Genomic DNA, 70,381 nt, shown 5'->3' on the forward strand with positions numbered 1-70,381 from the left:
CAGAGAGGCATGAGAAACCTTCAGGCAGAATAGAGGTTTCCAAAAAGAGAATCCAGAAAAGACACAAGAGATTGACACTTTAACATGAGTCAAAGGTGTGGTGCGTGTGTGGTGCTCACTTTGTAAACACCAGGGAAGAAAAAGGGCAGGAAAAGCCTCAAAAGTACTCTGGTCCTCATCTCAATTTTGGGGGCTTTTATTGTTGACAAGGCCCCCAATTTACTTTAAAGCATTTTTAGGTTTTTTTTTTTTTTTTTTTTTTTTTTTTAAGAGCCAACTAAATTTGCTTTTTTCTTTAATGATATGCAAAAAGCCAAAGTCTCTCCACAGTCAGCCTGTATGCTCGTGGATAGACAAGTGGGATTAAGGTAAAATCTGTGAGAGTCCAGAGAGACAGGAGCACAGATGAGGTGGAAGAAGAGTTGGTTTTGAGTGTTTGAAACAAGGGTTGAAGGTGAGAAAAAAAAGAGGGACCATAAGAAGCCCCTGCAAGGACATGGCCTCAGGAAAGAGCCTGAAAACTCACCGGAAATTCGGAGAGACTGTTTCAGGCCATTCTCCACCAAAAAAGGCCTCAAACTCATCCCCGTCCGGGAGGGCATCAAAGTCTATTTCTTGTAGGATATGGTGAAAACCTATGTCGTTCAAGGCTGTTGTGAATAAAGACAACTAAACTCTTAATGTCACTTACAAAAAGCAGCATTCAAGTACATTGATTGTCTTTTAAACTATTATTTCCTCACATTCATGTCTCTTCACTAAATGTTTAAAAGACAGGGCTGTTGAAGCATATCAATCATGTCAAACAATTCTGTTCCCTCCCGATAATTAGCCTAAAATGAGTAAATCAATGAATACATAAGTAGAGGCTAATTTTCTTAAATCAGCAACAGAAAATAAAAACAAATTGGTCCACAAAGTAGATATGTGCGTTCTCAAGTGCTCTAAGTACAAAATAAAAAACAATATTATTATCAAAATATTCATTTTAATGGCTTACTTCATACATAAATACATGTTTAAGAACACAAAAGCGATCCACTGATTGGTCAGATTTCAAAATGACTTCATCTGGGGCTGCACACACTTTTTTTTTTTGTTTTGTTTTGTTTTTCAGGAGAGGAGGAGGAGGATGCTACAAATATGCCAGCCGCCGTCCTTTGTTTCTAATTCTCTGTCTATAACCTTTTCCCAAGGACGCTGCCAGGTATTTCTTGACTGCCATTTGCTTTCTGTAGCGGCTGTAGCTGTCTTGGAAGATCCCATCTGAGTGTCCGCTTGGAGAGGGGCTCTGAGCTGTCATCCAACGTTTCCCCCCACTGTGAGAGAGACAAGAGGCGGGTCTCACTACAGAACACTGATACGCGATGCATTCACATGACCCCACCCACGCAACCCACCCATATGGACAGCCTGTGGTGCTAAATCTCTTTATGTTCCTGGTACACTTCTAAAAGAAAAATCATTTGATAATCAATCCCTCCTTTTTTTTTCCCAGAGAAATGCATCCTGGAGGGCTGTGCATAGACTCAATCTGTAATCCTCAGTTTAAAACATTTTAAGGAGATTTATTGATAAACAGGCAGCAATGGTAGTGACTATAAGAATGATCTTACAAAGCTTTTTTGCACACTCATTCATGTTCTCTCTGCTTAACTTTTAACCCACCCTCGACTATTTTTCATGCCTGCACTGAGATGTGATGGGCCTGCTCATAAGGCAAGAGGAACTGCAACCCCCCCTCCTTCATCGGAACCACTGGGACCAGTCCCATAAATAATTCATTTGGAGATAAATTTAAACTTGTGCGGCTTAATTCTTCCCTTTGCGCCTTTAGACTGCAGCCAGCTCCGAAAATGACACTTCCCGAATCAATCAAGTGCCCGTTTGTGTTCCCCCTGACGATTTTTATAGCATTAATAAAGGCTGATTCAGAGGGCGAGGGCGATTTATTTAGCAGCATGCTGGGAGATAATGGGACCACAGACGTATACAGTACGTATAACAGCGTGAATTATGACTTCTTAAAGAAAACCAAAACGCACATAGGACAGAACACATTTAATAGAAGAAAAGAAGAGGTGACAACCAAGAAGATGCTCTACCCTACACGTTTTGCCATCAGAGAATGAAGGTATTTCCTTGCTGATAACTGACCCAGCGCTTTCCTGTAGGCTTTATTAAACATTCCGTCTGCATGTCTTTCCGTTCTGGGATGATAGATAGCCACACAGTAAAATCACCACACAATGTCAAGTCGCTACACTGCAAAAGAATATCCATCTTAAATCGATTATTTGGGCCTTAAACTCGCTTTCTTTCCCCTTAAGTAAAGTAAAATCTCTATGAATGACTATAAGATTATTTCCTTTGTGTTTTACAATGAATCCGTGGAAAGTATTATTTCCCCCAGGATATGCCACTTGATTCAAAATAACGTCTGCTTTTTACCCCCTGCTTATTTACAGAAAAGCAGGATCTTGCCTCAAATTCAGCGCGTCCTGACGCAGCTACACGTTGCTATTTTTTTCACCCTTTTCTCTGAGAGTGAAGATGTTCATCATCTCTCTCCTTTAATTAAACTTTAATGACTTATTAATCCATGAATTTCCTCGGAAAATCATTTCAAAGCAGACTAATCTTTGTAAAAGCTTCAAAACAAAATGATTCAAACAAAAAAGAAAATCTTTGTGTTTGAAGTTACAAAATATCGACATTGATTAACACGTAACATACACATACATGGACATAAATAGGGACTATACAGCAATGAGATGTTCAACATGGATGTCTGTAACGTTGAGGAAGGGGGAAGTTTTTTGGAGCCGACTGTAATATTCACCTTTTTCCGCAGGGTAGTACAAAGTGTAGACGTCGTCAGCGACAGACGGAGCGCTCTCTCGCGTCCATTTGATCTCGGTCATAATCCAGGGACGGTAGGAATTGCCATCCTCATCATAAACATCGCTGTCAAGTCTGAATAAAAAGAGGTGTGGACAGGTTTTCCAACTTATTATCCCATGTGTACTTCATGAAGTGTATCATTCACATATTCAAATGAAATTCTGACACAGAAGATCACGCGGGCATGTTTCAAGAACTCTTTTCAAGACTTTTAATGTTAGTTTATTTACTTTAAAATATTTTAAAATTGTTCAGCTTTAAATCTGTCATTAAAATCGTTTCTATTAATTATCCAATCGCATAAATCGGTGGATTAATGGCTGCAGGTCAGGGTTGAGACGCTGTACTTCACTGCCTCAGTAGCCTAAATTTCATTACCCGCGGCTCCCTGGTGAATGTTTCTCAGCCCTATGGATTGGCTGTCAGATGATGTTATCCTGTAATCCAATCGGCTATTATGCTCACAGACATAACTAATTCTAAAGCAGATAAGGTCGTTAGTCTGTGCCCTGAGGATGCTCGATGCGCAGCTGCTGCACATGAAAGAGAAATCAGGGACTAAAAAAAGTGCAACTTAAAGACGGATAAGAGTGTACATACCTAATACTGGGAAAGCTAAGCCCCACAGGTGAGCTGCTGACGCTGTAGTGCATTATGATTCCATAGATGAATAATGCTAAAGTCGCTTTACTAGACATTGTCCTGCTGCAAAAGAAGAAAAAACAGAACAGAAAGGAAACGGCATCAAGTAAGTGAACAGGTGTACCAATCTACTCAAGGCACAATTCTACGATGAGGTGGATTCAGTTTAGTTTCTTTCACACCACACCTGAGTTTCAAAGCAAACAGACATTTCCCCTAAACTATCCCCACTTTTACGCCGCGTAAAAAAAACAAAAACAAACAAACAAAAAACATCGAAAAGTGCCTTCTCTTACCAGTTGCGAGACGCTGGAAGCGATCCGCTGAAAACCTCAACTGGGAGAGTGAGATAGGATCTCTATCTCAGTCTCTCTCTCACTCCCTCTCCTCTTCCTCAGTTACTCGGTGAAGCGCCTCTTCGGTGCCCTTGTTCTCGGTCGGAGTGTGCAGCCCGCCGTGCGCCCGCGGCTCAGTTTAGGGGAGTTTCTAAGCGGACTCGGTCATGGAGAAGAAGAAAAGCGGCAAACATTTGTCTGCGGAAAACTTTCCTGCGTCCTAAGAACTGTACTCCCTTTGGTTTTTTTATGCATAATTCCGAAAAGCATGCCTTTTTCACTTGTCACGTAGGGAAGGGGGGCGGGGGGCCGGGTGGGGAGAGGTGGGCGGCTGCGTCATCACCCCCCCCAACACACACATACACACACACACACACACACACACACACACACACACACACACACACCACACACACACACACACACACACCACGTCCCATTGGAGTGCATCCCTCTTCCGCGTCAATGAAAGACACCCAAGTCATGTCATAAAAAGAAGGAATGGATGTTGAATTCAAATATTATAATTCATTAAGAAGTGAATTAATGTCAATATTTGACGTCATGCCATAAACAGGATCACATGACGGGGCCTGGTGTAGTGGGTGGGGGGCTGTCCAGCACTGAAGTTTGCGTTGGGGTGCCGAAATATGACGGTCATGCTTTCTTCTAGAAAAAAACAAATCGTTTTTTCTAAAGGCAACAAAGAGTTGTTTCAAAGGCAGCTGACTTTAAAAAGCTGCTATGTGCTAATCGTTTTCCTTCCTGTTTTTTCAAATGTCCGCCTCTGCAAAGGAAATGAAGCTCAGTTACACAACCAGATATCTAAGTATTGTTCAGATCCTGAACCTTGACCAGTTGAAGGATCCAGATTGGATGACCTTTTAGAGTCTGACGTTTTGCTTTGTGTTCACAATTTTAGCTTTTTGCTTATTCATTTGGCGTATCCAGTCGAAACTTTACAGAATATATTTACTGTACTGTGGAGCTGCTGAGAAACCAAAGAGATATCTCAGGTAATTTTTCAGCACGTTTATTTCTCTTCTTTTATATTCTGTTTTTCCCGTGGCTACATTCCTTAATTGTAGTCTCAAAAAAAGACCTACAACTTTCTAAACTGGGTTATTTAATGCATATTTCAGATAGTCCATCAAAAATTTTCCCAGCATGAATAAACCACTGATCCAAAGACACTAGTTATCCCTAAACTTCCAAATCAACAATCTTTATTGAAAACTTTGGGTTTCAGTGAATAGCAAAACTGTGTAGTAGTAGCATTTTATATATGTATATTTAATAAACATCAACTATTGTCTTTTGGAGCTGTCCGGTGCTGAAACATAGCTTACAGACTCTACTGAGAAAGATATCAAACTGCAACAGATAATGATATGTTTAACACTTATTTTATTTTACACTCACAATATCACACACTTTAATGAGAGCTTGAGCCAGAGTTAAATTTTTTGCAGTAGACTCTTGGCTGTGCTTGATGCAGTTACTTGAAACATTTTAAGTCATCAATGAAAAACCTGAATGTAGGGATACCAAACTGCTTACTTTCACCACTTAAAAACAATCATTACAAAGCAATAATACTGATACAACATCACACTGTTGGAGCTTATCAGTGTGGAGCTACTTGATGTAAAGGAATTCATTCTGGTGGTTCTCAGCCTGGGGAAAAGATACTCCAGAAGGTCACAAGATAATGAGGCAGCAAAGAATAAAATACACAGTTCTACTTTAATTCTAATTGTTGCTTTTTTTTTGTCACATATATGATACTTTTATCTCTTTAGGTCTTTATAGTTATTTTAATGAAACCATCTGACAAACATACAATCTACAAGAAATGCCTTTCTGCTATAACCGTATCCAATGAATGAGGAATGTGTGACAAAGAAAGTGAATCTAGAAAAGAAGTTTAAAAACAAAAACACATTTTTTTTGTGTGTGTGTATGTTTTTGGTAAAAAATTTTAACTACAAGCTGTCAGATAAATCCACATTTACAGTAGTTTTCAAAGAAATGTAGAGGAGCTGATCAGTTAAAATTCCTATAAGAGACTTTTGGGTTTGCTTGTTTTTTGTTTTTTTTTCTCAGTGTGACTGCTTTACTTTACAGCTTGGGCACTATATATTCAGAGCCTGCTGTAGCCGCTTTCCGAACATGTGTTGAATCTATATTGAGTGATTCAGGCCAGTCGATACTCTTGACGTCATATGACGGTGGGCTTAGCGCAAATAATACACAATGAATACTTAAAATTTATAGCAAAAAAAAACTTTATCTGAAAATACCTCCTGGACCTGAGTCCTTTCTTGCTCTTGGTGAGCACTGCGCCCCAGTGGCTATGAGAAGAAAGTGCACTGTAACATATCAGGGGTCCCAGTGATTATATTGTCATGAACTGCAGGCAGACTGGCACAAAGAGTCTAATGCCCAAGAAATCAAAGCAGAAATGTTATTTAAGCCACTAAGATTGCCTCTTAATAAGGTTAAGTAAGTATTCATACTGATGTTACCAAAATATATCTGCTTTCATAATTACTGTGAACATAACGTAGAACAGAACATTTCTCCATTCATTATCAATGCATGACTCACAACACCTTCAAAGTCTCTTCCTGTCATCAACAGGATGGAATATTAATAAGCCTGCTGCCCAGAACAATCGTTTAATACTGTACTGTCTATGTTTCATGTCCTATTGGAAACTTATTAAAAATGATTGTTTCCTTTTGGTCCAGATTTTATTGTAGCAAGCAATCATTAACTTCAGTTTCCAGTGTTGAGATAGGACATAATAGTTTTTTACATATATACTGTAAGTGACAAACTAAAACACGGTAAAAGAAAATATGCTCTTGTTTGTTCAGATGGGTAAGCAAACAGGAGCTTCCTTGGCTTCACAATGTTTAATGTCTCCTGCTTGGAAAGCGAGATCTGAGCAATCACTGCGGACCAGTGTGCTTTATCACCCCAAACAAGACAAGAGAGGAACATATGACTCATTCTAATTTTAGCACCGTTTGCTTTTTATAGCACCTTCCGGTGCTGACATGTTGTGTTGAAAGAGTTTTATTGGTGTTACAGTCTCACAGTTCAAGCAGGCAACACTCAGCTTTTACAATGACAAGTGTTGACAGAACGTGACAGATGTGGCTTTTGGAAATCTAATTTGGAAAGTGTGTATGCTTCACATTGTGGACACGCCTTCCTTATGTTAACAAAAACAGATCCTAATATCATAAATCATAAAAAAAAAAAAATCATAAAATTTAAGGTTCATTACTTAAAAGGAATGAAACTTAAATTAACACCACCACCATTCCTCCCCCAACCCTGAATTGGAAAAGTGGAAGAAAATAGATGGATGGATGGATGGATGGATGGATGGATCACCCCACCAGACCTGTTGCCACTTATTTTCAGTCCAGTTCTTGTGTGATTTGTCATACGCCAGCCTTTTCTCCCTGTTTCCCTTCCTTAAGAATGGCTTCTTGACAGCCACCCTTCCACTGAGACCATTTCTGATGAAACTTTAGTGAACAGTAGATGGATCATCTGAATGCATCTCTCAGGTCCTGTGTCAGGTCATTCCTGGATTTTTTCCTCTTTCTTAAGAACATGAGTTTCAGATACTCTTCATTGTAGACCCCCCCCCCCCCCCCCCCCCCCCCCCCCCCCCCCCCCCCCCCCACACACAACACACACACACTTTTTTTTTTTTTTTTTTAAGGACATTATATACCATGCTGAGATCTGCCAGGTTTTTGGCTAAGTTTGTTGTCCCTTTGGTGCAAAAAAAAAATAATTCTTTGTAGTTCTTTGCTAACTTGTTTCTTATCTGTGGACACAACACTGGTTCATCCCTTAAGTTAGGTGGTTTATTTTGAGGGAAAAAAAAACACTGATTTTTTAACCCGTTCTGAGCTGCAACGTTAAAAAAAGTAAAGTAACTGAAATTAAGCATAATAAATGATACACTTATTTTAGTCATAGCAGTACCAGGTGACTGTGCAAAGTGAAAAATGATTTGGCTGAATAATTACAGTATCAGTCAAATGAAATTGAGTGTCACTCAATTTTTAATCCATAGGGTTTCATATAATGTTGGCTCACTCGTTGAGCTATAACTTCAACTCTTCTAGGAAGGTTTTCCACAAGGTTTAGGAGTGTTTATGGGAATTTTTGACCACTCTTCCATAAGTGTATTTGTGAGGTCAGATACTGATGTTGGACAAGGCCTGGCTCACAGTCTCCACTCTAATTCATCCCAGAGATGTTCCATCAGGTTGAGGTCAAGACTGTGCAGGCCAGTTAAGTTGCTGCTATGATGTATAGTTTAGAGACAGTGGCAGTGACAAAAAGACAGGAGGCTAAGCTCGAGGTGTCAGAGTTTTCAGATTTTCACTAGGAGTGACCAGAATGGATGGGATTAGAATGAGTATATCAGAGGGACAGCTCAGGTTGAGAAATGCGAGGCTGAGATGGTTTGGACATGTACAGAGATACTGGTTGCTAAAGATGGAGCTGGCAGGCAGGAGGCAAAAGAGGACCACAGAGAAGGTTCATGGATGTAGTGAAGGAAGACATGCAGATGGTTAGCGTAACACAAGAGGATGCTAGGGACAGGGTGAGATAGAGATAGCTGATCCATGTGATGTCCTCTAAAGGGAGCAGCTTTAGAAGGATGAACTTAACCAACTTATAAGGTGGTTATAATGATTGGTCAGTTGCAATAATAATCTTGGAGCAACACTGTGATGTTACTAGAATGTTAACATGTGATATCAGATAAACCATGTGGCTAGCTCAGTTAACTTATCTAGCTTCACTATATTGCCTAACGTATTGGCTCGTCTGCCTTCACACACATATGAAAATGAGTGTCATCCCATTCTTAATTCCTAGGGTTTGATATGATGTCAGCCATCCCATTACAGCTATAAGAGTTTCAACTCTTCTGGGAAGGCATTCTACAAGGTTTAGGAAAATTATTGTGAATTTTTGACCATTCTTCCAGAAGTGAGGTCAGACACTGATGTTGAACAAGAAGGCCTGGGTCACAGTCTCTGCTCTAATTCATCCCAAAGCTGTTCTCAGGCCATTCAAGTTCTTCCACACCAAACTCACTCATTCATGTCTTTATGGACCTGCTTTGTACACTGGTGCACATTCATTATGGAACAGGAAGAGGCCATCCCCAACTGTTCGCTCAAAGTTGGGAGCATGAAATTGTTCAAAATGTCTTGGTATGCTGAAGCAATAAGGTTCTTTTCAACCCCACACCATCACCACCCCCCCCCCCCCCCCCCCCCCCCCCCCACACACACACACACACACACACACACACACACACACCAAACTTTACACTTGGCACAATCCAGACAGACAAGTACTGTTCTCCTGGCACCTGACATACCCAGACTCATCCATAAGCTTGCCAGATGGAGAAGCATCTCCACTGCTCTAGAGTCCAGTGGTGGTGTGTTTCACACCACTGCATCTAATGCTTTGCATTGCACTTGATGTAAGGCTTGGATGCAGCTGCTCGGCCATGGAAACCCATTCCATAAAGTGCTCTACACACTGCTCTTGAGCTGATCTGAAGGCCACATGAAGTTTGGTGGTCTGTAGACATTGACTCTGCAGAAAGTTGGAGACCTCTGCACACTATGCACCTCAGCATCTGTAATTTTATGAGTCCTACCACTTTGTGGCTGAGTTGCTGTCATTCCCAGTCACCCCCACTTTGTTATAATACCACTAACAGTTGAATGTGGACTATTTAGTAGTGAGGAAATTTCATGACTGGAATTGTTGCACAGGTGGCGTCCTATCAGGGTACCACGCTGGAATTCACTGAGCTCCTGAGAGCGACCCATTCTTTCACTGTTTGTAGAAGCAGTCTGCATGCCTAAGTGCTTGGTTTATACACTTGTAGCCATGGAAGACACTGGAACACCCAAAATCAATGATTTAGATGGGTGAGTGAATACCTCTGGCAATGTAGTTCATTGTGTAAGCATCTATCCTATTGGTCAGGGTTGGTTTAGAGCTATGTGAACACTATTAACACTTGTAATGGGCTTACATTAAAATACATTGCAGGCTATCAAGATAAAATGACTATTCTTGTGCTGCTTACACCTTATAAGGCCAGACTGAGCAAACCAGGATAGTTTGTAATTCATGTACTACATAGAAGGGTCTACATGCAGCATAAAGTAAAGCGGTCGTGCAGACTGAGGCATCAACAAATTTCATTAATAAGCAATAGTTAATGATGAGTATATGCATCCAATATAAGTACATTTATTAAATAAAAAAAAAAACTTTAATCACCTCTTCTGCAGGCTGAACTGCAAGGTGCTGCTGCTTTTCTTGACAAACCTATTTAATGTAGGATTTATACTACATTATAAAGGGGTTAGAATGTGAATGTGTCATATGTAGGAAAGGAAGATAAGAGAGACTAAACAGAACAGAAAGGACCTCTTGTGGTTAATTTAATGGAGTAGCTGTCAGTAAAAGAAAAAAGAAAGAAAGGAAAGGGGTGGGGGGGTGGAGTGTTTTATTGTAATTACATTACAGTCCATTAAGGAGGATACAATATAAGAACCACTTAGAGTCAACACTGGGGGCTTCACATTTTACAGACACACCATGTGCAAATCATAAAGGTATGCAGAAATGTTTCACTTGGCATTTGTTTTGTTAAACGGATGGTTCAAAAGATTTACACAAATAGAAACATTTTAGGTTCAAGCCCATCAATACTGATGATAACCGATAATACTGTTCTGTTTATTAATTAATAAAAATACAGTAGAAATGGAACAACTAAAATCCTGCTTCCTCAGACTTAATTTTAGTATATAAATCAGAAGTAATTCAGCAACATCCTCATTTGACATTTTAAACTGAGATTCTTTTTTTTTTTTTTTAAGTTTTAGTAAACTTATGTCTTTCCACAGATACAATTACAATTTGTGCTTGTTATGACTCATTAATGCTAGCAGGAAATGACAGACTGACCAGTTTGTGATTAACATTTAAAGGCACAGTCAGCATTGATAAGTCAGAGTCAGAATCGTAATATTCACCTAGCCATGGTTAAAAATGTGTATCCTTAAACACTTTGCTAAAACTACAATAACCAGAAACGTTGATAGAAAGTGTAGTTTTTAAAAATGCACACATTGCCCTGCCCACAATTTTTTTTTAACATATTCAAACAATTTTTGTTGTGTAATACTGATGCCCAGCAGACAAAAATTACTTTTTGCATGACGATTAGTAATAAAAATATGGAGCGCTTCTTTTTGCTGAGTTTGCGACGCTGCACAAAAACACCTAGAATATTTCTATTAGATATAATGGTGCATCTGTCCCTAAGCCGCTGTAGTTTAGCACAAAGCTGCAGTGAAGGCTGTCTTTCTGCGTCATTAAGAAAGGATCGGAAAGGACCAAATACAAGAAACAATAAACGGAACAATTACAATAGTGCCTTAGCACATTTCGAGCCTGGGCCCTGATAAATCAATTCAGCAAAACTTTATGCGAACGATTTAAACGATTAAAGATAAACAATAAACACTTTTTACCACAAAGGATTAAAGTGTGGACATTATGTGGAATTAGTAATACCTGTTTTACCTATAATGCATATTTTTTACCGTAATAGCACATATATATATATGATGTGAAACGCATTCCTGTGAAAATAAAGCGTCATTTAACGGATGCGAGCAAAGCTCTCGGTGTAGTAAGAGATGTGCAACCAGCAGGGGGCGTCCCAGACCCGTATTTGTGATCGCAAATTTAGTCCTTTTGTAAATAAATCCCTCCTTCACTGACCGGTCTGTTCTTATCCTCCTAATTTTCTCTCTCCTTTTTTCCCCCCCCTCGTCTCTCCCTTAGTCATTGTCTCCTGCCTCAGCTGATCTCAGACCAGCTGCAGCAGACGGATCTGTGTCTGTAACTCCAGCTGTGCGGCTCCAGTCCCGCAGGCTGGGTCGGCCATGTTGTTGTGTGGGGGTTGATGGAAGTTTAGTAGTAGGAAGTAGAAGCTACAGAGCGCTGGGATACTTCAGGGTCTCACTTTTTTCCTTTTTTTTTTTTTTTTTTCCCTTTTTTTTTTTTTTTCCTCCTAAATCACTGACATGTCGTTGCAGGACTCATCTTCTCTGACCCGTCCGCTCTGATAACAATGACCGTCTCTTCCATCGCCCCCGCCATCCTCCAAGACTGCAACACTTAAGCTGCTTTGATTTAACTTCACTAAAAATCTGACCACAGTTAGCTCTGCTGGATGCGTAAAATGAGGATGAAGGCGACTCGGTTCCGTTTGAAATAACTCGGATATTTTCTTTTGCTGATCTGATTCGAGGGGAAAGGAGGGGGAAGGAAAATACACCCAAAGAGGACTCGGATTTGAGAAGGTAAATGAAAAAAAGAAAAGAAAAGTGGTCTTTGTCAGAGCAGCGGGATCAGATAAAGATGGGCCGAAGCGCAGCTGTTCGCCTGTCTGACCTGTCAACAAAGGAAATGAGATGTCCTATAATAACAGGCATGCTTGTAGGTTTTTGTATGTAGTGCGTTTTTTCCTGCAAACCAGGCGCTTTGTATTATTTTAGAGGACATCGGCGAACAGTCAGCATGCTTTCAGTCCCAGAGGAATGTCAGTATAACTATATCGGGTTGTAGATGAATAATCAAAGTAAGACAAGCTCAGTACGCTGCAGTTTAATGAGAATGCAGGGTTTAATTATAATTACGTGGTTTAATTATCTTAAATATGAGTCTTAACTTGGTATAGAGGGATTGTAGTGGGGCATTAAAGATTAATAGCCAAAAACTCGTGTGAAAAAAAAATAGGTTCAGTACTTATTTTTTGTCTTTTTTTTTTTTTTGAATGTGTTTCTATTCATTATGAGTGCAGTTATCGGTCTAATAATTAGATTAAATAACTGATTAAGAGTTGAATTAACAGGGCTAGATGAGGGTTATAGTGAAATAAAGATGGGTTTAAAGAGGAAGAGGAGGAGGAAGAGGTTCAGGTCCTTTTCGTGATGCTGTCTGCAAAGTCACTCATTTAACAGCTGAGCCACACTTTGCTCATTCTTCTCTTACTCCGACCTTTCCATCTCCACTTTCAGGGCAGGGGCTTTTCTCGCACACATTTTCTTTGAAGTCTGCAAGCAGTTAAGACTTCAATGACTTGGTGTGGTGTCATATCCTGAACAGCTCTGCAGTTTTGCACAACTGTAAGTGAATCATAGCCGCTCTGAATCCTTATAAGGTCTGCTGAAGTTGGAGAGAAGGGAGTTCAAGGGGGGAAACCACTATTTCTAATGTTATTAAGACTTTGCAGTGTGATCTTTCACCCTTGGAAGCTTCCTTTGAACATGTCCTGACAGAAAAAAAGTTACAGGTTTTAATGTTATTAGCAAAGCTGCAAGAACTGCTCAATGAACTGATTTGTTAACTGAAGTTTGCAGCTGTTTTTTTCGCTGTTTGTAAAGCAGAATTTCCACAGTTTGATGGTTTCAGGTGTTTTAACCCTCGGTGGTCTAAGTCATCCTTGGTGATGACCTCAGCCTTAACCCTAATCCTAACTGTAAGCATGGGAAGTCTGAATATCTCATTTTTGTTTTCAGTAAATCGTTCTCCCAAGTCTTGGAAAACGGAGAAAAGAAAATAACCATTTTAACTCGTACACATTCAAAACTATACACATTTCTTCCAAAAAATTAAAATTTTTGCTTCCCCTAAAATATCAGGTTATGGTTAACACCTATGATATCTTGATGCATGCTCAATTATCCAGTCTCCAAACTGAAGAAGCCATTTGGATGAGTGTTGAAATGTTTTTCCCACTGAAAATGCTGCGTTCAGATGAACAAAATCAGCCTTCTGGGAATACCTTTGATGGCTTGGACCTCAGAGGGTTAAGGAGAAAATCTGCTGCTTGTTTCTGGCCTTTAGAGCAAATAGAATATTTTGAGTGATTTTGTTGTCATTGTGGTATTTATCACTGTTTCTAGATTTTTTTTTGTGAAGAGACTGATCTATTGACAGAGAAAATGCTTGGTGATAGTTCAAGATACCTAAAATGATACAATTTCATCTTTAAAATGACAGTAAAATCATGAAACCTCCCCTATTTAAGGTCTTCACAGTGTTCCTCTGGATAAATCATTTTATGCAGTACATCGTGATACTGTACCAGGGACTGAATGAAGATACTGATAGTAGAGAGGGGGAATTTTGGAATTTCATCACATGATTGCTTAATGAGGTCATCTAGTGGATCAAATCAGTTTCCCACTCTAAGAATGTTTCTTTTCATTTGTTTTCTTTTTCAAACTTTTCAGCACTTCACTCACATCTTACTCCAGCATGTGAGCAGAACTCCCCGCACATAAAACCAGCACTGACAAAAGAAGGCGCGTGAACATATATATATAAGAGTGACCCTCTTATCAGCAGTCAGTATGGGAGAGCAAGTTTCAATATCTTGAATAAAGTGCTCCAGTGTTTCCTAAACTCTTAACTCCTAATTTCAAAGTCCACATGTAAAATCCAGCTGGATTTTTGCAGGAGAAGAGTCAAATCTAGGCTGTAATATGAGTTTTGCAGTCACTTTTTTTTTCTAGATGGTGACACTTAAAGCGACCGATCCCGTTATGCGCTGATTGTAGATGGATGATTGTAGACACACTCAAATTCCAAAAATAGCATGCCCATTCAGGATTTCCCATGAGAGCTTTTATTCTCAAAAACGTGTGATGTCTCTTCGCTGGCAGCACAATAACTGACATGAGCACAGACAGAAGCTGTTCAGTCAGGTTTTGTGTTTGACACACTTGTCAAGTTTAGAGTCAGGTTACGTAGAGTCAGTTATGATAAAAATGCAAATAACTACAGTTTTTTTTTTTTTTTCTGCTGAACTAAAGTTCAGTACTCTTGAGCATTGAGGCTAAACTTGTTCTCAAATCAATCTCTAAGTGTTTTAGTGTGAGCAGGCTTGCAACAGAACTCAACACCCAGTGCAGAGTCAATCTCATTATGAACCATTTATTGATGTTTCTCGTGATGCTAAGAAGCCTCACATCCCCACCGTCACATGACATTTCTTCATACCCAAATTTAACCTTTTGGCATCAGAGGAATGTGGCAGGGTGCATCTGTTGAAGATCTGAAGCACATTAAAGCTCCACAGACCCACCCAGTCTGCATCCGCAACGTCAGCAGCTAACAGCTGCCCGGCAAGATGCTGGGCAGCGTTTCAGTCAGACTCCTGGCTGATGGAGGAAGAAAACCACCACCACCATACTGCCCTTCAACTGAGCTGCCCAGCTGTCACCCAGCCAAATATCAAGATCTAGATAATTTAAATCTCAGAGGATTGGAGCCTGTTTAAACTAGTGAGACTCTTGCTATATCTTAGAATCAGACTTCACTTAATTTATAATGCATGGCATGCAAAAGAAAGATTTCTGGAGGAGATCTAATAATGTATACTTCACTATCGCGTCTTCATCTTGAGCAGCTTATCAGTATTACACCTTTCATGTATGTATACATGCAAACAGTTCAAAGAGTTTACAATTAAAGTGAAAAACGTAAGAGAATTAGTAAATCAAGATTTTTCAGAAGCTGTAATCATTGATGTTATTTCTATTTATAGCCACGCTAGCAGGCAGTTAGTCTTTTTATTGCCATAAACTGTATATTGAAGATGGACACAGCCACAGTGGAGTCCCCAAGTGGTTTGTGGAATCACCTTTTGAATTTTAACATTTTGGCCGCCACCATGATGGAGCAAGAAGTGACTGTATTTAGATGAGAATCTGGAGTGCAGCTAACATTCATAGACAGAGGCACCTGCTAATAATCTACTAGAGTTTCACTCACCAAAACTGCAGTACACGCTTCTTGGATCGGCTCTTAGTAAAACCAATACATCTAGTTATATTATTGTCAGAAAATTGCTTCAAAAAAATACTCATAAAGGCAGCATTGGCACACAAACACAGACTTGAGGCCCAGATCAGTGATTTGAATTAGCAGAGGTAAAGCCCAGTAACAGTTGCTGCCTGTATCAACACTTACCTCTTAGTCAAAGCAGTCATGATACATAATAGTTATTAAAAATATACATGTGCAGTTTTTATGAATAGGGAAATAAGCAGCATAAAGCTAAGCAGGGCATCAGAGAGCTGCTAGCATAACTTAGGGCTCTCGATAAAATTGTCTTTCACATTAAATAAAATTGAAACAACAGGCCATATTTAGTCCAATTGTAAGATCTGAATCTGATATTTTATAGTGCTTTAAAGGTGATGTCTCGAAAGATTTCATGTAATCCACGTGCAATGCTGCAGGTTATTCTTTGCAAGCAATCAGTTCTTTTGTGAGAGCCTCTTTAGTCTATTTAACAATATGAAACCAAAAGAGACCAGTTAAAAATAATATAAAATCACAGAAAAGCAGCAAATCCTGGTATTACTATATCAATAATACATAATAATCAATTTATGTCCTAGTTTCTGACCAGAGGGACAGATGCAGATACCACCCTCAAATAATCCTGCACATTCAGCTTACTCAACTAAACCTGGTCTCTGCAGCCTTCTTGAAAATTCTGAACCATGATCCCTGCAAACCTCTTCAGAATAATCTGAGAGTGAGGGAGAAAAGCTCTCCTCTCTGTCTTATCAGCGTTTTGTGGAGCCTCTGTGGAATTATCACTTTGTGGTCAGAGTCGGGGAAGGAAACTGAAGAAGGTCGCTGATAAGAAGTCTGCAGGTCTGAATTACAACTGTTTTACGAGATCATGGGAAGAATAGGGGATGGCTTTAACTGAAACTCAGATTATGTTAGCCCACGTAAATACACAAATGAAACATAAGCAGGCAATAAGTCTTAGAGAAAAGAGTGAAAGCTAGAAAAGACAAAGACGAAAGGTTGAGGGTCTGAGTTCCTCTCTGAATCTCAGATGTTTAATGGAGGGATGTGGTCCCTCGGGGGAACATCTGGAGCTGCCTCAGATCTCCAAAAATAAAATTGTTTTTTGGTTTATTATGTATTTCCTGTAATACTTCACAGCCTAAGGGAGCCCTGAGAAGCCCTGACATGCAGGCAGGTTTCGGCAAGTATCAGCTTTGATGATGTGTCCTTGAGCAAGACACTGAATCCCTGTCAGCTGTCTGTGACACTGTAGCTCACTAGGCAATCTTGACCTCGCTGGAAGAGGAATATTAAACAAAGATAATGTCTCATCTTTGCTGCTGTTGAGATATTGTGGAAACAGAAGGAAGCTCAGCAGTGATGGAAAAGATATTTAAGTTTCTGTGTTGCAGATATTTTTCACCTGTCTGTAGTTGACTGTAGTGCAGCTAAGAGTGCTTTTTTTTTTTTTTTTTTTCAAATTCCTCACTTTGTTGAGCTGAAGAATGAGAATCTTTGCTTTGAGCAAAGCTTTGATTCAGTGATATGTGAAGCTTACTTACGCCTCGTCTTCTGTCTCTGTCTGTCATAATGTAGCAGTCCTGAGACAATAGCACTAAACCTTTCCAATCAGATAGTCAAGGGGCCTCAGTATATGTGTGCTTGTGCCGACATGTAAACTTCCCCATTCAAACTCTTCACCTTCCTCTCTCATTGTTCCTTTATGGCTCTGACTGGTGCAACTGGGAGTCTTCTCATATTTGCATGCTGTTGTAGGTCATGTTAGCATCCTGGGGGCAGTGGGATGTTGTCCGCAATTAGAGTAAGTTACTATAATTAGCAGAAAGGCAGATTATCCTTTTGGCGTCATGGCTCTGGTAAAGATCTTGTGTTGAGCTGAGTGCAAAAGAGAGTGAGACATTTTGACATTAAGGTGTGATTTTGCGATTGTGGAGTTTGTTTTTTCGTGACTGCTATGCTTTCCCATTGGCCTTAACATTGTTGGTGCTGCATCTTTTATACCCCCCCCCCCCCCCCCCCCCCCATTATCTCCTAGAGCTCATGATTTTCCGTGCGGACAAAGCCTGTGGTGTCAGTATGTGTGGCTGGCAGAGAGCTAACTGAGCTGATTTAGGGGCTCCAGGCAAATCCAGTCTGCATCGTATCGTCACAGCAAAGAGCCCTTAAGAGCCTCCTCTTCAGCTGATAGCCCTCTTAACTCTGCCCATGTGAAAAGGCCCATGAATGCAACAAATATCTAATAGCCCACAGTGACTGTGGAGTCAGAAGTCTTCAGTGTTTCAACTACAGCCACCGGTGGTCACGCCTTCTTTTTTTTTTTGTTGTTTTCTGTTATTATCCTCTTAAGTTAAATCCACCATCCTCATAATCCTCCTAGTAGTTCAAGCTGGTAGAGCTGGCGCTGTGAGCCTGATTGCCCCCCTCCTCATTCAGCGCAAGCATTCAGCAAAACTCTATATATATGCACTAAATTTAATAATTTTTCTTTGTCCACACAGTCACTAATAGGAATGTTATTTGAGTTTTTATCGCTGGGGTTTTTGGAAGGATATTTTGGGACTGAGTTATGTTAAAGTCAATAACTCACCACAAGCAGTTTGGTTTAAGAAAATCTCCATAGGAATCTATCTGTTCAGTATGCTGCAGTGCAGTTGTAGCTCAGCCTTCAGTTAAACACGAGGCGCCGTATATCATATTTATTGCTTCAAATGTGACGAGGAAGCAGGTGTGTGCTGACAGATAAGCTCCTTTCAGCATCCAGTGGGAATTTCTGAGCATTTAGTACTGCTTAAAACACTGAACCTAAAAAAAAAGACACTCTGTGAATCCATACTTGAGTGCTGCTGTGCTAATTGCTAACAGAATGCTGCATGTTGACATTTAACAGGCAGTATTTTTGAGTTTTAGTATCTTAGTTTATTGTTAAAGCATGCTAATATTTACTAATCAGCCCTTAACAAAAAATAAAATGTGGGTACCAGACTTGGCCCCCAGAATGCCAGATTTATAACTGGTTTATAACAAGTTCAAGGTCTTTAGATTTCGGAATGAGACAATGGGTGAATACTGCAGCTAAAAGTTAGGCACATGTACACCAATCAAATGGTCTCGGCACTGCCTCCCACATCCTCTGTCCCCCTAAACAACACTATTTATTTATGGAGTATTGCGGATATGTGCAAACATATCTGAAGCAGACTGTTTCTTGCTGTATGCTACATGTGAGAAAGGGCAAATGTGGAAAATGTCAGAGTTTCTCAAAACTGTCTGAAGTTCATGTTTGAAAACAGGTTGGACAGATTCGAACTGCGGCACAGGAAAAAGTCAGAGTCACCGGAATTATTGAATCTCGATAAATTCACAGCATCTGTCCAGCAGCTGAGAGATAAAATCAACGCTGACATCCTTCTTTGCTAAAAAGAACTCTTTTCTTTTTGTCATTTTTGTAGGAGAGATTTTTATAGATTTATTAGCGGGATGGTAATAATATTCAACAAAGGTCACATGTGAACTGAGGGCATTGCGTTTATGGCTGATATTTGCTTCCTCTTTCCTTCCAAAAGATTGATTTTTCCAAAGTAAAAAAAGAAATTGTGTAACAAATAAGTTATTACTACAACAGCACTGACTCATATCCCCAAGTAAAAAAAAAAAAAAAAAAAACAGCATTAAGTGTAATCATTCAGCAGCATTCTGGCATACTATAAATATAAAAGAGAGACATTTTATTTTGAAATCGCTTAACTTCAGTATTTATGATAATTTTGGGAGACTGACATCACTTTTAGGAAATGGCTGATGTCTCATTTTTGGATGGAAAAACATTTTTAAAGTGCAAATATTCCTGGGATGCCGGCCAGTGTTTTACAACGTGATAGCTTCACCGCTGACCCGGCAGACCAGGCCCTCGTCTGTCTAATAGTGAAATACAAGACCACCGGCGTTGACCAAGCCACTGAGCAAAGCCCTCTCCTTTCCATGACACTGGTTTCATCTCTAGGTTAAAGGAAAGTTTGGCTTGGAAAAAGAAGGTGTGTGTGTGTGTTTTTTTTTTTTTCCATGCCAGCATTCTCAACATGTCAGCTGCAGATCTAACATCTGAGATTAGATTTACTGGTATATTCATTGGAAGCTATTTTTAAGAAATCTTTCTCTTTTTGACATCCCCAGCAACTGACCACCCATAAAAATTGTTTTGTAGAGGACGACCAGTACCCAGTATGACTTGCAACCTGCAATTTGCACAGTTTTATTTGAGAGAAGTGTTCTGAATCTTTGGAAGGTTTTTGTGGTTTGTCCCCGTTTTGTTGATTTCCTTGGCAGTTCAGCTGGAGAACTCAATGAACTCTTGATTATGCACCTCCCTCTATGATGAGGAAAGATCCCTCCCACCTCCCAACATCAAGGCCACTGTTCCAAAATCAGAGAAGGATGTATTACTGCACCAGTAGATCTTCTTTCACTGATGACTGTATGATCATGACCCTGTAATTCAGTGCACTGCTGTCACCAGCTGTGCCACTGTGCTGCTCAGTAGCGCCGTGTTTAGTCTGCTTCCACACTGAACATCTTCTCTTCTCTTTATAAAACATTATACTTCTTTTGTTTTACTGTCTTGGAGTGGCAGTAAACCAGCTCCTACTCCTCATTCAGCCGTTGTTCTTGGCAAATGGAACCGTTCTGATCTCCCAGCGCTCAGACTTCTTTACGAGCGTATCTGATTGTCTCCACATTTTCCGGGCTTTCACGCCACAAAAGAATGCCTCAGCGTGACTCCATCCAGATTATGTTAGAAAGAGGAATGACAACCACGCGGATAGAGACACATCAATGTTTTAAATCTTCTAGCATGGTCAGGCTGAGGCATTGACAGATTGTGAAATGATAGATCTCTGGGCACAGATGTGTAAAAGGCAGAGGACTAAGATACCCTGACTAAGACAAAAAATCCATGAATCTCAGGCTCAGGGACACAGAAATTACTCACACTTGTTCATGTTGCGTCTCTCCAAGCTAATTTGTAATCAAATTTGTAGTTATTTGGTGTATTGTTGTAGTCATTTTGTATTTCTTTGTAATATTTTGTTTGCTTTTGATTGTCTCTTAGTGGTTTTGTTGCATTTTGTTCTGGTCAGTTCGTATTGTTCTCTGTGAGTTTGTAGGTGTTTTTTGTTTTGACATGTGTTCCATTGTGGTTGCTTTATGTTTCCCAGCAGTCATTTTGTCTAAATGTGTAGTCTAGTCATTTTATGTCTGTTTTGTATTTCTTTTAGGTTTTAAGCCTTTTTTGTGATTATTCTGTGACTCTTTTTGGACGTCTCTTTATGGTTTCTTTAAATTTCTTTGTAGTGGGTGTTGGACTCCAGCAGGGCCGTTGTTTGTCTGTTCACAATTTTTATGGACAGAATCATTGACGTAGCCAAGTGGTGGAAGGTTTCCACTTTGGTAGCTTCAAGATCTCCTCTCAGCTTTTTGCAGATGATGCGGTTCTGTTGGCCTCCAGCTTGCACTGGAGTGGTTCATAGCCGAGTGTGAATGGAATGAAAATCAGCCCCTCTAAGCCTGAGGCTATGTTTCTTGGCCAGAAAAGAGTGGAGTGCCCACTGTGAGTGAGGGAGAAGTTGCTGCCCCAGGTGTCTTGGGGTCTTGTTTGTAAGTGAGGAGAAAGTTGTCGATTTACCGGTTAATCTGCATTCCTAACCTCACGTATGGCCACAGGCTCTGGGTAGTGATATCTCTACACCAACACATTCCAAAACTATAGTGACTGGAGGAATGAGACTGCAGATACAAGTGGTAGAAATGAGTTTCCTCTGAAGGTCGGCTGGGAATTCAGAGTAGAACATCTACTCCTCCACAGTGAAAGGAGCCAGTTGGTATGGTTCAGGCAGCTGGGTAAAATGCCTCCTGGGTACCTCCTAAGTGAGGTGTTGTGGACATGTCCTCCTGGGGGGAGGCTCCAGGGTAGACTGGTGAGATTATGTCTGTCAACTGCCTTGAGAATAATTTAATTCTGTCTCAGATGAGCCGAAGGAGGTGAACGGGAAGAGAGTGCTCTGGGCTTCCCTACTTAGACTGCTGCCCCTATGACCTGGACCCAGAGAAGCAGCAGAAAATGGATAGATAGATAGATAGATAGATAGATAGATAGATAGATAGATAGATAGATAGATAGATAGATAGATAGATAGATGGATAGATGGATAGATGGATGGATGGATGGATGGATGGATGGATGGATGGATGGATGGATGGATGGATGGATCGATCGATCGATCGATCGATCGATCGATCTTTGTGTCACTTTGTAGCCATTCGGTGTTTCTAGTCCCTTCTTGTCTTATTTTGAATCTTTTTTGTGGTAATTTTGTAGCTCTTTGCAGTTTTATCTGTATATGGTTGAGTGCTTTCCAATGATTTGAAGTCAGTTTGAGTCTTTAGCATCACTTTTGTTTTTTTGGGGGGGGTTTCTTTCTGGACATTTCCTGGATCTTGGTTATTTTTTGTCCCTCCTTCTGTATCTTTTGTAGTTATTTAAAGTCTTTTGTGGTTATTTTGTGTCTGCTTATGATACTTTTGCTGCTCTTCGCTGTGATTTGATTGACCTTTCAACAAGAGGCATTAACTGCCATTGCAAATGTTTGGGACTGTGATGATTGAACCCATGTAGTAGCCATCCATGGGCAGAGGGACCCATACAGGCTTGTTTTATTGCAGCAAGGCATGAATAAGTATTTTCCCCGTGTAATATGGAGTGGGTTTAAAAGCATATAATCTGTCATTTGTTTGTAAACCTTAAGAAGTCTCTTGATGGAACAGGAGTGTCATGTAATAGATTGCAACAATGAAAATAGTTGATAGTTGAATTGTTTCTATATGGCTGTGTTTGAGTGATTCAAATCGGATTTAACATTTATCCATATGTCCCAATACCACAAGGCTTATAGTCTTAGTGGTTGTAACAACAACAAAATGATTCACATAATAATAATAATAGGTCAATACATTTTCATTTCATAATGCTTCTTCCAGCTCCTACAGTCCTTATGCTGTAGTCAGTAATCCTATACGTCCCTCAGCCCTTCTGTGTATATTGTCTCATTCTCTTCCTCTGTTTACACTGACCTGACATCTTTTTGTTGTCTGCTCTGTCTGCAGGGTGAGACGATGGGCTGCATTAAGAGCAAAGAGGACAAAGGCCCGACAATGAAGTATCAGCCAGAGAATTCCCAGGCATCTGACACCAATGCCGCCGCCACGCCTCACGTTGGTCACTACGGACCAGAACCCACCCAGCTGCAGCAGAGTCAAATTCCCTCATCTTCCTCTGGCTCCGGGGCTGTAAATTTCAACCACACCCTCACGCCGTTTGGTGGCTCCTCATCTGCCATTACTCCCTTTGGAGGAACGTCGTCTTCCTTCTCCGGGCCTGTGTCCAACTCCTTCTCTGGTTCTGTCCCCAGTGAGTAGAGTTTTGTGATCTCATTACTCCACTGATAATAGTATTCATACAAAATGAAACCACTGTGTGTACTTACAGTTTCTTACTTAACAGACTAAACCTGGATGTTCCATTTGCTGCTGACTGCATTTTCAAAAGGAAAACAAAGGATTTTACATTTGAATTTGTTGTTAATCTTTCAGACAGCCATTTGTGTCTATTTTTTGCTGTATTAAAATCAAGTTACAAAGACTTGACTTTGTGTAGATGATGGCAATGACCGTCTGTCTGTCTAGACATTCAGCTTTCATCCAAAATATACGTTAGCAAAGCAGCTAGCATGGCTACAAAATCCTATGGCCAAACATGCCCCTATGTTTGTCCTATGCAGACAGAAAGACTTTTTTCCCACTGACTTCTATTGAGGTTTTTCATGTTATGTCATGCACACATTTCTTAAGATTTCATATTGGATGCAATACAACCATTGGTTGCTAGGAAAATGTGTTTTCCCTCCCTGGTCGCTATGGTTCCTGGAAGTTGTTGGCTATCGCTGGGTGAAATGGGTTGCAAAGAAGTTGCTGCACTAAAAAACTAATTGTGATTGCTTTGGTTGTTAGCAGATTTCCACAGTTGCCTGGAGTTTTTCATGTTTGTCTGCAAACTTGCTAACTAAAAATTCAAAAAAAGTGTCACACAGAAAGGAAATGGAGAAGAGTCACCAGGAAAAGCTGTGACTGCTGCAACCAACATTTTTCACAAGGCACAACTTTTACTTTACTTTACTGACCACTCTCAAAGTCCGTGTGACCTTTATGGTCACCATGATTGTCACGCGTCCAAAATGGTGGAGAAGTTAATGACATGTTGTGAGTAGTCACGTGTCAGCAAAACCTCAATAGGACTGGAAGTCATTTTGCAACCTGTCACCATCTGGTGAGCTTCAGACAGAGTGCAGTTTTAAGGCACTTAAGCATTTTTCCAACCCAGAACCTATGTCCATGTTTGATACTGTCTGTGGTGGGCTCCTTATTATTTCCTGTGCTGCTGTTGCTCCTTCAGCTTAGTCCCTGCGGAAGAGAAGATAGAAATGATAGAAATGTCTTTGTAGTTGAGTGAAACTTTGGTTAAGAATAATTAAATAATTAAACTGCTGATAACACTAGCCTGTAGGTTTCCTTTGAGTTATTTTTATTTTTTGCTGTTTTCCATTTTTTTTAAAAGCTCTTTGTTGTCACCTCTGACAGACAGTGATGACTTAGGGGACAGGTCATGCACTGTTGGCTTTTGGGTGGATTGTCCACAAATGTCTCATTTGAATTCCCATAATCCTTCTGTCTGTGTAACTGGAGAGTTAAGCAAACATGGGACCATAAAGCTGCCTTAAATCAGATTTTAGTCTTATTTCATCAGCGTTATGTCCTCTTTGTTTTGTCCTAATACAGTCCACTTTCAACTGCCACATTGCTGGAACAAGTTTTATGTCCTGAATTTGATTTTAATGTTAGACCGAAACAAACTAAAAAAAAAATCAGCTTTACAAAATAAAAAAATTCCAGTACATATGCTGAGACAGTCGGGAGCAAAAATGCAAAGTACATTTAATTTGTATTACAGTAAAAGATAAATGGGATAAAGCATGCAAACATTATTAATATTAGGCTTAGCCTGGTCAGTATGCTGATTTGGCTTTACAGTGTCACAGCTAATGCAAGTCGTTGTTATTTTAAGTTGTTGGCGTTATCATGGGTCTGACCATCGGCTCTGATCACACAGCTTACAGCGATCCCGGGAGCCCTCCTGTTTAGGTGGGATTTAGGTTGTAATCCTCCTCAATGATGGATTATCTGCTCTCAGAGGGGGATAAAGGTGGCACTGCCATGGCATTTGCTTTCTGCAGGTGATAATCGAATTACTGTTGACAGCATTGTTGTCAGTGGTAGGTATATGAATGTCATGTCTGGGCATGTGGCTGCACAGTAGGCAAAATATTTCACAGGATGGTGAATTTGGATGGAAAGCTAGAGCTCCTGGATTCTGAGAAATGCTATTCAATTAAAGTTTATTATTATATGGAAAGCAAGACTATTAAAACCAGTTTTATATGCTGACTCTTGTTTAGCATGTGTGTAAATGTCATTGTCTGTCTTAGCAGCATCTATTCATAGTCATATTTCCTTGCAGGTAGTTAAACAGTAAAGCTAAGAAAATCAATACAGACCTTGGCGAGACTGATTTATCATCTTAAACTGGCCTTTAGACAGTTAGACACAGACATTACCTCCATCAAAATGTGCTGTTATGTTATTTTCTTTACATTTGTGTGTTTGTTTTTATGTTGTTAGGTGGTGTTACATTCTTTGTGGCCTTGTACGACTATGAAGCCAGAACATCAGATGATCTTACATTCAAAAAAGGAGATCGCTTCCAGATCATCAACAATACGTGAGAATCTCTCCAGTTTCTCTCTCAGTTTCTGAGGCATTTGTGTAAAAAGGCTTCCTCACAAATACTGCGGCAATTACCAGATGCCTTTCTTTCTCTCAGTGACGCTCAGCTGCACCTGTTCAGTGTGTGTCGGCCTCCGTGAATGAGTTAGATTGCCACTTGTTTCCTAATACTGGCTGTCTGCTGAGAACTGTGCATTTCTGCTCTGGCAAAGACGTCGCCCGCGGTTATATCACTGTAATGTAAAGTAGATTAGTCTCATTCAATCCCATTGTGATGGTAGTATTTAGTCTTAAACGCATTTAAAAATTTTTCAATCAAATCTGGAGGTTCAGTGGAACAAGCAAGATTTACATTTAAATACTTTCAGATCCTTTTCATAAATGGTTTGTAAGGTGTGGATACATTTTGTACAGACCCAAAAATTATAAACACTCATTAACGTTTTTTTCCTAACTTGGGTGTTAATCACACTGCTATATGATTACCAGTTCTTGGTTGAGTGTTAATTGAACAAGTCATTTATCTCTTCTCATATGTCGTTGTCACACTGCAGAGAAGGAGACTGGTGGGAGGCTCGCTCCATCAACACAGGGAAGAAAGGCTACATCCCAAGTAATTATGTGGCTCCTGCTGACTCCATTCAGGCTGAAGAGTAAGACCTTGTTGCTGCTTCTTATAACCTCGTTTCTCCAGCTATAACGGCTGCACCAGGAAACCTTGACCTCACATTGCACAAAACATTGCTGTCCAACATTAACAACCTGGAAGAGGCTTTCTGATATGATTTTAACATTCAAAGGAAGGAAGTGCATTAAACGTGTTGCTGTTTTTTTTTTTGTTTTTTTTTTGTCATTCAGGTTCTTATACATTGTTTCTTTGCAGGTGGTATTTTGGTAAAATGGGACGCAAAGATGCTGAGAGGCTGCTGCTGAACCCAGGGAATCATCGAGGGACTTTCCTGGTGCGCGAAAGTGAAACTACTAAAGGTGATTAGGTCATTTTTCAGGCATGTATGGATTAAAATCTAGAATGGTAGTAGTTCAGGCAAGCCACAAATCAAGCTCAGTGCCATGCTACATCAGTTTATAGCTTACACATCTACACATCCAACTGGTAAATTTATATAGATGATGCTATTTGTGAATTTTAGCTTGCCCACAGTTGCTGCTCATCTGAAAGTCACTTTGTAACCCACTTCCCCAAATCCCACTTTTCATGCTGTGACATAATCAGTGTCATTTCTGTTGTCATTGATGCCCACTGTGCTCTGTGCTGGGGTCTTGCTTCTTGCTGCTGCTCTCCCCATCTCCAGCTTTCCACGTATAAGTGGGGAAAGGCAGGAAAGACCCTGAGCAGAGAAAATCCAGTTGCTACATGGATGCTAGTCTGTAGCAACTGAAGCACTAAAAGAATTGGTTTTTGGTGTTTTGAAGCTTTAAGATTAGCATTTTTGGCCACTACCATGTTTTTTTTTTTTTTGAGCCAGAAGTTAACTTTTATAGATAAAGTGACACACAGATCAGCTAAAATACTGGAATTTCACTGACTGACACTGAAGCATGGACTTTTTGGACAGGCTGTACACACACAGCAATCAGGATGTTATATTGATACAATTGTGGTCAGAAGTTTAGACATGAATATCATGAAACGAATGTACAGCATACATCTTAATGATTTTAAAAAACAAGAATGAGTGCATAAGCTTGAAATTATTTTGGATTTTCTCTAATCCACACCGGGTCAAAAGTACATGTACAGTTTACATGATGTGCTAACATGTAAAAATTTTCTCAACAACTCTGTTTCTAATTTGCAATAAGATTAAAGCATTCTTGTCTAATGCACATTTGCACTTCCTCATCTTGAAGAGTGAACCCTCTCTGAGCCCGTGTGTGAGAAGGATGGGGACAGCTATCACTTGCTGCAGCACCCTATAGTGCACACACCCGCAGAGACGATGGCATTAGTTAAAATAGTGAAGAGCACCAAACCTGAAATGCTTGTACAATAGGTCTGAATAAAGCCATAAGGAAGACTAATGACAACATGCAGCCACTTTTAAAGAGTGATGCAGCCAGCAGTGTTATGTACGCCATGTAAAAAAAAAAAAAAAGAAACAAAGTCAAATCATACACAGCAGTGTTTAGATCAATGAAAACCACTTCCTGTATCTCCTTCAGGTGCTTATTCTCTCTCCATACGGGACTGGGATGAATCCAAAGGAGATAATGTGAAACACTACAAGATCCGCAAGCTTGATAATGGGGGATACTACATCACTACCAGAGCCCAGTTTGACACATTGCAGAAGCTCGTGAAACATTATACAGGTATGTATACAGGCAGCACTCCCTTTTTCTGTGTCATCTCATTCATTATTCATCACAGTCATTCTTCATACCTCGAGGAATTATCCTGAAAATTACTCTTAGTCACAGCTGCTGCTCAGTGCCATGCAGTTTGCTGTGCTTCCTTAAGGTTACTAGGGGAGATGAATGGCCTTTAATTTTAATAACAATTGATGGTGCGGTTATAATTCTGAAACTCGCACCTCCTCGTCAGCCTGAGGAGGGCTGAGGTTAAGTCTCTGTGATCCCACTTCATTCCAGCTTGGCTCTCGAGAGCGCTCTGGTGTGTTAAAAAGCCACTTCATCTCATTTATATTTTAGCGCAGTTGGTATGAGTGCATCTAAAGTCATCCACATCAAATGGAATGAACTGATGAAACTGTATAACACTGAATCCTGCTGGTTCAGAGACTTGTGTATATTGATGTGTAGCACTGCTGGATGTAATGCAGCATTTTGATCTCACTCCCCGTCTCTGTCACAGAGCATGCCGACGGGCTTTGCCACAGGCTGACCACAGTTTGCCCCACAGTCAAGCCTCAGACCCAGGGACTTGCTAAAGATGCCTGGGAGATTCCCCGGGAGTCCCTGCAGCTGGAGCTCAAACTGGGCCAGGGCTGCTTTGGAGAGGTCTGGATGGGTAAGAGCAAAACAAACACAAATTGTTTAGTATTTATGAAGACTTGAAAATACAAAATAAGCCCCAGTTTATATAGAAAATGTAGACATCATGCATCTATATTTATTGTGTCTGTATCTGTCAAAACTGAAGACTTATCCACTTCCTGCAGTTGCTTCCTCTGTTTGTTGTATTATCTTCATCTCTAGAGATCGCCTCTCTCAGGAGGAGAGAGCGAGTCGGATTTGTTTGCTGTGAGCTCATCTCAGGGATATTTTGCGAGGATCGCATGCATGACAGCACATGTCTGAGCAATTACAAGACCTAATTAATTATATTGTCTTGCTCCCAGCCCATTAACAACGCTGATTACCCCTGTTGCCTGTGGGCTCTTCTCTCGCCCATCTTTGTCTCTGCAGGCACGTGGAATGGTACAACTAAGGTGGCCATAAAGACGCTGAAGCCGGGAACCATGTCACCTGAGGCCTTCCTGCAAGAGGCTCAGATTATGAAGAAGCTCAGGCATGACAAACTGGTGCCTCTTTATGCAGTGGTGTCTGAGGAACCCATCTATATTGTCACAGAGTACATGTCCAAAGGTACCTCTCATCCCTTGAGAATGACAGTACTCAGCTGTTTTCCATTACACAACACTCATTTTTAAAGAGAAGCAAAACAACATCAGGTCTGAGCCTGTAGATATTTCAGGCTGATCACATGGCCTTGGTTTGTTGGGCACAGCAGTGATATCTGATTTACACATGCTGATTTCCTTGAAGGAAAATGTAAATTTTATAGATGTTTTAATTAATGTGCTTTAAAGATTGAAAGTCCCTCGGGGTCCCCGGTGAATCCTTGTTGCCTGAAACCAGGACGTTTAATTGAACACGGCAGCAGTTTTGAGGAAGGTTTTCATAGCTTTGTGTGCAAAGCATTTTTTTTCTGTGCTAACAACTGTGACAGATGCATATCTACACAAGCAGTTTTTGATACAATGAGTGTTATTATTGTACAGAGATACTGTTCAACCATTTTCCACAGTTTCTCTAAATTCTTTTACCTCCTTATGAGAAATAAGGATTAGCTAAGACTGAGTTGCATAATTAATTACAGTCCAGCTTAATGTATTATTCATTTTAAGTTATTATTCTACCTTCTTTAGCAGTATATCATTATGCAGCTCACTCACATTCATTATGTCTTCTCACATTTGCTTTCATATAGGAAGCCTGCTTGACTTCCTCAAAGAAGGAGATGGCAAACATTTGAATCTTGTCATGCTGGTGGACATGGCTGCAAAGGTGAGACCAGTACCTGGGCTTTTTTTTTTTTCCCACGAGTGCAGAATTTGTGTCACCATGCTGTCAAGTATAGAGTTCTATTTTAAGCTCTGACATTTAAAAAAAGAATCACAGCCTCAGGTAAACAAGTCCTCCTCTCCCAGATTTGGCACGCTTTGCTTTTATTCTTACTCTTTGAAAATCAGTCAGACATGAAGAGGTTATAGAGAGTATGAGAAGCTAAAAATTATTAACTGAAGTGGCGAACATGAGATGCTGTCAGACTGTTTTATTTTTATTTATTTGATTTTTTTTTAAAGATCGCTGATGGCATGGCTTTCATCGAGAGGATGAACTACATTCACAGGGACCTGCGTGCTGCCAACATCCTCGTGGGCGAGAACCTGGTATGTAAGATTGCCGACTTTGGTTTGGCCAGGTTGATAGAGGACAACGAGTACACAGCGAGGCAAGGTGGGTACATGCACACACGCACACACACACACACACACACACACACACACACACATAAACATAGACTGTGAGTCACAGGTGAATGAGGTGTCAGGGTAGAAAAAGAGAGCAGTGACCTTACAGCTATGACGACTCCCTGTTGTCTCGCCTCACAATGAATTAGGCTAATACTAGAAACCAGATGCTTCTTTTTATTTCTTATTAACTTTGCTTTTCACATGTTGGAAGAATTCATCTCTTTGCTATTTCTGCTTCTCAAGGAGTGCCTTGCCCACAGTATCTTTTTTCTTACTGTTTCTGTTGGTGAGACCTGAATGCCCTCCCGAGAAATTGCAGCAAGCTCAACACACTTCCAGTGAAGGCTGAAAACAGCACTTTGCTTTTGAAGTTTGTAATCTGTGAAACTTAGGAAACAGTACTGCCCGACAAATTGAATTACAGTCTGCAGACCAGAGTAACAAAACACAGTTGCCAGTTGTGCTGCAAAGAAGGAAAGACACACTGGAGGCTAAGCTAAATACTAAATATGCTCACATTCTTAGTTTGGCATTTACTCATTGTCACTAAAGTTGAGCTGAAGCTGATGGGAGTAACTTGAGTCACAGATCAAAATTTTGGACAAAACAAATTCATAAAAATACAGATTCACTGGGGAATAATAAAAAATTCTCCCAGGGAAGTCAAAGGTTAATCTTGTAAATGCACAGTCTTCAAAAATACGCAAAAAAACCCCCCAAAAAACAACCTGTGATAGAAGACTAGTTAAAACGATACCTGCCAGTATGTGCTCGGATAAAAATCTGACAAAATGGCAGCTGTAAACAAATCTCATAAACTCACAGACTGTATATAAAAGATAGTTGTAGCTCCTGACCTTATGGTTTATGGTCTTAATTGCTTGTTTTAAGTCATACTGAATGCAACATTACATTCATTTAGTAAATTATGGTCCCATTTAGAGTGAAATAGACACCAAAGCATGGTATTTTTAGGGCAGGCCTACTTTGTGATTGACAAGTTAGTAGCACATAAGTAGGCAGTGTATTTTGGTTTCTCAGTCCCCTCCATCCCTCACTTATCAGGTACTGTTTTAGAACACCATGATGGCAACAGCGACCCACGCTTAGCTCAAGGCTTCACATTGAGACTTTACTATTCATTGGGTGATGTCATCGTAGCTATGTCTATCTTTTATATACAGTCTATAGTTAAAATTCTCTGTGGCAGAGGTGAATGGATTTTTTTGTGTGTGTGGTGCGCACAGAACTGAAACATGGCATTAAACATTCATCAGAAACAAGTCATTGTTGAAAACCATGTCCTTGATAGGATGCTTAACCCACAAAACAAAATAGCAATTTCCATAGGGACTATTTCTCAGGTAGAGGATAGTTCAAATGAAACTGCTGTCTGACAGATATATTAATGATCAATTTTTAACGTTTTTAGATGACATGTTTCTTCTATTTAAGTACAGCATCCTCAATAATTCTGTTTATACTCATTGTTACCCCTGGTACCTCTTTTCTCTCAGGTGTATTTAAAAACTGTATGACTGAATAGGAAAATATAATGTGCTCCAAATTATATAATTGTGGTTAACTGGCCTTTTGTGATTTCCTGGAAATAAAGACAGAAATGAGCCCACATGCCCTCTAGTGGCAGCAGCTCACCTAACCCTCACTCCTCTCTTCCCCATCACGCGCAGGAGCCAAGTTCCCTATTAAATGGACAGCCCCAGAAGCTGCGCTGTACGGTCGTTTCACCATCAAGTCAGACGTCTGGTCCTTTGGCATCCTGCTCACTGAGCTCGTCACCAAAGGCAGAGTGCCCTACCCAGGTGAGTGACAGGGTCAACACTAGCACACTGATGCACGCACCTGGTGTGAAGAAAAGGCGGAGTGCGCCAACAGAGTGCAGTGATTAATGGCCAGAGTTATCAGCCTGCAGTCTGTCAGTAGATGTTGAGCTGGTGTGCTTGTTAATGTCAGAGGATGAAGTGAAGCTGTCTGACATTGTCTGCGCCGGTTGTTTATGGGCCTGCAGAGGGAGTATTGGCATACACACACAGATACCCTTACAAACACACACACACAAACACACACACACTCACTCACAGTGGCACATTTGAGATTAGATGAGACCATCTGGTGGGGGACGATCAGGAGATTGAACACCACTCTTGTTTATAACCATCTGCCAGACTGATTCTGCCCTGGGGAGCAGTGCCTGTAGTGTTCTGCACTACCTTCACACAGCTCAAATTTATATCTGATGTAGCCTTGAAACTCATATTGGAAGTGTTGTGTGGCAGAAGAGAATTTGATATTTGATTATAGGAATAAGTTGACATTTTGAGAAATAAACATTAGGTAAGAATATTGATACCAAACCTGAGAAAACAGCTCACCAGGCTGTGTTATAAACTCTGAGTACTTACACATTTCCAGTTTTATGTTTGCAATTAAACTTTGGGATGTTGAATGTTAAGTGGTCTGTGTGGATGTAATTGATGACAAATGTGTTTTTGTTTTTTTTTTGTTCTTTGTTTTTAGAGGCTTCATTACTAAACCGATGTTTTTATTAGTCTCGTTATCTGATTATTACCCACGTGTGTGGGTGTGAACGTATACATATAATTGTGTGTCAGTGATTATATGAGCGTTATTTTGTATCTGGAGAAGTTTAGTCAGATCAAAACATTATGATTCAATAAAATAGCGATAAGCGAGGCAGTGTGTGGAGGTTATAATTTTGTTTTTTTTATGTTTTCTTCCTCCTACGCGCCTGTCATTCATTCAGGTATGCAAAGATTTTGAACTAGTTGTCATCAGAAAAAACTATAAAATATAAACCCTGGCTTTAATTTTTTTTTTGTCCTGTATGCCACATCCATCTTTTATATACAGTCTGTTTTATTACCTTGGGGCAAAACAGTCTTTTTGCTAAGCTAAACTAACAGGTTGCTCTATTTAGTAGTAAATATAACAAATTGTATTTCCTTGCAAATTAAATGTATGCGGGGTTTTAATTACAGCAAATCTGTGGCAGGCAAATCAATTCACAAGGCTATAGTTACCCTTAAGATAAAAAAAAAAAAAAGATCAACAGATATAGGATTTGTCTATTACTAATGTGATATAATCTTTTAAATATAGCTTGGATATCATCAGTACCATTATGTTGTGACGCATATTATAAAATACATCATTTTAAAAAACATTACTTGCAGCTATAGACTGATATTCAGCAGGGAGGGGATTTGCTAGAGTTTCAATCCTTTCTATTGAGGGTAGTTGTGATTTTAATGATGCAGTCTGGATTTTCTGTGGAACATGCAGCCTTCTGAGTCCTCTTATCTCTTCTTTTTTTTTTATATGTGGAAAGAAAAAAAAGGCTTCAACAAAAGCTCTAACAGCCCCCTCTCCCTCCATTCCATCTCCTCCTCAGGTATGGTGAACAGGGAGGTGCTGGAGCAGGTGGAGAGAGGCTACCGCATGCCCTGCCCACAGGGTTGCCCCGAGTCCCTTCATGAGATGATGAAGCTCTGCTGGAAAAAGGAGCCAGATGAGAGGCCCACCTTCGAGTACCTGCAGTCCTTCCTGGAGGACTATTTCACTGCCACAGAGCCACAGTACCAGCCTGGAGAAAACCTTTAGCCAGACCAGGCTCTGCTGTGTCTCCCTACGCCTGGCCCGGAGGAGGCTTGTTTAAAGATGAACAAGTCCAGAAAATGTTGACAAAACTGCCAGTCACACAAACCACTATTTGCTCCCCATTTTCCCTCATTTTTTTGGTTCTGCTTCCAGTGTCCACCAAGATTTAGCCTGCATTTTATCATTTTTGTGTTAACTCATGGTACTACGCAAGTCTTAGATGTGTGAATTTTTGAATATGGCTGTGGTTTCAGATAAATACACTACATGTGGGATTCTTACTCCTGTGAAATAAGCTGTGACGCCTCACACAAGAAAACCCTATTGAGAAAAACAGGCAGTCACGCTCCATTCGCCGCCAAATTTGTGCTGTAACAATAGATTATGCACCAAAACGATTAATTATTGATAAGAATTAATATATTTTCCTAATATTGAGAATTTCTCAGGGGGTTGATGGTCCAAATCCCACACAGCTTAGCTTTATTATTCACGTCATCAGTTACAGTAAACATGATCAAGATTGTGACAAAGTCTGCTTTGTTCTTTTTTTAATCAGTCTTTTTTTTTAAATATGTTCCTAGAATTTATAATCTCATGGACATTGTTTTAAAGCGTCATTTGAAGACTTTCCCTCGCTGTCCATCATCCTCCAGAAGAGACTTTGTGATTACAATGCCATAGTTCTTTGTGTCCCTCACTGCCCTGGTTACCATAATCCCACTGTAATCACTGCAGAGACATGCTTACATGAAAGAGGTTTGTATAATGTGTCACAGGAATGGGATGACACTTGTGGACCCTCAGACTGTTCGTGGTGACTCTGCAAAAACTGTATGGCAGTGATATATGTATGATTAATCGTCTTTTTGCTCTTCTGTGGACTCATCAGGACAGTATTATATTGGTATTAATGCCAGTTGTTGGCCGAGCTTGTAATGAAGGGCTTTATAAACTCCTCATTTTGTATGATTATTGATAAAATTGACAAGACTGCAACATTTACTGGGGGAGGGAGGCTGTGGGTGGAGACTTATTTGGGGAATTTGTACAATAAAACGTGATTTTACACAGTGTTATTATTATTGGAAATCAGATGTTTTGTCTCTTTAAGCCTCATCTTTAATGTTTAAACCAGCATGACAGAGTGAAGTGGGCGGGGTAATCTTATACAGGTCACAAGAGAAGAAACTGCTTCTTTTCCATGACAAACTTAATGTGCGTGCAGAGATGTTGCACAAAATTATTAATTTGACAGTGAGGGACGTGAGATTCCCGACGTCTCTGGAGCAGCACGGCTCAGACGCGATGGTAAGAAGTTTGCGCTGCTTGTTCTCCGCACGCGTGTATGTTTGCGTTCATAAACGAACAAAGTCAAAAGTATGAGGCCTTTCCTCCTTCTTCTGTCCACACTGCAGCACGCTGACCCGGATTACTCGGCCGCCTATGTGGTCCTCGACACGGACTGCGGGCTTAAAGGTTTCGGCCTCACATTCACTTTAGGAAAAGGCACCGAGATCGGTAAGATTTACACAGGGGTGGCAAACGCGTGACCCGTTCTAACAGACCGCAACACACTGTTGCGTTCAAGTGCGCACAGTAAGCTCGGAATTTATACCTCTTGAAAATTTTGAATTTTACCAAAATGTTTTTGATAGAAAAAAAAATATCTCAGCTATTTGCACTAAATGCCAAAACTCTGCTGTTTTATTAGCGAACAAAATTACAACTGCGATACAGATCTTTACACGAACACAGCCTTTCATAACTTACACAACCAAATCTTAAACATTTACATTACAGATATCAGCCAAATGCAATATGATCTGTTGTCTGTGTTTCTATAGTCTATGTGCTCCTTAATAGTTAAAAAGTAGCAGATAAATTGCCACATTTTAGATGTTCCTGAAAATAACTTCTTTTTTGCAAATGTCCAAACCCTGCACTGCCATCTTGCGGTAATATTAGTCAATGCATTTCATTTACATCAGTTCACTTGCACGTGGCGGGTTATTAGGTACACCAAGATAAAACAAATGCATTTTAACGCAGTTCACTTACTGTAATTATTATAAAATGGGTCTTCTTTTGTTTTGCAGTGGGTGATCCTGTCGCACTACACTGCTTTACTGATATGATTGGTGCTTCTTTCACCCCATTTATCAGACCCCATCATAGCGACCTCATAGTACCATATTTTCCTGACAGAGCTCTTTGCTCTCAGACTGCAGGTTTATTTGTGGTTCCTAGAGTTTATACAAGTAGAATGGGAGGCAGAGCCTTCAGCTGCCAGGCCCCTCTACCATGGAACCAGCTCCCAGTGTGGATTCAGGAGACAGACAATAAGATAAGGCTTTAAACTTTCCTTATGCTTATAGGTAGGGCTGGACTGGGGTGACCCTGAACCATCCCTTACTTATGCTTTAATAGGCCTAGGATGCTGGGCAGCTTCCCATGATGCTCTGAGTGTTAATTCTTCACTCAAATCTTTTCACTTCTTATGTGTTTATCTGATTGTTGGGGTTTCTTTTTAATATTTTAGGGTCTTTACCTTATAATATAAAGTGTCTTGAGGTGACTATTGTTTTGAATTGGTGCTATATAAATAAAATTGAATTGAGTTTATATCAAAGAGAGCAGGCTTATGAGTGAGACACATTTGTCCAAGGCAGCACAAAGCAGCTGCAAGATAAATGAGACAAAAAGTGAACATCATAACTTTTATAAAGCTTGGAACTGATGCAGGGCTGTTGTCTTAGACTCCATGGTCCCTGTACCTGTTTAAATGAGTTTTAGTAAAATTATAGATGTCTGTGGATGCTTTGATATTCATACAGTTTTGCTTTTTTTTGTTGATTGAAACCCTGCAGTGCTGTGTGCTGTGAAGGCCCTTGCAGAACTGGTTGTTGGCAAATCGTTGCAGGAGATTGTGAGCAACTTCCGTGGGTTTTACCGCCTCCTGACCAGTGATGGCCAGATGAGATGGGTGAGAGCAGACACATAATGAGTAATAAATATAATGAAAACAGGCACAGGTAAAGTGGAACCATTCGGTCCAATTGAGCCGTATTAGTTTAGCACACCTTGAAAAGATTTTCTGACAGGTTTTGAGGTCTGCTTTGGATTATAGTCATTTTTTAGATATCAATCTAATTCCAGTTTCTTTTTTGACTAATATGCTGATTTTCAAATAGTGTTTAAATTCCATCCCCATGTTTAACACTTATGGGTAAATATGCTTTATATAAAAAAAAGTTTATTTTCTTTCAATAAAGGCTGGATTTACATACCCACACTATATCAGACAGCTTATGCAGAGTGATAGCTTTGCCACTGTTGTTCAGAAATGAAGCTATTCATGCAAAAAAAATAATAATTAACCATAAAAGGGTGTTTAAAAACCTACTTAATGAATGCATGATTAAAAAAAAAAAGTGCCTATTAACAAACTATGATGTACTGCCCAGTTTTGCTTTCATTCTAGTGCCTTTTACTAGATGTAGCATTGAATCTTGTCTGGCACAGTTAGGCCCAGAGAAAGGAGTGATCCATCTGGCCACCGCTGCAGTCTTGAATGCTGTGTGGGATCTGTGGGCGAGGGCTGAGGGCAAGGTGGGAAATCTCAGACGAAGCTTAATAAGTAAAACATAGTTTTTCTCATAAAGTACACCTCATGACTCAAAACCCGTTGTCATTTTCCTGCAGCCGCTGTGGAAGCTGCTCGTCGACATGGTGAGTCAGAGATAATTTAGACCATCGATTTATGTCCAGAATACGATCACAAGGGAAATATCAAGCCCTATATTTGTCAATTCAGGACCCAAAGCAGATTTTGTCATGCATTGACTTCAGATACATCACTGATGTTCTCACAGAGGAGGAAGCTCTGGGTGAGACCGGTTTTTGACATAGATCATAGAATCTGTCCAGTACAGTTTGAGAAATGTGTTCCCAAAAACTCCTTCTGCCTCTTTTTTCAGACATACTTGTGAAAGCACAGGAGGGAAAGCAGCAGAGAGGTGAGCACACTAATTACATGGCTGAAAGGGATTCTGCACATCTAAATTGCCTCTTTAGAAACCAACCAGAGTCCTTTCAACCACCATAAAAGGCCTATTTAGTCCATTTAAACACAATTTAGTTCATTACATACCTTTTTTTTTCTACCAGAGGATCAGATGCTGAAGGAGGGTTATCCTGCTTATACCACCTCCTGTGCTTGGCTTGGATACTCAGACCAGCAGCTGAAGCAGGTCTCTGTTCTATAAAGCAATCAGCATACAGTATGTCTAGTTAGGCTTTTAATTAGTCGTGTTTTTTGATAAGCTCTGCTCAGATGCTCTTAAAAGCGGTTGGACCAGGTTTAAGGTGAAGGTCGGTGCTGACCTAGAGGATGACATACGCAGGTGCTGCCTCATCAGGCAAATGATTGGACCCAGTAGCACCTTGGTAAGCCTGTTTTTGCCCCTGCTGTTGTATTAGCATTAGGAAATTACGCTAAAGGGTTTTTTTGTGCGTGTGGGTTAGATGATCGACGCCAACCAGAGATGGGACGTAGCTGAGGCCATAAGTTGGGTGTCCAGACTGGCTGAGGTCAAACCTCTTTGGATCGAGGAGCCCACGTCTCCAGATGACATCCTGGGTCATGCTGCTATTTCTAAGGTGTGAGAATAATATATATTTTCCAGCTTGTTCGTGTTTGTGAAGAGCATGACTGTGATTCAAGCGTGAAACAGTGTGTGCACAAGACAACAGAGAGGGTCAAGAAGCAACAAAACAAAGCAACCATGATGCTTGCAGTCATTTTATGTCTCTGTTGTTGCTTTGCTTACTTTTATTGTCATTTTATGTCTTTTTGTGGTTGTTTTGCATCACTTGGCAGTCATTTTAAATCTCTATGTGATCATTTCATTGACTTTCCAATGATTAATATTAATGGTAACATTAAACACAAGGACAGGGCCCTCTTTCTGTCTCTTCGGCCCACTCAGTAATCCATCCAGGGCTGTTGAATGATAAAAAAAAATTTTCATTGCAGGCTTTGGCTCCACTTGGGATTGGAGTGGCAACAGGCGAGCAGGTCAGAGCTCAAGTCTGTTCCAACAAGCATATCTTTGATAGATTATATTTTTAGTTGAGTTCAGTTGAGTTTCCTCTGCAGTGTCACAACAGGGTGATGTTTAAGCAGTTCCTGCAGGCCTCTGCGCTGCAGTTTGTCCAGATAGACAGCTGTAGGCTGGGCAGTGTCAACGAGAACCTGGCTGTGCTGCTGATGGCCCACAAGTTCCAAGGTAAAAGTTCAAGGCACAATCATGTGGGCCCTCAAGGTGTGTTGTTTTTTTGTTTTGTTTTTTTTATAAGCTGCCAAAAGCACTCAAAGGTTATTAGACAATACTGAGAACACAGAGGAAACTCGTGGGTTTGTATTTCTTTTTTCTTAGTGCCTGTGTGTCCTCATGCTGGAGGAGTCGGGTTATGTGAGCTTGTCCAGCATCTGATTCTGTTTGATTACATCTGTGTGTCTGCAGATCTCAGGAACCGGTAGGAGCAGTGTTTATTTTTTGTTTGATCTTAGTGATTATAACCTTACACTGACTTTTTTTTTTTTTCCCCCAGAATGTGTGAATATGTAGACCACCTCCATGAGCACTTCACTAGTCCTGCAGTGATTCAAGACGCCCACTACATGCCCCCAAAGGCAAGACGCTGATTAGAAAGTCAATCTGCAATACCCTGAAAACCAAACTTTCTACTGTTTACAGTTTCTGTTATATATTTGTACATTCTGATCTTTAATTTCAGGATCCAGGCTATTCTTGTGAGATGCTGGAAGCATCTGTGAACAGACATGAGTACCCTGAAGGAGACATTTGGAAACTGGAAATCAACAAATAAGAGCTATATTTTAAAGATTTTTATATTTGTACTGTGCAAGTCCTGAGCCACCCCTCATTACTTTATATTTTGCTAGGAGAGTGGGAAATAAGTGCAGAGATTCATTAAAACATACATGTAAATACAATATAGAAGGCAAAAACAGTTTGTATAATTCTGACAAGCTTGAAAGTCAATATTTGGTATGAGGACCTTTATTCTTCAACACAGCCTGAACTCTCTGAGGCAGCTTTCCTGGAATTAGTAGTCTTTCACACAGAAAGGCCCTGGCCAGATGGTGGGTTCAAACCCAGGACCTCTTGCTTTGAGGCATATTGTAAGGTCTTTCCCTTATAATGTAAAGCACTCTGAGATAACTGCTGTTGTAAAACAGAGCTACATAAATAAAACTTAATTATAAGCCAAGCTGTAAAACTTGTATTGAGCACTTGAGTTTGTTTACATCCACTTAATGTCATGCAAGACATCTAATTAGTCTCAGTCTAATATGTAATTGTTCACGGGAAGGGTTTTTTTCAGAATTTGATTTTAAACCTTTTTTTTTTTTTTTTTTAAAGAGTCAGGTTATTCCTATTTCAGTCATTTGTATTTGCACCTGGGAGTCTACAAACAGCCACTGACACAGTGTCAGTATATTTGACCATTTAGTAATTCTTTGGCTACACTATGCATTTTCAAAATATCAGACAATGCTGCAGTTTTTAACTTTCATTTGTATATTATCTAGCATTTTTTTATTTTTTTTTTAGCTCATACACTGTATTTAAGGATTTTTTTTTATTGCACATGCCTAAACACTTCTAAGGGTCAAGACGTGGGTGATCAGGGTCACCCACGTCAGGGTGAAAAAGACCACCTCTATGGTGACAGTCCAGTTGCCTTCAACTACCATGCCCCGGATGACTGAGACCCTACAGACACAATTATTTTAAACTATTTCATTAATCTGGATTTTTTTCTAAAGTATGACATTTTTATTTATGAAATGATCAGAAGAGAAAAAAATGCATCATTTCTGTCAAAGGTAAAACAGACTCATTGCTTTTCTGTAAGTGGTCTGATCGTGCTCACTAAAGGTGCTCTCTGAGCCAGGGAAAACCATTAAAAAGTATTTGAAGGCTGCAACTCTGTTTAAGCCAAACCATACACTGGCATGTGACTCCAGCTTATCAGCCTTTGAGGTTTTGTGACTACATCTCACACATATTGTGTTGATCTGTTACAGCAGGCATCTTCAGGTTCTTTAAATAACCTGGTCGCCAAAGTGTAAGTGAACCCACCGTTTACCTGCTAGTGTCAAATTCAGATTTTTGTACTGAATGCAGAACTAGATAGAAGTTGTCAAAGTTAATATCTTTATTTACAGAATTAGATGATTTATCAACATAAAGAATTTGTAGAGAAGAAATCACTGAAAAGCTTAGAACTTGAGAGTTCACCCAAATCAACACAAAAAAAATGAAATTTTAAAATATGTATGAGTAACGAGCATACTGTTCATTCATAACCATCTTATGGCTTCAGTTTACACAGCCAGCTTCATTTTGATTATGGGATGTGGGTTGTAGTCATAGATCTCAAAGTCCTCCAAACGGAAATCATCGATTTTCTCCACTTTTCTCAGGATCCTCAGTTTGGGGAACGGTCGGATCTCCCGCTGAAGCTGCACATTTAACACACATTTTTGTATAAGTTTTAAATCAAATAGAACTGGAACGTGTAAGAATTGTCTCTAGCAAACCCACCTGCTCTTTGAGAGGTTCAATATGGTTGACGTAAACATGAGCGTCTCCCAGGGTGTGAACAAAGTCACCAGGCTGAAGGGACAGATTTAGAAACAGGTGAGTTGATGGAGGGCGCACTGCTGGACCAAACAGATATGAGGTTTGACAAGCATGCACTGGCCCTACCTTGAGTCCTGTAATGTGTGCGATCATGTAGGTAAGAAGTGAATAGCTGGCGATATTGAAAGGCACCCCCAGGCCCATATCACCTGAGCGCTGGTACAGCTGACACGACAGCTCACCATCACACACGTAGAACTGGCAGAGTGCGTGGCAGGGTGGCAGCGCCATCCTAGGAAGGTCTGCAACACAAGACAACACAAGCTTACATCTTGCATAATTCTTCACAAAATGAGACTTTTAGTAAATTTTAGTAAAGGTCTCGGTTGGCCTCACCTTTGGGGTTCCAAGCACACATTATGATCCTCCGGTCCTCTGGATTTGTTTTGATGGTGTCAATGACCTTTTGCAGCTGGTCGACACCTCGTCCTGTGTAATCTGCTCAAAGTATTGATGGAAACACAAAAAAAAGATTTTCATTTAAATATTTGCAATTTGATTGAATTAACCCTGACAAATTACTTCAGGGCTTCATAAAACTGGGTGGGCCTGTGACACTGTACCTGCATGCATGTCTGTGTACTCTGCACCAAAGTGCCTCCACTGGAAACCATATATAGGTCCTAGATCACCCTCCTCTCTATCAGTGAACCCAAGATTGTCCAGGAAGTCTCGAGAACCATTGGCATCCCAAATCTTCACGCCTTTCGCTGAAAGCTCCTTGGAATTTGTTGATCCCTGTGACACATTACAAAACTTTCAGCTCTAATTGATATGCATGGAAAATTTTCATAAGTTACATTTTTTGTTTGTTTTTTTTCTCTACCAGACTCACCCTGATGAACCACAGCAGTTCCTCAAGGATCCCTCGCCAGAACACTTTCTTTGTCGTCAACAAAGGAAACTGGTCTATGAATAAAAGCAAAAAAAAAAAAGGTTACGTGACGTAGCTGATGAAGTAGGAAGTAGCTGTTTTGGCTCTCATGTGCAGATGGGCATTTATATAACCACTATTATTATTTTATGCCAATTTATACTTAAAGTTATTTAATTTAAAGGTGTCTCTTTACACTAAATGACAGTATGTCAAACTAAAAAAGGACCTCTGCATAACCCGGATCTTATTACTCCGCGCAGGCCCTTTTCTCCAGTACGACATAGTAAACTGCACCAAAAAATGCAAACAAACTGTACCTCTCAGGCTGTATCTGACTTGAGCACCGAACATGGACAGGGTCCCCGTATTAGTTCGGTCCCCCTTCGAGCGTCCGTGTTGGATGATGTGTTCCACCAGACCCAAATACCCCTGTTCTTCACAGAAAAATCCGACATTGTTCTTCTTCTCGGCCGAAGCCGCCAGCTCCGGTTTTTCCTCCTTCTTACAGCCGGCCTCTTTCGGCAGCTCTCCGGTGTATATATCAGAAGTGGCGGGCATTTTTGTGAGCAAAAAGTTTCGGTGTTCCCAGCTCAGAATCAGGTGCAGAAAAAGCGCCAGCTCAGAATCAGCTGCAGAAAAAGCGCTCCTTTTTTCAAGTTTTGTCACACCCCCCCCGCGGATCACAACCAATAAGATAGAGAGGAAGTCTCACGTGAGCACCGAAAAGCGCATGTCTACGGAAAAGCGCGCCCTGGTTTGTTTTGATTTTGCATGCACATTATATATCGTCTGTAAATACTTTCTCTCTGTTTTATATATATTTTCATAAAAGCATTCATAAAAATATTTTAAAAGTATTTTTTTATGTATATAATATGCTGTTTTGCACAAAACAAACTCTGGTAACTATTACGTGTTATTGATTCTGAAATTCAAATACTAAATGATTCAGAATGATTTCTGATATGAATAAGAACCAAAACAGAGGTTTGTGGAGGGTGTACTGTTTTATTGCAGAGATATATGAAAACCTAAGAATCAACATACACAAACAAGATCAACATAAACTGTGCATATGAAGGTTTAGAGGTCTATGCGGCACATTTTCAAGTATCAGCTTAATTGTGCTTAAGGAAACCCGAATGTCCTGGGCTCATCTGAAGAAACAGTTTCCATGCTGGTTTTATCACATTACTCCATTCCTGTGTAGAAAAGAGCCAGTTTAACATTAAGTAAGTGTACAGAAGATTTACAAAAAACAAAAATATTATAATTAGTGATCCATTTCACATGGATCCAATTAATCTTTTAAAGCAAGTCAATAAAGAGAGGAATGCACGATTATTTTTCTAATCACATTATCATCTTGGATTGTAACAGACTATCCGATCTATCCAACTCTCACAGTGCAAAGTGATTTTAAATGATCACAGTTCATTTAGGTCAAATTCAGTTTGGACCTCTGCCAGGTGATGCTAGCACTAAGGGACCACACGGATCAATACCTTTTATCTGCCGTTTATAGAGCGTCAGAGCCTCTTGAGCAACATGTTGGATGAAAGCCGGGTCATCCATCTCCAGTTCTGCTGGGACCAGTATGGTTACTGGAGCTGAATCCATTATAGAGACGGTGACACTGTTGTCTGCTTTAGGTTTGTTATTCTTCATCTGTTGCTGTGGACTCACCTGAAAGATGAGATTAAACTGAAGGTAGCTTTCGGGCTCAAAATAATGATCCTTGTCAGCTAAAATAATCATGAAGTTTCTGCTTTATTCATAAACAGTGTGATCTTTCTTATGTGTAATAATATTCAAACGACAACAATATTTTTAATGTTCTTTGGCAAAGAAATCCCAAAGTAGGATCAAGCCTAATCCTTGTTGCTGTTTCTTAGTACTTTGTAACCTTGATAACAGCTTCCCAATTTATACACCAAAGATGATGTCTACAGATGCAGCATCACTAGCCACATACCTCAATCACAGTGAAGACGCTGCGTTGGTCCACGGTGCTGTTCGACAGCTGACTAACCCAGCCGTACTTGTCGTGCATGCTGTTGAGCCATCTCTGAGTGTCTGCTGTGTGTCTGTGGACCAGCTGCAGCCTGCCGTCATACTGCTGACGAGAGGCGTTCAGCAGCATGTACATCTCCTCCATCTCAGAGTGTAACTGCTGCACACTGGGACATGCTATAAGAGGAGGTGCGTTAATAAATCCAGATGTGCAAGGTAAACTAAAGGACAGAAAAACTGCATAACCACACGCACAGACCTTGAGTTTATTTTTCATGCATCCATCTAAAAATGTTGAAATTATTCAGTCAGGAGAAAGTCAACTATTTTAACAATAAATAAACCATTTAGGTCAAGCCTCAAATATCCCCAAAACAGGCCGATTCCCACTTGTCAGATGTGAATGTTCTGTTTGTGTGTCTTAAATCATAATAAATTGATTGTTGTTGCGTTTGAACTGTTTGTGAGACAAAGCAAGTTACGTGGCATTGTCAAATTATGTTATGGCTCTAGGAATTTGTGACACTGGTTTTTTTTGCCATTGTTCTCATTTTTTTCATCACACAAAACTGGGTAAGTCTTTGTTATGCTCTTGCACACACAATGTGTCATCTAAAACACAGTTTAAATTGTTTATGTGTGACTGTGTGGATTTACCCTTTAACAGATCTTCCCTGCATGTCTCACACAGGTCTCGGAGCTTCCAGCACTCTGACGCTTGTCTGCGAAGTCTTCTGCACATATATCCACTCTGCCACTGTCCCATTGCCGAAAACAAGTCTGTATCTTTGTAGGATAATACGAATGATGTTACACATGAACAACCGTTGTGTACAAACACACACATTTTAGAGTGCAGCCCAATGCATCAGATACCTCGAATTGATTGCTGAACATACTCTTCCGCTTCTTTTATCTCTTCAAACAAATCAGCCCCTGGGGCGCTGAAGTCCCCCAGCATGTTCTTCCCAAAGTCAAACACTGAATGAAGAACGTGCTCCAAACCCACCGACCCGAAGAAGCCAGCGCTCGACCCGCTCGTTGAAAGCGAGCTGGATTGGAGCTCTGTAGTGAAGGTTTCCAGAAAGGAGTGACCAAACACTTGTCGCATCTTCTTGGCCAGGCCAATGCTCTGGTTGTACAAAAGGTTAATATTTGACAACAGCTCGCTGAACAATGCTTCGGCCTGCAGCAGCTCCATATTGGATTTGTCCTCTGTGACCCGGTTTTCAGCTGGCACAGTTCCACCTGAATTCTCCTCATTTTTATTCTGGACCTGGTCTGTATCGTCTAACTTAGTGGCCAGTTTCCTGAAAAACTCCTCTACCTAAAGAGAGAGAGATTCACAGAGACCTTAAACATCAGTCTGAAGGAGATGATTTTTGTTTGAATGTGCTAAAGTCAAACCTTGAACGAGAAAGAGGCGAAGCCGCGGCGACACGTGGACGTATAGAAGGCCTTACAAGAATCTTCCAGACATGGTCGACACTCCCCAAATGAAGATTTGGTTAAATCTTGACATTGCTGTTCGGCTTCCTCCAGTTTTTGCTCTGTTTCCTTGGCTAGCTGCATCGCCCCCTAAAGAACCCCCCCAAACCCAAACCCAAAACAGAAACCCCTGTCACAGATATATTAATAAGCCAAAGAGGATAAGATGAAGTCTGAAGCTCTGGCACACAGCCCTGCCCAGTGTTCTGAAAACACTCAGAAAACATATTAATCTGCAGACAGTTAATTTATCCTGACTGTAGTAAAACTACACCCCAGACTCACTTAACCAGCTGCACTCCCACACTCATTATTCACTGTCTGCTTTGAGGTTTCTCTGTGCGCCTTTGCCTTTGTGAAGCAGAAAATATGTGGTGGGTTTCAGAAAAATGCACAAAGACTGGCATGAAACTGTTTAAACACGAGATGGCTTTATGGTATTTTTATTGTATGTGCATCTTATACCAGCGACAAATGGAAGCAGGACCTTGACGATCAGTATAGCACAAAACGAGCATAATTCACCTTCTTCTTGTCACTGCTGTGCCTCAGGGCATCCATCAGGTGTCTGTGCTTCTCTTCCTTCTTCTCCATCATTTCCTTCACCTGCTTCACCCCGAGTAAAGTTCCCTTTATTTCCTCACCAACATACTGCTCTCCAGCTGCAGACAGTTCTGCATACAGGGGTTGGAACACATTACACACACAAATTCTGCAACAGTTCTGCAACAGTTATCACCGATAAGATGTTTTTTTCCTGTCAGCAGAGGTCTTACTTTTCAGCGTTTCCTCGTTGAGTGGAGGAGAGTCAGCGGCACAGAGCATGACTTCAGTGATGAAGAGAATCTGAACAAGAAACCTCGACATCCTGCCTCAAGCTGCAGAAAAGGAGAATTTTTTTGATTTCTGCGAAAAAGAAACAGAAACCACAAGGTGGTGCCACTTCTCAGGCAGTTTTATTTTTGAAAAATTACAGCATGAAGGGAAGAAAAATGTTAATTCACTAATTCAGCAGTCAGTTACTCTTTATGGATTTGTTCATCAGTATCACGTATGATAACTTAGTGCAATAAAGTGCAGCTGAGTTATACCTAAAGGTGAATATCCAAAACGTAAAATAGCAAAAGCTCAAATTACTGCATGATTCTTTTCTTAGTAAACAAGCTGGAAATAACAGTAAGTAAACAGTAAATATCAGGAAACAACTGCAACCCTCTATCACATGTCTGTCTAAGTTAACACAAGGAAACTGGTGCTAATTGCACTTTTGCTCTGAATGCTACACATTTACTTATGTCGTCGTGTCTTATTAATGCAAATTACTCTCATTAACTGTCAGTGAACACATACAACATTACATCCTCCAGGTGGTACACATTTAAAATCCAGTTTGAAGTAACAACAGCTGTATTTCAATTCCCCTATAAGATCTCATCCAAGTCTGGGCGGCATGCAGCTGTGTGAGTCTATTCGAAACACAAACCAAAGAAATGTAGAACAGCCATTTATTTACCTTGAGAGCTCTCAAAACATCCGACTCCAGAAAAAAAAAAAGCAGCAGCTTGTGCTGTCGGAGGGATGAGACTGAGACAGTCTGGTTCCTCTGAGGATTGTTCTATTTTTATGGATCTACTCAGCAGCACAGATCCTATTAGTGGGTTTTGCATTATTGGTTATTAAGCCTTATGTGCACTACATACCTGCAGATCAGCTTTAATGCCCAGTAAATATAACATGCTCAGTTGTTTGCAGGTCTCTCTCACGCACTTAATGGTCTCTAACATAGTCCAGAGCCCTCCTTAGGTAAAACTTTATGCTTTAATCTCTATCAGACTGACAGTAAGCCTGAGCCCCCTGCAGAGAATTGGCACACACACTGGCATGGTCTCAATCATGGGTTAAGCTCTGCTCTGCAGGCAACAACAGGAGCAGGAGGAATGCACATGCACACGTGCACACTGTACACAAAATGCAATAACTGAAAAGAGGCAATGCAGCTGTTTTTAGTTTTAGCTTTAACCATGTAAATGTTCATTTTTTTGTTACGTTACTTATATTTTGATTTCTACCATTCCAGGCAGCCATCCATTCCCATTCATTTCTGTATGGTATTTAAAAAGAATCAGTAGAAGACAGCTGTGTAATCCAATCCAGTGAACACTAAATATGTTTCTTGTCTGTCTTATATTGATAAAAACTCTGACTGTATTATTTGCACTGGCTCTCTGAGATATTAATATCATTTTAAAATCCTGAAATGTAGCTGCATGTTTTGTGATATGGTTACCTGTGCTGTAGCTGTACTAACTGGTGATAAACAGCCAAAAGAAAATGCAAAACCACATGTAATCCTTTGGGCTTTTGTGTCTTAGTGAAACCCATCTGTCATCATGAGTATCCACAACAGCTCCAGTGCTTTTGGCACTCTGTCTACAACTCTTAGAGTGATGGAGAGAAACATTTAACACACTGGTTCTGAAAAAGTGTTTCTCAAACTGTGGAGCACGACCCCATCGAGCATACAGTCATGTGTAAAAAAAAATTCCACAAGACTTTTTGAAGTCCTGTGAAAAACTAAGTACAGTCTTACTGCTTCATTGAATTTAAGAGGATAAGTTGCAGCCAGGTGCTGCTAATCACATGCATTTGATTAACTGCTCATCGGCAAGTGTGAGCACCTCTATTAAAGCAGAAGTTTTTTGCAGTTTGCTGGCCTTGAGCATTCAGGTGTGTGCTGTTACCACAATTTAACCAGGTGTGGCTGTCCCAGCAAATTCCCGTCAAGGTCAGATTGTGCAATCCTCAGAGAAGCTTCAAAAAACCCCAGTAGCTACATTTCAGACTCTACAGGCTTCAGTTGGCTGTTAAATGTTAAAGTCCATGACAGCACAATTAGAGGAAAAAGTTAACAAGAATGGTCTGTTTGGAAGGGTTGCCAGGAGAAAGCCTCTTCTCTCTAAAAAGAAGATGGCAGCAGAGCTTAGGCTAGCAAAGCTGCATGTGAACAAACCTCAAGACTTCAATGTCCTTTGGACAGGCGAGACCAAAGTGGAGCTGTTTGACCATAATGTGCATCACCATGTTTGGCCATAACCAAACACAGCACATCAGCACATGCACTTCATACCAGCTGTCAAGCATATAAAGGTTGGCTGAAATTAGGTCATGCAGGACAATGATTCCAAGCACAGCAGCAAATCTACAACAGAATGGCTGAAAAGGTGTTGTAGTGGCCCAAAGTCCAGATGTCAATCTGATTGAAATGTTGTGGTGGAACAGTATGCATGTGCGTAAATGAATGCCTGCAAACCTCAATGACCTGAAGCAACGTTGTGAAGAATAGTGGGTTGAAATTACTCCACAAAGACATGAGAAACTGATAAAGTCATACAGAAAATGATTACTTCAAGTTTTGCTGCTAATTTTGGTGGTTTTACAAGCTGCTGGAGCATGAGATACATTTCATTTGTTGCCATAGAGTCCTGTGAAAACTTTCTTTTTCATGTGACTGTATGCCTCATCACTTAGTACCCATCATATTTATACTTGCGCCATTCAGTGGCAGCTTTTCTCATTGAAACATCTGTTATGTTCCTTTCCTTTAAGTGTGTCATCTACCTATTTTCCATTTACACAGAGAAACTTGGAAACTAGTACATTAATCCTGTAAGTCGGGCGTACTTAAAAAGTATCATAACAGTGCCTAAAAAGTAGCCAATTTACAAATGTTAATACAAAAAACTGTTTATCTAGCAATATGAAAACTGATTAAATTGATACTTGCATCATTAGGTGTCACGATAACCCTACTGTAAATCATCACCCAACTTTGCAATTCCCCTCACAACTGCAGAGCATTTTAGCATCTCGGCATCAACAGACCCCAGAAAAGAAGATGAATATTGGACTTGATGATTACATTCACCAGTTGACTAGAAGTGTGACTCATGAATTTAAATTTTGCCCTCTTTTTGTTGGCAACATTTTCATATTTGCCATATCAACTGAACAGGAATTATATTAAAGGCACTGTTTTTAATTAATGTCATAAACTTTAACGGAAACGTTTACCACCAGGGGGCAGTGTTATACCAGTGGGTGTATTGAAATGCTTTCAGGTCTGCAGCTGTTCTTTTGTTTTTTGTTTTTAATTACTATATTTTTCTTTTTAGCCCAACTATAATTTCCTCAAGAGCCTTTGAAATTTGCAGGCTGTCATTGAAAATAAAAATGTTTAATGACTTGCCTGGTTGGATAAAAGTTACACGGGCTCACTGCCCCCTCTTGTGGTACAAAGTGGTATTGCATAAACATAAAGCCCAGCCCTATGTTATCTTCAGTTGATATCTCTTTTTCATAATACAAACATTTTGGACATAGAGGCATAGCAGTTGTATCTTTGCATTCTGTTGATAAGTTTAACTTTGGAAGATTTAAAACTATTTTTAAATCCAGGAATTTACAGTAAGCAACTTTATGTTAGTGTTGTGATTAGAGCTTGTCTCTGCTGCCCCCGAGTGATCAGAAAAATTAAAAAAAAAAGGTATGAACAGTTAATGTACAATAAAGGAAACTTAGTAAACACCTGAGATGCTTCATTAAATGCAGTCTTGTACAACTACGACAGATGTCACATATCTGAGAAAAAAAGTAATCAAACTCTATCAGCAGAATGGAAAAGTACTTTGTCTCTTCTACCACCAGTGACACTCTCCTGCAGCAACTGAATGATCTGAGTTGCTATTTTTCTAATCACTACATGGCAGCACCGTAGCAAATGTGGAATTCCTGTGTGCTTACTAAACCTCCTGCTAATCTGAGCCCACTGCAGAAAGCCTTGACCCAGCAAATGAGGTCCCAACCCCTGAATGAGGACCAGCAGGAGATCGGCTGTAAGCTACCTGACCCTCAGCTGCTTTTTATCAGCTCACCGTGATCTCTATCTGAGTCCCAATACTAGCCTGCTGCTCCAATCATAGCCGACAGTAAAATAACAGTTTTGAAGCCTTTAGGAAAATAACTAATTAGTTGCTTGATCATCTCAGCCTGGTCTGAAGTCTAATATAAGGCAGACTGGGTCAAACTCCAGTTATTAGTGCTGAGCCTGGGTTTGAAGGCCATGTTATCCAAAGAAAGAAGAAAAACAGATCTGAGCTGGATGTCTGTGCTGCTTTTCTTCCAAGCTCAAAGGACTGCAGTGTTGAGACACTTGATGTTATCTGCATCTGTTCCTGGAAATCTACTGGCCTGAACCGAGCAAGTGTAAAAAGATTAGCATCATGTAACCCAGTGACACTAACCTGCACTGCGAAGACGCGAGACTGGGTCTGTCTCCCCTCTTTGATGTTCCTTGTTAGTCTGGGAGGATGCAGCTGGTGCTCTGTGTTTGATCAGTGATCTGCAGACTGCGGACACAGGAAGTGTCCAGGAATTATCACAACACCTGGAAGACTAAAAGGAAAATGCCCCCCGTGAACCTTACAGTCTGATTTGGATAAACAGCAGTCAGTTATCAGCAAAATAAGTTATTTCTAGAGGAAGTGCAATCAAATCCAAAAATCTATATCACAACATTGCCTTGATACTGTTATTGTGCATTACCAAAGAAATGGTAAACCTAAGAAATGGCAAACCAATAAAAATGCAAATTTTCACCTTTTTAAGTATTTTATGAATGCAGCTGAGCCTTACAAACTTTTTTCTGCCTTTGTTGTGCAGTAGAGTCAAGCAGCCATTAGACTTTTCTTGAATCTACTGCTTTCTTTTTTTTTTTTAATTTTAGTTTCATATGTCTCCCATTGCATCCTGCGGGATTCTCTCCTGTTTTGTGGAAGCAATGGAAATATTTTAGAGAGTTTTCAAAGAATGTGGAGTTGCCGTGATAAATCCGATGATAACATATCCCCAAACAGCATGTTTAACCTATTACCACAGAAAGGCTGATAATAAAGTGTGTGTGTGTTTTTCTATCCTTGAAGGACATGAGATATGAGCCTAAATATGCAAAACAGGAACTGCGCAGAAATGTCGCAGTCGCTCCCTCCACCTTCTCCAACCTTTGAAATTATGTCTAATGGGTACCAGATTTTTACCCGGGGGACGCGATTGCCATCAGCCCCCAGTAACTTAATCTCATCTCCGGCTGGATTACTGCAGCGTCGCGCGACGTCTCGCGGTCTGTAGTGCTGAAAGCAGTCCGCACCTCCTCTGTCCCCACAGGAGGAGGCTCAGCAGGAGAGAAGGGGACTGTCACTGCTTTGAAAAGCACAGATGTGGCCGCAAGTAACTAAGTAATGTGAGAAAGTTAGGCAGAAATTGAGTCTAGTACCGGAAATGAAACATCTTAGCTATCACAATAAAAGCTTGCTCAAATTACATTTGAACCTCTTAAAAGCATTGAGAAAATGTAAACGATTTAACGAGCATCACATAACATTTGTTATAGGTGAGAGGCAAGAAGACGGCATCTAAATGTTATTACAAATGACTAATAAATTTATCATATTTGTCATAAATCTGTAAAGCCCTAGTTGTCCTAATGCCTTGAAACCAATATGCAGAACTGTGCAAAACTCTTAAGCCACACTTCATAAATGTATATTTTCCTTGGAAAATGGAAAATAAGTGCAGCAATTTACTGAAAAATACATACATACATAGAAATACAGCATATAAGACATCAAGTCTGTACAATTTTAATGAGCTTGAAAGTCAGTATTTGGTATGACCACCTTTATTCTTCGACACAACCAGAACTCTCTTAGACGGCTTTCTTATAACTCCTTTAAGCAGTCTTCAGGAATAGTTCTCCAGGTTTCTTGAAGGGCATTTAAAGCTCTTCTTTGGATGTTGCTTGCCTTTTGTTCCATTCTCTGTCAGGATGATCCCACACTGCTTCAATAATGGTCTGGGCTCTGGGGAGGCCAATCCATGACTGATAGTGTTCCACTGTGTGTTTTCTATCCAGGTATGCTTTTCTGGCATCAGCAGTGTGTTTGGGATCATTGTCATGTTGAAAACTGAAACTGTTCCCAATCTGATCAAAATCTGATGGTACTTTTCTGTGCTCATAATTTCATCAATTTTTTTCAAGACCCCCAACACAACTGGCAAACCATGACAGAGCCTCCATCGTGCTTTACAGATGGCCGTAGACACTCACTGTTGTACCTGTCTCTGTACATATTAATAACAATTTGAATTTTTTTGTGTTATCCATACTGTGTTATCTTTGACCTTTTGTTTTTAATAGATTCAACTAAAGAAATGTGAACAAATTATATGTTTTGTGACTTGCTGCTAGTAACAAAGTTTAAAATTGGTTCTTTGCTACACTGTCTGTCATGTGTAGACACAACATTGGTTCATCTTTTGAGTTTGGTGCCTTTTGAAAGACTGAATGATTCATAGTCTTAAGTGGCTTAAGAAACAAACAACAACAAATCATTCCTCTGAAATTCACTCTGAAAATGAGTGAAAAAGCAGCCAATGTCAAAAGAAAGACTTTGAAATTTGTATATATATATATATGTGTGTGTGTGTGTGTGTGTGTGTGTGTGTGTGTGTGTGTGTGTGTGTGTGTGTGTGTGTGTGTTAAAAAAGGGAATTGTTAAACGGTGAACTTTATAAATCCTGGTAGATTATCTTGTTTCTTTTGACAGAGCCAGTCTACAGACTGCTGTGTTAATGTTCAGCTAAGCTAATCAAATCTGCAGGCTCCTGCTTAACGAACTTTTAGATAGAGTCAGTGCTATGCTGCAAGCAGATGCGCAGGTAAATATCCAGAGAAAGAAAGACATGTTCGAAAAAGTTAATATTCTTGTTGAAATATATTCCCTTTTTTGTGGGATAAAAAAGTTGAACACAACCAAAAGCAAAATGTAATTCTGAAAGCACCACCGGAAATGCAGTTTGTTTCTTTGTGTAACTTAACACTGGCGTAACTCGGCTCAGCTCTCCTTCACAGCATCGCTGCAGAACAAGGCTCCGGGATCATCACAGCACTATTGCAAACACTGTCCTGAGCCGCAGCGAGCGAGAGAGCAGAAACGATGGGATTTTAAACTGAAAGTGGAGCGCGAATGCAGAGTTGTAGCTTTTTATTTTCTTTAATTACAGTGGAACAAGTTTACACTTTTGCACTGGATGGTGAGATGCGCATAAAGTGACGGTCCTCATCTCTTCTAAAGTCCTCAACGAGTTATAAAACGCCATGAAAGGTACGTAGCCCACATGTAGCTGTAAAATAAGTGCACGACTTTTACGTGTATTAAATTACTGCATTGATTTGATTTCATCTGTAAGTGTTTCTTTGTGCTCTGTGATGAACATCTGGATGACATTACGGTACTGCGGTGCAGAAGTTGTAAAACAAAGTTTTTGTTTCTCCACCAGTTGCATCCCATAGAAAGAATTAAAACACTAAATAATATTTGCACAATTAGGCTGCTCAACTGCTAATGTGAGAGTTAAAACAAAAGCGCAGATCTAAGAAAAGAGAGGTTTTAGATGCACTTGATTTTAAGCATGACAAAGAGAAGGGTATGACTGATGATGACCAGTGAGCACCACCTGCAGAGCTTCGTCACTGACTGCTGTGTTTGTGCTTAAACTCCAACAAGTAGCTGGATAAAGACAACAAACTGCAGCCTTTTTAATTCATCAGTATCGTCATCATTTGGAGTGGACTGGAGGTGAAATAACACTCAGGAACGTGTGATCCACTTTGCACCAGTGGCTGCTGATCTAGTCTAACCCCCTACCAACAAAGTCATCCCTCCCTACCTCCCCCATCTCTCCCCCTCACCCATGTCGCCCTCCTTCTGGCCCCATCTGTTAACCATTACCAATGATGTTCTCTGTGCTCTGCTCCAGTCTTCAGTGCAGTGTAGCAGTGTAATTAGGGTTTACTGTCAACAACCCAGAGAAACCGCAGCCTGTGGCTTTTACAGTTCTGTGGACCTCCTATCTCCAAATACACACATACATGCACGCACACGCACAAGAGATGATACTCCACTATCTCTAGCAGAAATCCTCACTGGCTGCCTCTACTTTGCTAAACACAGATCTTTGTATTTAAGGATAACTTTTTTTTTGGCTCTATGCAGCAGCCCTGTAGTGTTTCTTTTACTTTTATGTTGTTTATGGAGTCCTACCAACTGCTTCAGATACAGTGTACCCCCAGTAGTGTGACCTATTTATGTCATATGTTTCTGATTATGTCACGCAGACGACTTTGCAGACGAGGAGGAAGTACAGTCTTTTGGATACAAGAGGTTCGGTGAGTGAGAAGTGACCTTTTCTCCTTTTTTATTAGCAAACTTTTTTTTCTTTTGTTTGTTCTGTGAATAAAATGCCACAAATTAAAGGCACTTAGTGTGTGGGCTCACCTCCTTCTCTCTTTCTGCTGTTGTGTACCTGCAATTACCTGGAGATTTACAAGCGTGTTGCTCTAATTGAATGTCTTCATGTCAGGACAGACAGCTGGCTGCCTGAACCTCATCTGTCCCGATAGTCGTCACTAATGGCTTGCCTCTGATGGCAGGATTTGGGTTGAACATAAATGTGGCTGACAGTCTGTGAGGTCCAGCTCGCCACATGCTCAACGACTGCTGACAGAGCTCACCAGATCAAGAAGTTTCAAAGCCTCCCCTTTATCCACTTAAACCAAGTCACTTAAACATGTTGACTCACACAAACATGCCAAGAACCTCAAAAATGTGGCTACTCAAACTGAGACTGTAGTCAATGCATGTCTGTCTGTTGTGGTACATGCATTTTTGTGTGTGTAGAAGTGTATTCATGCACAGGCAGCATATGGGTTTTTCTTTCTTCACAGACTTGTACGCTAGTATTGAATTGACCATAAAGATAAGGATGAAAATGAGCTTAAATGTGCTTTTTTTTTTGCTCATTTCCGCCTCCATGTTTTTATTCTTGGACTCTGCAAGAAAAACTTTACGTGATTCATGGTTAAACCTTCCCCTTTTTATCTCTGGTTTTATCTCATACTCTGGCGCAGACTTGCAGTTCATTAACTGAACCAAGCTGCTTTAGCGTCTTTCCATTTAAGCCAACTTTGTTCTGATTGGCTGCCCCTTAAAAACAGATGGTTTGAATGCCACGTGGGTGGGGCTTCTGTGTTCAGATATGCTGAATGTGGTCATCTCAGGCATGCAGCTATGCCATATGAAACCATATGAAACAGGACATTTGGATCAGTCTGAAGCCTCGTAGTAATTACTTGCGTACATTCTGACCGCGCTGATGATGCTGCAGTCTGAAAGCAAACGGAGGAGAAACTGCTGCTGTGTACTATAGCCCACTGTTCAGTCGGCTTTCAGCACTCTACAGTCTAAATACATCAAACTTGGTATCCTACTGAAGTTAATCCACCAGTGTCGCACTCTTCGGCTCGTAAAACTTTGTTACAGATTGCTGAAATTTCAGTCTGTAGGCACACTAAATGTTTCACGCAGACTATTCCTGCCCTCTAAAGATTGCTCTCTGTAACAGCAGTCAACCCCCTTCCTCTTATCACTGCACTACATTCTCAAATAATTGTGAAATTCAGCAGTGGCATGGGGAAAAAGTATCCCTATTGCTCTCGGCAGTACTGAAGTGTTTTTCTGCCAAACACATAGTTCCCATGACTAATGCATCCTAATTTTTTGTAATTTGGGCAAATTGACTGTTTAAAACAACACCTCAGCTCAGTGTTTTCCTCAAAATCGGCTTTAATATGATCCATTCTGCTCCAATAATGCACTTTTTCCTCCTACTCTTACCCCTGCATAATATATGTAATAATCTCTCCATCACACCTTTTTTTTATACAGGATTTGCTCTCAGTCTTATTTCTATAGTTGCTGCTGAAGTGCTGTTGGGTTTTGTGTTTCAGCATATTTACTATTCATGCTTTTGGAGAATTATTTAAAAAATGGCACCAAAGGACCAGCTCTCTGTCACGCACTCTCAACCGCATAGTTATTATTCTTTTTGGATGCAGAGCACATGCTTCATCACTGCTTTGTTGAGTCAACATTGATTGGGGATCAGGAGCCTCAGAGTCTCTGTATTCAGGGTGTTACCAGAGTATGACTCATTCACACACGGTTTGGCCGAGGGCCGCGAGAGTAGAAAGGAGGCAGCGGGCTGCACTGTTTAACTCAGCACCGGCGGAGACAAATTCAAACTGTGCCCAAGCACAGTCTCTTTCATCCGAGTCACCCGAGTCGAGGCATCCTGTTTGTCTTTCTCTGTAAGCGCATGCAAGTCCTGCTCATGTATTAGATTAGAGAGCTGTGGTGGGGGGCAAATCCAGCTCCCTTTTAACTTTATTCAAATGAACTTTTGACATTTGGATGAGTAGGACGAGAGAGCTGCTGAACTCTTAGCTGAGTGAAATTGGTCCTGCAGGGACACGGCAGCTGTTTGGAGGGGCCGGCTCCAGGGGTCTGCCTCACCCCTCCAGAGGCTTTGTTGTGCAATAGAGCTGCGTTCATGCGGACCGTCAAGAGCCCTCATTCTTCCACTATTAGCGCTATAATGTCAGTTCACAGGGGGAACAAACAGTTATTTCCTCTCTGTATGTTTTGCTTTAATTCATTGCAGTCTCCCGGGAGACTGATAGTGTTTAAATTGTCGTGACATGTCAAAGCTGTGAATGTTGTGTGAATCTCTGCCCAGTTTATAAAGTCACCACTGAGCTTAAAAAAGGGGGGACGGGTTAACAGGGAAAAGACAGAACACTTAATCCCGCTGGATTTCCAAAGTCAACATGAACAAGAAACAGCACCTTTAACATGAGTGGGCTTTGGTTTCCCCTTTTACATACACATTTCTCATACTTTGCATTGCTACTGACCACTTCTCAAAGTGTGCCAGAAGTTTTCCCAGAGACCCACGGGCTTCCATAACATTCCTGCACACAAAGAAAATCATCTTAGGGAGGCTTGAAACATGGATTCAAAAGGAATGAGCAGCTGTCAGCAGGTAGATCATGCTTTCCATATGTCGAGCCCCATGATTAGGACAGAGCCTGGCATGGTAGCTGTCATCAGTGTGTTAGCATTTGTGAATGAATGCATGAGAGGCGGCTATATATTTCTGGGTAGAAGTGATATTTCTTGTTGCATAAGAAATTAAATATTTTGTCATGATTAGAACAAGATGTTTCACGCTTGTGCTATTTAAAGAAATTAGTCTTAATATCAGTTGTCCGTGCTTTGAGTTAATTGTAAAAAATGCATTTGAATGCAGTTTGCTGCACATCTGTGGCACAGAGGACTGGGGGGCGGGGGGGGGGGGGGGGGGGTGTGACCACTTACATGAGTCCTCTAAGTTTAGAATAGAAAAGATACGCAGTAAAATACCACATGGTTTAATTGTTGGCTTCATCTTTCCGGATCGTTGTTTATGAAGCTCTCCTCCAATTCCTTAAATTCCAGGATTTGATGTCTTCATCTCAGTTTTGTGTTAAAGTGCAGATATGCAGCTGGAATGAAACTTAACACCACCTTCATTCACTTTCTCTACTGTTTTGGCTGCGGTCTATACACACGAGCAAAGTCCGGCCTCCCGCCTTCCTGCAAAGACGTTTATAAGTTTTGCATTAAAAAGTACAATGTGTAATATCAACACATGTGGACCAGTAATGCAATGTAAGCACATGCTGAAATATCTTTAAACTTGCATTTTGGGGGGTTTTGTGCTTTTGCTGACGTGCAAAGTAAAAAGTTGGCTTCATACAAAGGCACACACTCACACGCACAGACACACACTTTCTAAACAGACTGAGCTGTTTCTGATTCTCTTTCTTACTTAAGCATCATCCATAAGGCATGGATACATCATGTATATTTACACGAATGCAAATATAGACACGCATTTTCCACTTGCTTGTATATGAATGGAAATGTACACCACTCACCACCATGCACGCACACTCACTCACTCACGCACGCACACATACACGCACAGTTATCAGTGCATACCCCAAGTAAATTCATATGGTAATCCCATCTCCCTCCCTGCCAAGTTGAAGCCAGACCGGAATTGCTTTCGCAGTGCACAAGGTTTAAATGTATTTATTTTTCTGTGGGGGGCTGACACAAGAAGGTCATCAGAATAAAAAAAAAAAAATCTACCTGTGCTTTGGCTGAACTCTTACAGCCCCAATAGAGCTAGTATAATCAGCGGTCAACAGAAGTCAGCAGCTGCCCTTGGCCTGATTCAAACCATGAACCTTCCAGAGTCACTTGTCACCAAACTTCCATCACATCCACTAAAGAATTTTTGCTGTGGCCTATTTTTTGTTTCTGAAAATTATTTACCATGAGAGTATTTGTCTAATCACAAAACAAATTATTTTAATAGCAGATTATTTTTGCTTGATTTTCATGTCTTCACAGCAACCTGTGCAAGTGCCAAATAGTGTAGTTCCTCCGAGAGACAGTTCCCATAGACTCCCATGTTAATATGCCAAACTGTATAGCAGGAATAAGCACGGTCACAGGGGGGTACAAAAACCCTTTTTTGTTCTCCTTAACTGATTTCCCTCAAGCAACTGTATGGAAGTTTTTTACTCACCCACTAAATTGCACCAGGCCTTAAAGTTATGCGTTTTAAGGTCACGGCTGCTTTGACTGGCAAGTTGATGCTGATAAAGGTGGGTGTCTGAGAAGTCTGTGCTCGAGTTTTTGTGACTAAAATTCTTGTATTTTATTTAAATGTTACAGATACACAGAACCATATATGTGCTAATTAGGTGGCAGTTTAGATTAAAAAAAATTTATGTGAACTTAAAGCAGTTTAAATTGGTGAATTATGCAAAATAAACCACCTATAATAGCTGTCATGCTTGAGGAAATTATCTATAGAGACCAAAACTGTATCAGACTGTACAGTAAATGCATTATTTCTGCTATAAAGTTGGACATTTTAATGTGACAGTCTGTGGAACTGATTTATTTTTGAAGCCAGCTTCAAGTGGCCGTTCAGAGAGCTGCAGGCTTTTGGCTTCATTTTTCAGCCCCAGAGGTTACCACCTGAATAGCACCCACTAGAAACGGCATTAGGACTGACATACAAAACAGCACAATTAGTCTTTGAACCTTATCTTTAGGTTATGTTGTAGCAATCACAAATTTCTGTCAGATATTAGTGTAAATCAACTTTCTGACAAAATGTTACTACAGGTCAACACTTTGTGGTATAGTTATGTATAGTGAGTTATTTAAAGCATGCTGTAGCTAAATGAAGAGAGGCAGAATTACAAGGAATGGGGGGGGGGGGGGGGGGGGGGGGGTAAAGATAATAAATTAAAAACATAAAATGCGAGACTTCCTCCTCAAGTTGAGAATAAATAAAAATGGGAGCACATCCTCTTGGGACATGCACTGATGTCTGGATGGGGGTCATACTCCCTGCGCTGCTGTGACTCCTGTTCCCACACATGTGGGTTTGGAGAGGCCGGGCTCAAGAGGTTTGCGGCCCGTGTGTAACCCAGAATGCACTAATCTATTTCCTGCACTTGTTATGGTTTCTCCAGCAAGGCCCGGAACATTCCTGGCTGAGCGTGGTGTCGGGGTATCTTTGCCTGGAAGCAGCTGTGTCAGCACGGCCAGGGCTCGGTTCAGCCCGGTGGGTTTCTCTGGCACAGAGTATCCCCCTGGCTTCACAGCCGCCTTTAGCTGTAGTCTTAATGACACCTCATCCACCACCTCATCCATCCTGGTTAACAGAGTATCAAACATGGTTATGTTAACATAGGTGCTTGTCAGACACTGACACATTTAATATACGCTGTCATGTGATACTTTGCAGTGCATTTGTCAGAATGTCTGATGGGGAATTTTATGAACTTTGCTGTGGTTTCTGCTCTTTTGCAGGGTTGTGTTGTGGGATTCTCAGATTCTGCTTCTGAGTTCTTTCTCCAAACTACGTGTCAGCTTTTGATCACTTAATACTTTTATGAAGTCTTAATTTTTTTTCACTGTCTGCCATACCACTTTCACATTTTTCCTTTGGCCTTGATACTTTACAGTCAGCATGCCTTTGCAAACATTTATTGTGGGCGAGCGTATGCGTCTGACTTTCCTTGTGCTTTTCTTTTTGTTGCCATAATGTTTGCATTTTCTCTCAAATTATTATTAGTTCAGCAGTTCTCAGCAAATTTTCCTTTTGCCTAAATTGCATATTGACATTGAAGCTGTTCAGATTCACACTGCATGGATCAAATGACTATTTGCTTCTGTTTTCTAAGCGGGGTTGCAGCAGGCAACTGTTTCAAGCAATGAAACTACCTGCACAGCACTGAATGACCACCAGACAAAGGTAGAGACTAGCTAGGTGTATTTATCAGCTGTAGAGGCAAATTTTCCCTCATGAGGAGCTGAAAAAGTAAAGACAGGAACAGGAGATTCACATTATGAATGTGCAGCTGATAAATCTGCAGCATCTGTGTGATGCTGTCATATCAACATGGACCAAAATCTCTGAGGAATGTTTCCAGCACCTTGTTAAATCTCTGCTATGAAGAATTTAGACAGTTCTGAAGGAAAAACAGGGTCCAACCCAGTACTAGCAAAGTGTACCTAATAAGGTGAGTATATACAAGCAACATATGCACCCATCTGAACAACTTATTTTTTAGGGAAGATGGTGCCAGGCAACATTCAACCAGTTCTAAGAACGTATTCCAAAGTATGGCTCTATTATTAAAGTCCAGGTGCTAAACTGGCCTGCCTACAGTCTAGACCCATGACCCCTTGAAAACATTTGGTTCATTATAAAATGAAAAGTAGGACAAAGGTGGTGCCGAACGTTTGCGCTGTTGAAATCCAAATCAAGTGAGAATGCAAATATTTCTCTGTCAAAACGACAGCAGCTGTTGTTTGAAGAAAACACAACTATCGCAACTATTTCTACAGCGTATTGCTGGCATCAAATTCATAATAGTATACATTTTTCAAGAAACAGTACAACTTTTTAGTTTAAACATTTAATATGTTTCGTATGTGCTATCTTTGTATTTTTTTTTTTTTATTGAGTGACAAAAATAGGGTAAAGTGCTTTGGAATAGCCTTTGCTGAAAAAAGCTCCCCCTGCAGAGGTGTAAATCCAACCTGAGCATTCAGCAAGGTAACACCTGCTGTAGAGAGCAGACAAAGATGGGAAAATACTTACTGAATTCATCTGCTAGAGTGAGAAAACGAAGCAGTAAAACACTGGGCTTTGCTTTGACTTTCAAGGGCTTCTCTAGTAAAAATCAGGAAGTCAAAATTGGCCTGTGTTTTAAAGCGAGCGTAGACCTCACAGACGTGAAATCACTCATTTTAAAAGTCCAGATTTCAAATCCAGACTGGGGGCAGACTGGTTCAGTATAAAAATAGAAAGCATTTTCAAGAGTTTAAATCTATATTCAATCATTTAAGCATATAATTACACGTATTAAATCTGCATCATATGTTTTGTTTTTTTGTTTTTTTTGGTTGTTTTTTGGCCTCCTCCTGTCACCTGTTTATGATTCTTTGTAATATGCTGTGACACAGGTGATGCTTGTTGACTAATTTAGCTTATCTTTTATTATTATTTTAAGGGAAGTAGCCTCAATACTTTAAATGTTCATACTTGAAACATACTGAAAGCTGTTCACAGTGTGTTAGAGGAAAAAAGAGAGAAATTCCTGTGGCGACAAGAAGGCAAAGATGAGAATTAAGTGTTTGTGCTTTTCTAAGAACAATGAAGGCAGACATTACAAATTATACTTCCCAGATTGAAAACCACAAATGATGCAGTATAATTTGATTAAAAAAAAAAAGAAGTTTTTTTTAAGCAGATTCACATCTCAGTTGTATTTGTTCTCATTTTCTCTGCACAGGGAGAGGAGAGTAAAACTAAGCCTCAGGGTGTAAACAGAAAGATGATGTACAGACCAGGGTGAGGGAGTTTCTAGTCTCATACCACAAGACAGACGGGAGGAGAGATAACACACATGCTGAATGAGCAGCAAGAGCAGAGGGCGCTGGACAAGAGGGGGCCTTAACCCAGGAGAAAGAAAGGGAGGAAGGTGGAGGTGCTGCAGCTGGTGGTTGAAAGTGAAGAGCGGGGAGAGGTGGGATGGGTTTGGAGAAGCATGATAGGAACTCTATGTCAGGAGAAAAGGTTTTGTTAATATGTAATGGTAGTAGACAATGAAGTTGTGACAGTATTAGATCCATCTGGACGTGTGTATTTGTAGCACACACACACACAACTTTTCAACATAAAAGCATAAGTATAATGAAAAGAATTGTGTAGTTTCCCACCGACTTCACTCGCAGACATTTACACTCCATCTTATCTCTGTTATGATTCAAACCTCTCAACCTGGAAACTCACTGAACCATCTGAATATGAAGAAAAGCAGCTGAAAGAAGGGATGGCGGCCAACCACAGAGGAATTTTAGGAACAAATCATTTTTCTTCTGCCTTGAGTTTTCAACAGTATTATTTTATTAAGACAGCTAAGTGCAGTTACACGCATTTCAGTTTTATACTACTTCTACTCTACTGGTACAATAGTGTACTTTACAGTTATGATTTTTAAAAACTTCATTATTTTTAAATTCAACTGTATTTAAGCTGCTGCTTCAAGCGATGATATTAGATCTTAGTAATCACCTTCTTAATGGGGCAAACTGTACGAGTCATGCACTCACAGGCCACCTTGTTAAGGTACACTTCTTCAAGTGCTTGTTAACACAAATATCTAATCAGACAATCACATTGCAGCAACTAAATGAATTAAAAAAGAGCTTCGTAAGTTTAAACTGAGCATCAAAACGGGGTAGAAAGGGGATTTAAGTGACTGGTGCCAAACAGGGTGGTCTGAGTCTTTCAGAAACTGCTGATCTGCTGGGATTTTCCTACACAACCCTTTGTGGGGTTTACGGAGAATGGTCTGAAAAAGAAAAAATCCAGTAGCAGCAGTTCTCTGTGGAAAAATATCTTGTTGATTTCAGAGGTCAGAGGAGAATGGCCAGACTGGTTCAAGCTGATAGGAAGCCAACAGTAACTCAAATAGCAGAAGAGCATTTCTGAATGCACAACTTGCTGAACCTTGAAGCAGATGGGCTACAGCAGCAGAAGACCACATGTGGTGCCACTCCTGTCAGCTGAAAACAGGAAACTCAGGCTATGGTTTGCACACAATTACAAAAATTGGACAGCAGAAGACTGGAAAAACAAATAATGACAATAAATGGACTAATAAGTCGTGATTTCTGGTGCAGCATTCGGATGGTAGGGCAGAATTTAGCTAAATGGACTGGTATGTACTTAAGTAGTGCTTTTCTACTCTAACTGAGCTATCAAAGGGCTTTTTACTACAAGCCTCGTTCGCCCGATCGTACAAGAACTATTTTCTATGCCTATTTGCCTTGTCTAATATTCATGCACACATTCACACACCGATGGATGTATCAGGTGCAACTTGGGGGCCAGTATCTTGCCCAAGGATACTTCAACATGCATCGGTAGTAGCCAGGGTTTGAACCTGATTGGTAGACAACCTGCTCTACCTCTTGAGCCACAATTGCCCAGATGACAGGAAAGCATGGAAAAAGCTTGCAGCTTTTTCATCAGGCAGCTTTTTTAATGCTGCAAAAATCCATTGGTATAGAACTAGCTTGGTGCCCAGCACCAACCTACAAAATAAGCAACTAGCTGAGTAATATAGAATGAGTTGTTGAGATGGAGCCGCAGGAACTGAAATAGTGTGTCTTTTGGTCTCTATTGTAGGCCAAGATTCAAAAACATAGGAGACCTACAATTTTCATAATGCAACTTGATTGCATCTTGTACTACGCATTGTCATGTCACTTGGGACTGGTGCTGGAGATGGGTCAGATTCCCTCTAATTGCAGACTTGGTCCTGTGAGGTTTAAAAATACTTTACATTTATTTTAACTAAACTGGGCTGACTTTGCTCAGCTGACTCCCCTAAGCCTTCAGACTCAGTGTTTTCAGCTTTTAATATGTCATTTCTGTAAGTCTGAAGCAGAAAGGACTGTTTCTCAAGATGAGTTGATTGATTTTGGCATGTAAAATTGTTGTAGTTCCTCTTTAACTGAAGGATCTAAAGAAATCTTTCACTACTAGACAGCAGGCAAATAGATAGCATTAACCCGACAATCAGTTCCAAGAGATTCTGTAAACTCTTGTCCAAACTTTTCACCTCCTCTTTGTCTTTGTCTCCCTGTTATACTTTCATTAGCTTGAATAAAATATCTGTAACATGACACAAAGCACTGGATGTAAAGAGCAGGCGTCGATCTGCGATGTTTTTGCCAGAGCAACACATGTGCTGGTAGTTAGCTGCTATTTTCAGTTCTGGCCTGTGATCATCTGAGTGTCTGTGTGACTTTACTGACTCACCTTTAAGAGTGAAGAAAAGCAGCAAACTCCACTGTGTTCCTCCAGCTCCAGCTCTCACACACCATAATAAGCCCAGTGTCCTTGATGTGACCCATACGCAGATGTCAAGGGAGGGTTTCTGGAGTCCAGCATGGCCTGTTTTGTGTGCCTTTCAGGGGTATTTATACTGGGGGTCTGAGTCACAGATTTAGTAATTAAGTGAAAGAATTGCAGAGCAGTGAGAAGGCTTTCAAAAACACCTGTGTATTCTTTTAATGCCTGTAGTGAAAAGGCGTATGTTAAAATTTGGCATGATGCAGGTCTTTGTTCTGCAGGAAACGTGCCTGTACATAAGGTTTTACATTTGTATTCCCTTGGTGTTTATGTGTGTGTGTGTGCATTTGTCTGGGCATGTGTGAGTTCAGCACTAGAATAACACACAATATCTCACGTTTGTAGTACAAACTAGTTTTATGTGTTTTAGTCTCCTGTGTCCACAAACACTAGGATTTCTCCATCACCTCCGGCAGCAGAACACACAGGCGCACTTTTACAATGAAGTTGGGGATTCTAATTTCTCCTCTTTTAGTGTAAGTAATAGAGCCCCCTAAAGCTCTTACTCTCAGTCCAAAATGTTAATGAAAGGAGGGAAAAATGACTGTGAGGGGTGCCAAGATCAACCCACAGCTTCCTGGTTTGCAAAAGGGAGTTGAAGCAGAGAGGAACAGTGTTCAGCTCCAAAGCCCTGTCGGATCCATAATGACTTTCACATTTTCCATCTGTGGAGAAGACTGCAGGCACATGGAATTCACTAAATTTATTTTCTGGCACCTTTGCCAAATGCTTATCATGCATGCATCTTTGAATACATTACGGATGCATAGTGTGTGCTCTATGCTGTAGTGCATTTTCTGTTATTCCACATATCACGTAGCTGATATAGTTGAGTGCACTTTGATCGACTTTGTGGAAAAGCGTCTCTGAGCATGCAGCCATTATGTTTGTAGTAGTGTGCAAAAGTCTTGAGCCACCTCCTCATTTCTTTATATTTTGCTAGGAAAATGTGCAAGAGGTGCAGCAATTTATAGGAACATGTGCAAGTGTACATGGAAGTACAGTATACAAGGCAGATTTTTACAATTCTAACAAGCCTCAGAGTCAATATTTGGTAAGCCACTTTTATTTTGCAACATGGCCTGAACTCGCTATGGGAGCTTTCCTGTAATTTCTTTAAGTAGTCTACAGGAATAGTTCTCCAGGCTTCTTGAAGGACATTCAAATCTCTTTTTTGGATGTTGGCTGCCTTTTGCTCCCAATCCAAGACTGATAGTGTTCCATTGTGTGTTTTTCTATCCAGGTATGCTTTTACTGCATTGGCAATGGTTTGGGATCATTATCATGCTGAAAAACAGGGAAGCATGGTGGATCAAAATCTAACAGTACTTTTCTGTGTTCATAACTCCACTGCTTTTGACAAGATCCCCAACAACTGGGTGAAGTGCACCTCCAAACTGTGACAGAGCCTCCCCTGTGTTTTACAGATAGACACTCACTGTTTTACCTCTATCCTGAACTCTTCCATATATACTGACAAAAAATTTGAACCAAAAATTTCAAATTTGGATTCATCAATCTATCAGACTTGTTGCCACTGATTTTCAGTCCAGTTCTTGTGTAATTTATCATACTTCAGCCTTTTCTCCCTCTTTCCCTTCCTTAAGGATGGCTTCTTGACAGCCACTCTTCCACTGAGACCATTTCTGATGAGGCTTCAGTGAACAGTAGATCAGCTGAAGGACCACATGCATGTCTCAGGTCCTGTGTCAGGTCTTTTTCTTTTTCTTAAGGACTTGATTTTCAGATACTGTTCATCTGCTGTAGATAGGGTTTTTTTTTAGGCCTACCACTTCTTTTGTGCTCCACTTGTCCTCAGATTTATTTATGACACACTGCACAGCATGTCGAGATATGCCAAGTTTTTGGTTAATAGCTCTTTGGGAATCACCTTGTTGGTGCAAAAACACTATTTTATGTCCGTCAAACTGTGTAATATTTGACAATTTTCATAGATTCAAGGAAAGAAAAGGGAACAAATTAGTTTTTGTGACAGGCTGCTAGTAAGAAAGTGCATAAAGATAAAATTTAAAATGGTTTTTTTGCTAAGTTGTATTCATTCCTTGAGTTTGGTGCCTTTTTTTTTTTTTTTGAATGAGTCATAGGTCAGTGTTAAGTGGATTAACAAACAAGAAAAACGTTCCTCTGAAAATGGTCAGGTACGAAGACTGGACTGAAAATGAGTGAAAAGCAGCCAATTTCCACAGAAACACTTGTTCTTTGGAAGCATAATATAAAGAAATGAGCGGTGGCTCAAGACTTTTACACACTACTATATATATCAACATAGTCTGCATTCAGTGACTAGATATATTCAGGTCTTTCTACTCTCCGTTTATGGTAGCCAAGACAAAAAATGACCAAAAAAAAAATTGTTTACAAATATAACTGCTAATGTGGTTCTTGTGTAATAGTTTGTGCATGTGCACAACAGCAGGACTTCATAGGAAGAGCTAAAGTAAAGTCAGACATAAACAGATCACTGAAGTGCAGAAAGCATGGGATTTGTTAGCCTGTAGAATACCAAGTGATGGACAATTGTTTTATCTATATTAAAAATGAGTATTTTATCAAAGCTAAAAAAGTAGTAAGTGCCACAACACTAAATCTGCTGGCAGGTGAAATAGTTGTAATTATATCAGTACAATGAGACTGTCAACAGGTCAGATATATTAGACAGCATGAAAACTGTCAGTTTTTGAAGTTGATCTCTGAATCAGTAAAAATGGGAAGCGTTCAGATCTGAGTGATTTTGGTGGAGTTTGATTCTGGAAAGGTGTCAAACTCCACCAAAAGAGTATTCAGCATTTGCAAATGCTCCACGAACCAGTGAAAGAAAATGGCCTGTGCTGATGAATCATTTTTCCGAAATGACTGCAGGATGGGAAGAAGGCAAACTGGTGGAAGCAGGTTGATTCTCCGCTGGGAAACCCTTGAGTTTGACACACACCACCTACAGTATCTAAATACTGTTGCAGACTTTATGGCAGCAGTACTCCTTGATGATGATTCTTGAGGAACATGATAAAGAATTAAAGGTGTTTTTTGCAGCATCTCAATCAAAATGAGTGCTGCAAAAAACAAGTCAGATCTATGGAGATCTCACCTGGTGATATTTTAGGGCTGCTGCTGCTTTAAGAATCTGCTGCTTGTGTTTTGGTGCTTGAGACCACAGACTTTGCTTCGGTGCTATAATATCTGTTCTTCCTTTTTGGGCATTTGGCACATTAAAGAAATTACATATAGATTGGGGACATTTTCATCATCACTTGTTAGCAAAGTATATAGGTTTTTAATGCAGGTTCATAAGATGCTCACATTTCAATAGATATTTACACTCCCCAGCTTCTTTATTAGGTACAGCAATCCCATGCAGTACATCCACCTAATATTCTAAATTTAGGAAAATTATAATGTTCCCTTTGTTGACAGAGAGCTAAATTATACAGTCATTACTGAGTGTTGCGTGAAGCCACTGAGAATACATTACTGTATGTGGGTTTTGTGTTGGATATTTGATGTTGAACTCCAGCCAAGCCGTCTCTACAGAGACTAACAAATTCATCCAAATCATCTCTCAATGCTACCACGTGAATGGCCTCTGAACTTATTTTGCATTCTAAAGTTGTTCCTTTAAAATTGACCTATTATGCTGATTTTCATCTCTGTACTTTTATTATTGGACTCTAGAGTGTCTTTGCATGATTTACAGCTTAAAATAACTCTAAATTATCTCATACTATTATCTTATACCTTGATACAGCCCCTAAGCTGTTTTAACTCCCTTCCCTGAAAGGTTACCTTTTCTTTCAGCCAACTTTCTCTTGACTGGCTGCACCTCTCTTGGTTTCTGTAAACAGAATTTGGTCCTTGTGAACACATCCTCCTTCTGTTGTGAGAACTTTTTTTACACTTGCTAAAAAGTTTAATTTCTCATTCTTAGACAGAAACTTTTCAAATTCATTCATACACATTCATAGACCAAGCATTAGAATGGGGATGAAAGGTGATTTAAGTGGCGTGTCTGAGTATTTCAGAAACTGCTGATCTTCTGGGATTTTCCCACACATTCTCTGGGATTCACAGAGAATGGTATGAAAATGAGAAAATATCCAGTGAGCAGCAGTTCCCTGTGTGAAAATGTCAGAGGTCAGAGGAGAATGACCAGACTGCTTCAAGCTGATAGGAAGACAACGGTAACACGAATAATCAGTCATTACATGCAGAAGAGCGTCTCTGAATGCACAACACATGGAACTTTGAAGCAAGTGGGCTGCAGCAGCAGACGACCACACCAGGTGCCACTCCTGTCAGTTTAGAAGAAAACTGAAGCGACAGTTCATACAGGATCACGTTGCCTGGTCTGATGAGTCTCAATTTCTGCTGCAACATTCAGTTAGTAGGGTCAGACTATGGCATAAACAACATGAAAGCATGGATCCATCCTGCCTTCTATCATCAGTTCAAGCTTGTGGTGGTGATGTAATGGTATGGGGGATATTTTCTTTGGGCAAACTTTGGGCTCCTTAGTACCAACTGAATGTCTAAATGCTACAGTCTACCTGAGTATTGTTGCTGACCATGTCCATTGCTTTATGACCACGGTGT

The 70,381-nt window shown here is 40.3% G+C and overlaps 6 protein-coding genes across 8 annotated transcripts in view; 3 read left to right on the top strand and 3 right to left on the bottom strand.

The window, feature by feature from the left end:
* Positions 1-271: 271 nt before the first annotated feature.
* Positions 272-4,147, bottom strand: adcyap1a (adenylate cyclase activating polypeptide 1a). The gene is given in 8 exon segments (XM_030756636.1): positions 272-650; positions 1,186-1,319; positions 2,106-2,212; positions 2,844-2,897; positions 2,899-2,939; positions 2,942-2,976; positions 3,505-3,609; positions 3,843-4,147. Coding segments are annotated over 7 exon segments (597 nt in total). The 5' UTR covers positions 3,603-3,609; positions 3,843-4,147; the 3' UTR covers positions 272-522.
* A 7,723-nt stretch (positions 4,148-11,870) lies between these two features.
* On the top strand, positions 11,871-35,159 carry LOC115799148 (tyrosine-protein kinase yes). 2 transcript variants are annotated; one of them, XM_030756158.1, is made up of 12 exons: positions 11,871-12,334; positions 23,028-23,331; positions 25,656-25,755; positions 26,315-26,413; positions 26,644-26,747; positions 27,945-28,094; positions 28,597-28,752; positions 29,151-29,330; positions 29,956-30,032; positions 30,332-30,485; positions 32,194-32,325; positions 33,936-35,159. In XM_030756158.1, the coding sequence occupies exons 2-12, from the start codon at positions 23,037-23,039 to the stop codon at positions 34,142-34,144; spliced, it is 1,656 nt and encodes a 551-aa protein (XP_030612018.1). In that variant the 5' UTR covers positions 11,871-12,334; positions 23,028-23,036; the 3' UTR covers positions 34,145-35,159. The 2 variants fall into 2 exon arrangements, with proteins under 2 accessions (XP_030612018.1, XP_030612019.1); XM_030756159.1 differs by lacking the exon at positions 11,871-12,334 and adding an exon at positions 13,063-13,159 and having other exon boundaries at positions 33,936-34,144.
* A 99-nt stretch (positions 35,160-35,258) lies between these two features.
* enosf1 (enolase superfamily member 1) lies at positions 35,259-40,162 on the top strand. Its single transcript, XM_030756160.1, has 15 exons — positions 35,259-35,452; positions 35,560-35,662; positions 37,012-37,127; positions 37,667-37,753; positions 37,847-37,873; positions 37,959-38,031; positions 38,122-38,160; positions 38,312-38,394; positions 38,468-38,590; positions 38,669-38,803; positions 39,180-39,221; positions 39,303-39,432; positions 39,583-39,682; positions 39,758-39,839; positions 39,944-40,162. Exons 1-15 carry the CDS (start codon positions 35,372-35,374, stop codon positions 40,034-40,036), a joined length of 1,314 nt encoding a protein of 437 aa, XP_030612020.1. The 5' UTR covers positions 35,259-35,371; the 3' UTR covers positions 40,037-40,162.
* Positions 40,163-41,377: 1,215 nt separating this feature from the next.
* Positions 41,378-43,425, bottom strand: tyms (thymidylate synthetase). Its single transcript, XM_030756771.1, has 7 exons — positions 43,075-43,425; positions 42,716-42,789; positions 42,444-42,618; positions 42,217-42,318; positions 41,947-42,122; positions 41,782-41,853; positions 41,378-41,699 (listed from the first exon to the last, which is right to left on the bottom strand). Exons 1-7 carry the CDS (start codon positions 43,313-43,315, stop codon positions 41,562-41,564), a joined length of 978 nt encoding a protein of 325 aa, XP_030612631.1. The 5' UTR covers positions 43,316-43,425; the 3' UTR covers positions 41,378-41,561.
* A 320-nt stretch (positions 43,426-43,745) lies between these two features.
* LOC115799548 (clusterin-like protein 1) lies at positions 43,746-47,924 on the bottom strand. 2 transcript variants are annotated; one of them, XM_030756769.1, is made up of 9 exons: positions 47,772-47,924; positions 47,035-47,136; positions 46,784-46,932; positions 46,178-46,348; positions 45,647-46,097; positions 45,428-45,556; positions 44,733-44,947; positions 44,263-44,443; positions 43,746-43,959 (listed from the first exon to the last, which is right to left on the bottom strand). In XM_030756769.1, exons 2-9 carry the CDS (start codon positions 47,123-47,125, stop codon positions 43,949-43,951), a joined length of 1,398 nt encoding a protein of 465 aa, XP_030612629.1. In that variant the 5' UTR covers positions 47,126-47,136; positions 47,772-47,924; the 3' UTR covers positions 43,746-43,948. The 2 variants fall into 2 exon arrangements, with proteins under 2 accessions (XP_030612629.1, XP_030612630.1); XM_030756770.1 differs by having other exon boundaries at positions 47,035-47,164; positions 47,772-47,889.
* Positions 47,925-54,212: 6,288 nt separating this feature from the next.
* Positions 54,213-70,381, top strand: part of LOC115799086 (collectin-12) — a 40,474-nt gene continuing 24,305 nt past the window's right edge. Inside the window, exons 1-2 of the mRNA XM_030756045.1 lie at positions 54,213-54,477; positions 55,491-55,541. Coding sequence (XP_030611905.1) covers positions 54,471-54,477; positions 55,491-55,541 — 58 coding nt within the window. The 5' untranslated portion in view covers positions 54,213-54,470. The remainder of the gene's footprint in view (positions 54,478-55,490; positions 55,542-70,381) is intronic.

Source organism: Archocentrus centrarchus, chromosome 20, assembly GCF_007364275.1.
Source record: "Archocentrus centrarchus isolate MPI-CPG fArcCen1 chromosome 20, fArcCen1, whole genome shotgun sequence".
Lineage (NCBI taxonomy): Eukaryota > Metazoa > Chordata > Actinopteri > Cichliformes > Cichlidae > Archocentrus > Archocentrus centrarchus.

Bases quoted from the DNA above. Each gene is read 5' to 3' on its own strand.
- LOC115799148 (XM_030756158.1), top strand. From the start codon at position 23,037: ATGGGCTGCATTAAGAGCAAAGAGGACAAAGGCCCGACAATGAAGTAT. The intron at 29,331-29,955 runs GTACCTCTCATC...GCTTTCATATAG, and splicing joins CACAGAGTACATGTCCAAAG to GAAGCCTGCTTGACTTCCTC. The intron at 32,326-33,935 runs GTGAGTGACAGG...TCTCCTCCTCAG, and splicing joins AGGCAGAGTGCCCTACCCAG to GTATGGTGAACAGGGAGGTG.
- tyms (XM_030756771.1), bottom strand. From the start codon at position 43,315: ATGCCCGCCACTTCTGATATATACACCGGAGAGCTGCCGAAAGAGGCC. The intron at 42,790-43,074 runs GTACAGTTTGTT...TTTTATTCATAG, and splicing joins AGTCAGATACAGCCTGAGAG to ACCAGTTTCCTTTGTTGACG. The intron at 41,854-41,946 runs GTAGGGCCAGTG...CTGTCCCTTCAG, and splicing joins CACACATTACAGGACTCAAG to CCTGGTGACTTTGTTCACAC.
- enosf1 (XM_030756160.1), top strand. From the start codon at position 35,372: ATGTTGCACAAAATTATTAATTTGACAGTGAGGGACGTGAGATTCCCG. The intron at 35,453-35,559 runs GTAAGAAGTTTG...TCCACACTGCAG, and splicing joins AGCACGGCTCAGACGCGATG to CACGCTGACCCGGATTACTC. The intron at 39,222-39,302 runs GTCAGAGCTCAA...TTTCCTCTGCAG, and splicing joins GAGTGGCAACAGGCGAGCAG to TGTCACAACAGGGTGATGTT.
- LOC115799548 (XM_030756769.1), bottom strand. From the start codon at position 47,125: ATGTCGAGGTTTCTTGTTCAGATTCTCTTCATCACTGAAGTCATGCTC. The intron at 46,349-46,783 runs GTGAATTATGCT...GGGGTTCTTTAG, and splicing joins ACAGCAGTGACAAGAAGAAG to GGGGCGATGCAGCTAGCCAA. The intron at 46,098-46,177 runs GTTTGACTTTAG...CTCTCTCTTTAG, and splicing joins TCGCCTCTTTCTCGTTCAAG to GTAGAGGAGTTTTTCAGGAA.